Below are 64,042 nucleotides of genomic sequence, written 5' to 3'. Positions count from 1 at the left end.
TGCAAGTAAGCCCCAGCCAGTACTATAGGTCCAATGGGGCTGAGTGCAGCCTGACTCCTCTGAGGCAAGGAGAGATGGGGAGGTGGGGGTGGGGAGCCTCATCACATCTAGAGTGAGGGAGTGCTCAAGGGTGGGGTTTTTCAAGGGGTGCCAGCAAGACAGGGCAACCCCACCCAAAGAGATCTTTTAAAATGATAGATAAAATCCAATCCCACATTTACAGTGAATCTGAAATTAAACTGTGGCGGCATAGTCAATTGCCTCCAGTAATTCTATACCTAAAGCATACAACTTTCAAATTCCTTAGGGGCTGATTTTGCGTCCAGATAAAAATCTCATTACAAAATGGCTTCTCCTTGGAAGAGTTTAGACCCCAGGAAGAGGGATTTGTCCCAGGGACCCATTCCCAAGATGGGGGTGCAAATGAAACACTGTATGAAATGTGTCTGGCCCATAGGAGGCACTCAATGCCTGCTAGTGCCTTAATGTAGTTCTATTCATTTCTCCATTCTTCCAGAAAATATAGATTTATTGAATGTCTCCTATGTGGCAAGTATTGGCCGTGGTCCTAGAACTAAGCAATGACTAAGAGAGGGAAATCCACATGCTCATGGAATAAAAAGAGCAGTTTTGACCTGTGCTTTAAATGAGTTATTCCAGACATGGTCTTGGCAGTGCAGCTTGTTAGAAAGAGCACTTTACTAGGAGTTAAAAAGATTGGAATTCAACTTCTACCATTAATTAGTTATGATTTTGGAAAAGCCATTTAATGCCCTTCGATGTCAGTTTCTTTGGAAAAGAAGAAAAAAAGGAACTTTGGATGTATAAGTTCTAAAGCCTCTTTTGTCTGAGCATAGGTAACTACATGTTTATCAAACATGTGTCCTTGGGCTTGTTCATGCCATGCCAAGTTCACTAGCCTTTTCGAAAGTGCTGTTTTTCTTGCCTGACCCTATTACCACTCTCTCTTTATGCCTAGCTGACTAATAAAGGCAGCAGAGTTCTTTCAGCCCACTTTTAGTCATGATCCTGTGGCAAAACAGTTTGCAGATCAAAGTGACTACCAAGACTTAGAGTGCAACCATTGACAAACAGGTCTCGGTTACCCTCTCCAGCAGTGGACACTGCTCAGAAGCTGTCTACACCATGATTTAACACTGTGACCTTGTTTTGAAACAGTTCTTTTTGACACCAGATGTCCAACAATGGCTATGTTCGCAGACCTTGCACAGTACCTGCAATATTCATGGATGTCATTTTGCTCCAAAATGTGCTATATCAACAGCCTGTCTCAACACCATCTCCTGTCTCAGGTTTCCTGAGAAAAGGAAGGCACTGGGGTGAAATGAGGAGACTCCACTGGATTGATGGGTGAGCCTCAGCCTTATCTAGATTCCCCTATGTTTCAGGGTAGTTTTGTGCACTTTGGTGATGCTGAGAACAGATTGATGCCAATAAGCCATTTGAGATAAGAACTAATTGGAAACAGAAGGTTGAAGAATGATTATGTTGGGAATGAGCAAAGGGGACAGACAAGTAATTATTCCGGCAGAATTTCTTTACACAAAACGCAGATGGAAGAGGGAACAAAATTCCAAAGTCCGTGGCAGAAGTACGCAGCTGCACATTTCTTTTTTGCGGAAAAGCAAACAGAGTGATTCACTGGGTTGGTAATGGGCTTCGGGGATCCCTAGGGATTCACAATGTGCTGGCAGCCCACAGCATGTAAAATAACTCAGTGGCCTCTGTGTACTTCGCCTCCTCAACTGGCTGTAATTGTGAAGCACATGGACAAGATGGAAGGGAAGGACTGAGGAGAAGCGGCCTCCTGTTTACACATGAATCACGGTGGTGGTGTGTTGCAAAGAAGGCAGAAACAGCAACGCATACATATTCCACATTTGTAACAAGCCATAGATCAGACTGGACTGCACACTTCCATTCATAAATATGAGCTCATAACAAATAGAAATCAGGGAAAGTAGAATCTTGCACAATATTCCTCAAAATTATTATAGAGTCATCAGGCTGCAGTTAAATCGAGCTCTGTGATTTCAAAACTATGATTTGATTTGAAAGGCAAAGACAATAATAATTAGTAATCAGGGTAGAAAACTGAGCATCCACCCCCACCCACAAAGAAAAATCCATCAGCAGCAGTTTTACTCAGCGAGGCTAATTAAAAGCTGTCTAACACTGTAATGCGTACAAAAATACAAAATAAAGACAGAAAACCTTGCCTAGTTTTGGTCTCAGACTTAAACGATATCTTCCTTTGGCTATTTGTGTGTGTATATATATAAATATATATTTATAGTCAACAGTGATTTAAGGACAAACGCATTCAAAAAACATTCAAGGGCATCCCTCCTAAAGCATGATATAGTCAAAAGGAAACTGGACTCCTCACTGGATGGGAACATGAAGGACATTGCAGGCTTCACAGTGATGAGAGGAGTTATTAACATGTAGGAAATTATAGAGAAAAAGAAAAAAATAAAGAGATATAAGACCTTGGCCGGGCGCAGTGACTCATGCCTGTAATCCCAGCACTTTGGGAGGCCGAGGCGGGTGGATCACTTGAGGTCAGGAGTTCGAGACCAGTCTGGTCAACATGGGGAAACCTCGTCTCTACTATAAATACAAAAATTAGCTGGGTGAGGTGGCGCATGCCTATAATCCCAGCTACTCAGGAGGCTGAGGCAGGAGAATCACTTGAATCCGGGAGATGAAGATTGCACTGAGCCGAGGTTGCGTCACTGCACTACTGCCTGGGCGACAGAGCGAGAGTCTGTCTCAAAAAAAAAAAAAAAAAAAAAAGAGAGAGATATAAGACCTCATATGAGGTAAGAGCCATAATTTGGAAACACAGATAAGAAAAAAGGTAGGTACAGTTATTCAAAAAAGAAAAGAGGTTGGGCGCGGTGGCTCATGCCTGTAATACCAGCACTTTGGAAGGCCAAGACAGGTGGATCATGAGGTCAGGAGTTCAAGACCAGCCTGGCTAAGATGGTGAAACCCTGTCTCTACTAAAAATAAAAATAAAAAAATAGCCGGGCATGGTGGTGGTTGCCTGTAATCCCAGCTACTGAGGCAGAGAATTGCTTGAACCCAGGAGGCAGAGGTTGCTGTGAGCCGAGATTGTGCCATGCACTCCAGCCTGGGTGACAGAGTGAGACTCTGTCAGAAAGAAAGAAAGAAAGGAAAGAAAGAAAGAGAGAAAGAGAGAAAGAGAGAAAGAGAGAAAGAGAGAAAGAAAGAAAGAAAGAAAGGAAGAAAGGAAGAAAGGAAGAAAGGAAGAAAGGAAGGAAGGAAGAAAGGAAGGAAGGAAGAAAAGAAAGTGAGAAAGAAAGAGAGAAAGAGAGGGAGAGAGGGAGGGAGGGAGGGAGGGAGGGAGGGAGGAGGGAGATGGCAGTAATATATTTCAGAAGAAAAACAATAGTAGATTTCAGAGTAATAGATTTTTGGTGAGATGAGGTATGGACTTTTACAATGCTTGATTGGTTTAGGGTTTTTAAAAATTGATGTCAAAGTACATCCAGTTGCAACCTCTTCCCTGCCCCAACTCTCTTTTTCCTCTTCCCTCAAGCGTCTAAACTCCTTTCTGCTGTAGGCCGACACAAAGAGTTCTTCTGTTGGTCTGGCTCTTCTTGACTTTTCCCTCCAGCTAAATCACACTCAGTCTTCTGGCTTCATGGGTGTTTTTTGCACATGATGCAATGAAATCTGTAGTTATATATTTATTTCTGTGTTGGCTTAATGTCAGTCTTCCGTGCTACACAGTAAGCTGCCTTAAGCCGAGACTTGTCTGTCTTGTTCACCACTGTTCAATCTGGTCCTCGGCCAAGAGACTGGCACAGAGTAAGTGCTCAATAAAAGCTTGTTTCTGAATTGATAAACATCACCCCAAAACCTCTCACAGACCTTTGTTAGTAGGAAAATGGTTAGAAGGAATACAGCTGGATCAAGAGACTGATGTATGCAAACAAAATATTTAAATTTGAAAAAGTAATTTAAGCAGCATTTTGCTACTTACAGCTGGCTAAAAGTGATAATAATATATAATTCACCCTAAACTGAAGTTATGTTTTTCTTCTCTGCTCTGTGCTGGCCAGAGGTGCCTCCTGAATCATGAGCTTAATATGATTCTTCAGGAAATGACTTAGGTGAACTGAAGCTATTACCACAGGCAGCGAATTGCCTTGGTTCACCAAATTTGCCTGTTTTGAGTGGCTTCGTCCAGAGAGACTTCTTAATTTACTCTAACTTTCTTTTATGGTGATGAGTAAGTACACTCAAACACTCAATACAGGTGTGCGATAGGTAGATTTTTGCACAATAGTGAATGTGAAGGCAAGCTTGATGCAAAACTTCCTGTCCCTTCCTACCCAAAGAGCCCTCTAACTTCCAGGAGGAAAGGTCAAAAAAGCTTTATCTTCAGCTTTGTTAATCCCAGTTTTAGTGCAGCTTGGGAGACTGCTAGTTAGGGAGATAGCAGTGGCTGCAGGCTGGGTTGCTACAAAAGATGGTAGCCCAGTCTTGGTATTCAGCTAGAAAACTTAGAAAACCTGAATAGTACCTGTATCCAAACTGGATTGTGTTTTAATGGCTGATGGCTGTATTTTTCCCATGTTAGAAAGATACTAATGAATGCACCTGATTTTTAAGTTCCTAGGGGTCTAGTTGTTCAGAATCCCCAAGGATAGAAACTTATTTCCCTATGGGAGTAGGACCTTAACCTCACTCAGTCACATTGTAGGAGCCAGGATAGCTGTGGAGTTTTCTTAGGAATTCAAGCTTCCAAAAACATCCATGTAGTCAAAGCTTAAGGAAAAACAAATAAAAAGAATACAATTTATTTTTTATATTCATTAATGAATGTGGTTTGTGCTTGGAGATGATCACTCATACGATGTCTCATTTTTTGTTCTGTTTTGGTTTGGTTTTGCCGATTATTTTGTTACTTATATTTCAAAAAAATAAAATAAAAATCATTTTTATTTTTTAGCTTGAAAAAACATATATAGTTTAACTATATATACAATCGTAACAAAAACGATATCTAAGACTTGTATAACAACCATGTGTCAGGCACTATTCTAAAAATCTTATTTACATTAATTCACTTAATCCTCATGACACTCTTGTGATATAGGTACCATTATAATTTCTATTTGTAGAAATGGAGACATTGAGACAGAGAATGTTGAATGACTTGCCCAAAGTAATACAGCTATTAAGTGACGGAAGTTATATTAGTCAAGGTTCTCCAGAGAAGCAGAACCAGAGAAAGGAAGATTTGTTTTAAGGAATTGGCTCACATGATTATGGCAGCTGGGAAGTCCAAAATCTGCAGAGTGGGCTCCTGGGGTAAAGAGCTAGAAAAGGGTTGATATTGCAGTTCAAGTCCAAAGACAGTTTGCGGACAGAATTCCGTCTTCCTAGGGGGAGGGCAAGGCTAGTCTTCTAAGACCTTCAACTGATTAGATGAGGCACACCCATGCTACAGAGGGTAATCTGCTTCGTTCAAAGTCCACAAATTTAGTCTATGGCCATATCACCCTGAATGCACCAGATCTCATCTCAAAGTCCACAGATTTAAATCTAACATCCTCACATCAATGTGTAAACTGGTGTTTGATCAAAACTGGGTACCTTAGTATAGCCAAATTGACTCGTAAAATTAGCCATCACAGAGCCAGGATACAAACTCAGTCTACTCTGACATCCAAATACTTAGTGAATACATTATCCAGGCATTTAGACTATAAGGATTAACTGAACCATTTGATCTTAATTTTAGTGGCTGCATGAATTCACCCTTAATGTTTATTTTCCATATGTATGGGGTGTGCGTGTGTGTGTGTATGTGTGTGCGCGCGCATGTGTGTTCGTGCGTGTATAAAATACAGGGTCATTTTGCTTCAATAATTTCCACAGGTATCATGATAACTGCTAAATATGAAGGTGGCAAAAGGTAAACTGCAGGAGTGATAATTTAAAAATAACGTAGTGTTCACTGTCGTTGTCAAATGAGCTTCAGATGGCAGGGGAAGAGCTAAGCACTTCAAAGCATTCATACACTACTGTATTCCATGACAGCAGAGTCACTGAAGTATTGGTTATGTTTTCAGAGATGAACAGTGAAGAGAAGAGACAATCCCAGGGTTTCAGCTGTGATTCTACCATGAGTCAGAAAGTGGTCTCTCTGTGGAGCCCGCCAGGAGCCTTCAGAACGCCCATGCCTTCTCCATGGCAGCCTCTCCACCATCTTCCCGTCCAAGCGAATAGTCCATGCTTCCTGCTCATTCCTTAGAGTAAGGTCCTGCCTCCAGAACACCTGGGTTAAATAAAAAATGTGTTGACCTGTGGCTAATACATTAGGTCATGGATATATACTCATAGAGGCAAAACTGAGTTTATTATTTATAAGCCACCATAGTGGAGACCCAAGTCCTGTCTAAAAGGAACACAGATTCGTTCTGCTTTACTTTTCACATCCATAAAAGAGGGATAGATATTACAATTATGAATGTTGACACATTATAGAATATTGGGAGAAGCAATTTCAGAAGCTCACTCCCTAGAGAACCTCTTTTTCTCTAAAGTGGAGCCTGGCTTTGCAGGAAATGCCCACTAGAGAATTGGGGTAAATATTTGCCAAGATTTTTTTTTAAGCTGAGGATAACAGAAGATATTTGCTGAGAACTTTTGTCCGTCATTAAAATAGATACCCTGAAGGCTGGCAGGGGATTGAGTTCTACTCTTCCTCTGACCTACCCACTTTTTGGAATAAACCAGAGTAGGAGTGGTATATCAGCAGATCCCAGAAAAAACTAAGACCCTACAGGTCAGTTCCATCAGGGCAGCACCTCCTCACCGAATGATAGCTACATGATTCTTCAGACAGGGACATCAGTTAATGTAATACATTCTTGTTACAGAGTCTAAATTGAGGAATCAAAATTTTATGTATAACTAGAGGCATGATAATTGATGGTTTGGAACACCAAGAAGCAATGTTTACATTTCAAACACAGAGTGCTTGATTTTCCTGGCAGGAACATGAAAAAGACAAAAAGGATCTACACAGTTACACAGGAGGAAACATGTTTCAACCATGAACATTTCACTGGAAATGACGAAAAGAGCTTCTGGGAAACCTGGAGGACAGGGAATTGAGTGAACAAAACAGGGATTCACACATAGAGATGGTGTTAAAGAGGGTGGGACCAGGCTCTTTAAGACAAAAGGAGAGAGCACCACATTTCACAATGTTTCCCTTTGCCTGGTCCCCTGCCCCTGCCGCCCCCGCCTTCTGATAATAAGGAGGAGAGAGTTTGATTGACTGCTATGTCCCCCACAAAACAATGCCACGATAACACAATTCTGTAGGGCTAGACACCAGAAGAAATGCAGATAAAGTCAAAGAGGAGATTATGAAAAGGATGTGATAAATATATTGGGTCATGAGAGAACATTAGAGAGGAAGAGGTGAATTGTGAAGCTGGTCAGTGAAAAGGGGGAAAAAAAAGCAAAAAGCATTTGCCAAGGGGCTGTGTAAACAGGGAGAAGCAGAAGTGAAATGCTCTTAAGTAAGAGGCTGGAATGAAAAGAGTCACTGGCTCTCTGAACAGAACAACTGGTAGGAGAGAGATGCTTTGGGAAGAAATATCAACAATAAACTGTTTTATGAAGCACCCTCGCGTCTGGGGCATATTGACCTCATTTGGTGTGCAGGTGGCCTCATGTGAGAAGCAGAGAAGTGTCAGGAGAAAGGCAGAAAAATGCAACAGGGCAGAGCCAGGAAGGGGGACGCTGGTGGGGTCATTAACATGCGCAGCAGGTGACAGCTGAGCCCCAGTGAGTTAATAGAATCCCCCAGGTAAAAATAGCAGATGAAGAAGACCAAATGGGAAAGTAAAAAGGTGGGACAGGCACTGAAAGAAACGCTAAAGCTATAAAATAAGAATTGGATTATACAGTGAGTTAGAAAGAGGAAGTATTAAATTTAGTAGAAAGAGGAAGAATAAGCCTGTAAAATAAAATAGGAAACTGATGAGGAAAAGAGACCCAACACAAAATATAACACTTAACTGACTTCACAAAACTTCTACAAACTGGAGACAATCCAATTATCCCAGTCAACTGAGTGCCAAAAATGTTTATAGGACCAAATGAGAAGGTTGTCTCCCTCCCCTGGGCTCCAGCATTTTTACAAAGCAAACGGTACCTAGTGTTTCTACCCCTGAGCTGATAGGACATACTCTTCTAAGTCACAAGAGGAGTAAGAACACAGTTCGAGCCTCACATAGTTTGGAAAGCCAAGTCACACAACTTTCTAATCTACAGTGGTCAGCATTTCTATGATCATTTGCGAGTCCTATCTACAAGTCAAAATGACAGAGCACTGAAATACTGAAGCCATGGGGGAATGCCAGAGCTACTTTAAACCAATGTTCCTCTGGCTCACACCTATAATCTCAGTACTTTGGGAGGCCAAGGAGGGCAGATCACTTGAGGTCAGGAGTTCAAGATCAGCCTGGCCTATATCGCAAAACCCCATCTCTCTTCTAAAAGTACAAAAAAAAATGGTGGTGGTGCGTGCCTGTAGTCCCAGCTACTCTGGAGGCTGAGCCGTGAGAATCTCTTGAATCTGGGAGGTGGAGTTTGCAGCCAAGATGGCGCCACTGCACTCCAGCCAGGGCAGCAGAGCAAGACTCAGTCTCAATAAATAAATAATAAATAAATAGAATGTTCCCCAATAAAATAGTAGTTGAAGCAGAGTTGGCTTCCTTGACTTTCAGTTTACATTCTCTTTTTCTTCTTTTCATTCTTGTTCTCATCTTAAGAGCTATGAGAATATCCCTGAACATGTTCCTGCCTTCCACCTTATTAGTATCTTGAAAAGACACATTGCCAGTTACCATACTGTTTGTTTAAATACTTCTGAGCCAAATGACCCATCTCTGAAGATTAAGAGACCTTCTTTTCAAAATTATAAAACACTTTTCTCTTAGTTTTGTGACTTTTCAACATACTAGCATATTCTCTGTCTTCCTAGGTTCTAAAAATGAATGGTTTGAAAAACTGTCATTCGTAACTCAGAAGCAGGTTCGAGGTGGAAGCATTTCTCCCTCTATCCTGTCCACTCCAATATTTTAAAAGTCCATTATTCTTCATGTTTGTGGAAAGGCACAGAACCACATTTCAATTTCTCCTGAATGCAATCTCTCATGACTAAAGATTTTGCAATAGTTTATGGAGGCGACAGCATGCAAGAATTTAGCTTTTGTGGGGTGCGTGCATGCATGTTGGGGTGTATGTTTGTGTGTGTGTGTGTTTGTGTCTGTGTGTGTGTCCCCTTCCAGAAATGAAGGTGTTCTTTTCACCTCTTTAGGGCTGCGGCAGAGAATAAAAGCCTCTACAGTTTACATTCGCTTTGTCAGCCCCGTAAGCAACCATCTGTTTCAGTTGTGGAGTGCGATCTGTCAGTTTTGTTTTAGGTTGTGATGCAGTGGCAGGAGCCTGCTCATTGTTGTCTTCTTAGAGAACTGCAAAGTAATTAACCATTCCAGTACTGGCTACAAAAGACATGGCCACTCTCAATGTTGGGCCAGATTTTTGCTTTCTCCAGTGCTGGAAATACTACAAAAAATTGAATAGCTATTCATCGTGTTTCATTGTTCCCTAAAGAGGCAACATGCTCTTTGTTATAAAGGCAACCTGGATTTTCCTACATACCATTTCATTTCAATGTCTGTGTGCCAAAGATGAAACAAAGTCTGGATGATGTAGACAAACAATCAAAACATGACAGTGACAAACACCCTGAGAGACCTCATTCACTAACACGTGAACAGAGAAATATCTTTCACAGACGATGGAAGGTGTGAGCTGGGGGCTGGGAAGAAATAGGAAAGAAGAGGGGGCAGGGCTTGTTTTAATATGATTGGGGATGAAATACTCTCCTGATTGAGCATAACTTCATGGAGGAGGGGCGCAGTCCTAATAAATAAAAGACCTGTGGAAAGAGATAAGGGCCAACAGGTTTTATATTTCATTCTGTTTTCCTCATTGCTTCTCTGTGTTTTTCTTTCTTTTTTTCTCTCCAATCTTGAATATGATCTTTTATCTCTTCTCATCATAAAATGAAATTAACAATCAAATTTTGAATTAACAAGATATTGAAAAATACCTCTAAAATGGATATGTAGAATAGGCTTTAAAAACTTTGGGAAATAGTTACCCTATAACGAGAAAAGTAAGGGAACAATGAATAATTTATTGTTTTGTCTCTCACATCAAGATTTCTAAGGAGTATGTAATATAAATGTATGAATTTAATAGAGCTAGTCAAGCGTCAATTCTATCTCTATTTCCAACTGACTCTTATTTTTACCAGCAAATTAAGAAGTTTGATGAAACAGTTAGGTTGGCTATCACATCAGATAAGAAAATATTGCCAGTGATGTGGAGTATATATATTCCACATCTGTAGCTATTCTAGCCATGTACACAATAGCAGGATTTGAGTAATTAGGTTCTCATATTCTGAATATATCCTCTAAAAGTCATTTAACCACTTTCCCTGACAGCTTGCTAAATTTCTTGATTTTTCTAATTAACATTTATTATGCTTTAAATAATAATTTATAAAGATGTTTTCCTTTGCAATTAAAACTACTCCTTATTAATTAATGAGAGTAATTAATTCATGTCCTGTTCTTAATGTTCCTTTCATATCTTTAGTCAGATCTCTAGTCTTCCATTCTTCTTTTCTCAATATGGTACATAGAATATTTATTAATTTTACTTTTCCCTGTAGATGTTTAGTTATACAGTTTTGGGTCTGCTATGTTGATGGCTCCTCTTTTTAAAACTGTATACATAAGTAATATCAAGGCATAACAATACCACGTGAGACAATATATGTTTCCATCCTACTTTTTAGAAATGATGGTCTCAAAGTTAGGAAGGTTATTTTTTCAAGTTTATGCACATCATTTTCCTAACACATATTTTATCTATGATTCTCCTTATGACTTCGAAACTTTCAAAGTATTCAGTATTTAATTATAATTAGAATCATGCAAACATTTTTGGTGCCTTGTTTAAATTTGATTTTAAAGACTCGTTTTGCTCCTTGCAGAAAGAATATTCTGGATCTGTCCTTGGGATCTATATAGATCTATGTAGCCATGTCTGGTAGCCATAGCATTATGAACATCTTAACTCAACAAATATCTTTATCTTGCTGTCTCCATCTAAGATAATACAGATCACCCTTATCAAGGCACAGTCTTCTAGAGAACACTGAAAGCCCAGCCAAAGAGCAAGCTCTTGGCAAAATTACAGAGTAAGTGATATTTTAAGTTGTACATCTCTGACCATCTCATCAGAATTCAATATCCTAGAAGTCAGGCTCAATATTTTGTTTAAGTCTGCAATTCTTCAATCTTCCCTTTATCCTCAGCCTCGGTGCTTTTAATCTAATAGAAGGCCTCTGTCTATAGAGCAGACATCTAGGAAGTGTCTAAGACACTTGCCTATACCGCATACCTTATCTCTCACTCTTTCATTCTCTCTCCCTCTGTTTCTCTCTATCTCTTTATCTCTCCAAAATTCTCAAACAGAATCCCCATGCAGCCAATCAGACATATTCTCCTCAAGGGTTTGGCATGCTCTTGCCTAGGGGTGATGGAGTGATCACCCACCCCATCAATAATCAGTAAGTATATTCTAAACATTAATATATATACAAATAGATTTTATTCATTAAAAAAAATTTTTTTGGAGACAAAGTCTCACTTTGTTCCCCAAGATTGAAGTGGAGTGGCATGACTGGCTCACTGCCGTTTCTACTTCCTGGGCTCAAGCAATCCTCCCACCTCAGCCTCCCAAGCAGCTGAGACTTCAGGTCCACACCACCATGCCTGGCTAAATTTTGTATTTTTTGTAGAGACAGGGCCTTACTATGTTGCCCAGGCTGGACTTGAACTCCTCGGCTCAAGAGATCCCAAACTACTGGGATTACAGGCATGAGTATGCCCAGCCAATGAGACTTTAGAATAATGGAATAAAGAAGAAATACATATTCTTGAAATAATTTACATTTTGTTTATTGATGGTACAAAAGATTTTGCTTTCAGAAAATACATTATCAATGATAACACTAAAGTGTTTACGGGGATACTAATTCAAATAGTAATAATTTCAATTTGTTTTAATTCTTGATTTTGATATTTGTCATGACTGAAAAAGATATCTCTCAAAGATAATGATTATATGGAAGAAGTCTATGATTGTCCGTACTTACAAAAATCACAATACTAATTTTTTCAACCCTAATTTTTTAATACTAAATTCAACCTTGATTATTAATACTAATTTTTCCTTTTTAAATTATGAAAAAAACTTTGTTGAAATGTGACTACTAAATTTTCATCTTCCCTGATGTCATTCAGTTGTCCTTGGAAGTAAATTGGAGATTCAATTTTGTACTTACAGCCAACAGTACAGTTGAAGTTCCTCAGTTAGGATATACAAAAACAGGTTTGATAATCCTTTTTCCAAAGCTTTTAAGTGTTCAGATGTGAGAATTATAAATAGATGACATATTTGTATTGTTTTTAGCAACAAAATCACCCCAATTTTTCTTAACAATCATTTATAAAAACCTTTCTCCATAGCATTAATATATTTCAAAAGTCATTTCTTTTTCACTCCTTATTAAAAATGACATGTTTACAAATATATATGCCAGGTCACTTACCACTGAAAGCAATTTTCTGAGTTTGGATGATAAAGAGCTTCTATTAGGGACAAAGTCTGAGGTGTGCCATTTTATTGTTTCCTTGTACCTGCCTTCTTAGTATTTTCTCAACCAGAATTTCCTTTACGGGACTCTTATAAACACATTTAACTGTTTTGTGCATTACCTAAACGGGATAATGAATTAATCAAATTAATATGACTCTTTTCCCAAGAGAAGAACATATATTTCACAAGAAAAGACATAGAAATGGCAAATAAGCACATGAAAAGATATTTAATGTCATTAGGCATTAAGAAAATGCAAATAAAACCACAATATAGTACACTTACTTATTAGAATGACTAAAGCTAAAAATATTGACAATGCCAAATGCTGACATGGATGTGAAGCAACTAGAATGCTCATGTATTGTCAGTGGAAATGCAAAATGGTACAATCACTCTGGAAAACACTTTGATAGTTTTTATAAAGTTAAGCATACACTGAACGGCCTAGACAAATTAAAACTATGTTTATGCATATTTAAACGGCTCTATGTATAATTGCCTATGGACTTCAATAGGTCAACAGATAGATAAACTATAGTATAGTCACACAATGAAATACTATTCAGCAACGAATAGGAACATACTATTGGTACATACAACAACATGAGTGAATTGCAAAAGAATTATGCTGACTGAAAGAAGCCAGTCTCCAAAGGTCACATATTTTATAATTCCATTTGTATTGCTTCCTTGAAAAGATAAATCTATCAAGTGGTTGCCAGAGATTATGAGTGGAGGGAGAGGAGACTATGAAGAAATAGCAAAAAGGAGTTTTTTATAGTGATGGAACTGTTCTGTATCCTAATATGGTGGTGGTTTTATGAAACACATGTATACATGTGTTATAATTTATGAAACTGTAAACCAAAAGAGAAAAAATCAAATTTACTGTATGATAATTTAAAAAATAGAATTAAAAGTAAAAAGCCAATGAGGCTACAGTCAACCCATCAGCATAATCACCATTTGACATAGGGACTAACTGAGAATATAACACTTGATAACAAAGCTAAATTTACTTATTTTAGGTGAGAGAGTAAATAGAAATAGAAAGTTTAATATGTTTTCCTGTAACTCAATGGATTTTCTAAAACACACCTGACCTTGCAGACTGCTGTCCTAGACCCCTGCTACTCAAAGTATGGTCCATGGACCAGTAGTATTTTTGCATTCCTTGGGGACATCTTAGAAATCTGGGTTTTAAAATGCCTGCCAGGTAATTGTGATGCATGCTAAATTTGGAGAGACACTGCCCTTGAGTACTTGTTAGATAAGATTCCTGAGCCCCATCCCCAGAGATTCTAATTCAGTAGATATGCTGTGAGAATCAAGGGTTTTCATTTCTTGCAAGTTCCCAGTTAATGTTGATGCCACTGATCTGTGTACCACACCATGGGAATCCCTGCTCTAGCCCACTCGCTCGGCTACAGCAGCCACTAGCCACATGTGGCTTTTAAATTTTGATTTATTACAGTAAAAAAAAATTAAAACTTCAGTGTCTCATTTTCATTAGCCACATTTCAAATGCTCTAAGTCACGCTATTTGTTATGTGGCCCTTTAAGAAACAGTTTCCTGACTGTGGATCTAGGGAAGCACTGCTCAGTGGACTTCAATGAAGTTGTTCCATGTCTGTGCTAATACAGTAGCCAATAGCCACATGTGGCTATTTAAATTTTAATGTTAATTAATTACAATGAGACAAGATGAAAATTTAATTCCTCATTCATAGTAGTCATATTTCAAGTACTTAATATTCACATGTGGCTAGTGGGTACCATATCAGCATAGATACAAAATATTTCCATCATCATATCTTTTTTTTTTTTTTTGAGATGGAGTCTTGCTCTGTGGCCCAGGCTGGAGTGCAGTAGCACGATTTCGGCTCACTGCAAGCTCCGCCTCCCGGGTTCATGTCCTGCCTCAACCTCCTGAGTAGCTGGGACTACAGGCGACTGCCACGACGCCAGGCTAATTTTTTGTATTTTTTAGTGGAGACAGGGTTTCACCATGTTAGCCAGGATGGTCTCTATCTCCTGACCTTGTGATCCACCCGCCTCGGCCTCCCTATCATATCTATTTATGGGACAGTCCTTCTCTAAACTAGGGGCTAGGGAAGCTTTTCTTAAAATTTACCTTAACAGTAAATAGTAAATCATTGAAGCTTCCAGACCCAATGACCTCTGTCACAACTGCTCAACTCTGCCTTTGTAGCTGGAAAACAGCCATACCTAGTAAGTAAACAAATGAACATGACTGTTTTCTGATAAAAATGTACTTACAAAATACGAGCAGCTAGCCTGAGGACCACAAATTGTTGAACCCTTCTCTAGACCATTTCCATAACAGATCTTCAAAGGCTCTGGGACCCTGCTTTCATACCTCAAAATTAACACTTCATATTTCAATATAGAAACTGAACTGGAAGAGTCTTCTAAACAGCTCTTCTCCTGGCTGCTTTAACACTGATTATGTTAAGACAATGTCCAAATGTCGTTGTAAAAATATTAAGTAAAGTAATACTCTTGATAGTGGCTTTATTTTATGTCAAGTGAAAGGAAATGGTAATTCTTGTGGCAAACCTAAAATAAAAATATTTTAGACAGAAACATTTTGGGAATGTGTTGCCTTTTGGCTTAGAATAGATTAATATCCATTATGGGAAAATTTTTTTCATTGTTTCAGTTACAGCAGTAAGTGAAACACACAAGGTGTATCTCCACATACTCTTCCATTATAACTTCATGAGTAGTCAGTTCTTTTAGCATATGTGAAAAACAGAAACATGAAAATCATTATTTTCTCATTCTTTACATCAAAAATCTATGTTCAGGAAGAAATAGTTAGCTATGTACCTAGTGTTTTAGGAAAAAAATTTACTAGTGTCTCCTTTCAACATAAAAAACATTTTTTCAATATAATTTGGATTAGTAAATATCTAAATACACATAATCTACTAGGCACCGGGAAGAAAAATATACAGTGTTGCCTTTACCAAGTGTTTAAATTAGTGGCAAAACTTAAAAGTTTCTAGAATCTTGAAGAAGAGATGTCTCAGTTGATTTTCCCTCACTTGATCTTCTAACACAAGCTTGTCCAACGCATAGCCACATGCATCCCAGGATGGCTTTGAATGTGGCCCAACACAAATTCATAAACTTTCTTAAAACATGATATTTGTTTGCAATTTTTTTTAGCTCATCATCTATCGTTAGTGTTAGCGTATTTTATGTGTGGCCTAAGACAATTCTTCTTCCAATGTGGCCCAGGAAAGCCAAAAGATTGGACACCCCTGTTCTAACAGGTCTAACTTCCTTAGAAGTCTCCAGGTTTCCAGGGGAGCACCTGAGAGAAAGAGGGGGCAGCCTGATCTGAGAGCTCCCTGCATAAGTGTGGGAGAGGGGAAGAGTTGATCTGAGCACTCATAAGGGTCAAGCTCATTAGACAGAACTATTTTTCAATCATTTTATTTCTTCTTTTGGCTGCAATAATTTTCATTTTTATTTAGATCTTCATTAAAGTTTCAGAAACAAAAAAAAAAGGTTATTTAATAATTTACTGACTCAAACCATCCAAGGCCAACGAATGTCTGCTTTTCTCCAGTACATGTCATTTCCAGGTAAATTAGGTTATGGTACTGTTATGATTTGAATGAGTCCCCACAAAGTTCATGCTTTCGAAGCTTAATCCCCGATGCAACACTGCTGAGAGATGGGACCATTAAGAGGTGACTAGGTCATGAGGGCTCTGCCTTATGAATTGATTAATGCTATTGTGGGAGTAGGTTAGGGATCTTGATACTAGGTTTCTGATAAAAGGATGAATTTGGTCGCTTTCCTCATTTGATCTTGGTCTTGTTTTCTTGAGCTCTCCTGCCACTGGATGACACAGCAAGGAGGCCTTTACCAGATCCCAGCACTTTCGTCTTGGATTTCCCAGCCCCTAGAACGGTGAGGAGTCAATTTCTTTGCTTTAAAAATTACCCAGTCTGTGGTATTCTGTTATAGCATTACAGAATTGTTGGGACAAAGATGGGCACCCTGATCTAGAAGACAAATATACTCTACTAGGAAAATAGATACTTAGTTCTGCTGCTTTTTGGAAAGGTTACTAAAATGCCTATATTGGTTAATTAGTTAGTTAGTTGGTTAGTTAGCTTGTTTAAGTGGACTTTTTTGTTTTTGGGAGTAGCGTTCCTGTTTGCCCTCATTTAGAGTTGTGCTCAAATCTGTGAATCTTGCTATAGTCCAAACTCCCAAACCACTGGATCCTGGCAAAAGAACAGGTATCAAGAGAAAACTTTGAGACTACAAGTTAACAAATGAAAGGTGAGCAGTAAAGAATGGGACAGTCACCTATCATTGTACTACAGTCAGGTTAGAAATCAAGATTGTGAGGTTTTACCTTTTCAGGGAAAAAAATATTCAAAATGAAAATATTACAGGGAAAAACTATACTTTGATAAATAATAGCTTTTCTGTTATTCTGATAAATATTTTACATTTTTCTATATATTATATATTGTTAATCTATAGGAAAAGATTTTATTCAATTTTGAATCAATTCAGTGATTAGAAAAATACTATATTAAGTGTGAAGTTCTGAGATAACTGTATATCTTAAGGAAGATATGAAAGAATTATAATACTTACAGTAATAGTAATTCTTACCAATGCATGAAGCACATAATAGATAGCTGGCAAGTGTTTATGAGATGAATATTGATTTAATTCTTAGTTTCATAAGTGAAAATGAAAAAATATGTGAGTCATTCTAGTTCATAGGTTTACAAAAGACAAATCATCACACTTAAACAGCATAGAGTTGATTAAGCCACTGGACAAGAAAAATAAGGTGAATGTATCTAACCAAGAGGAATAGATATTTGAATAAGAAGTTCATTAGAGTTTACAGACCAGTGACATCACCACTCTTCAGAACACTTCTTTAGGATCATGTTGTTTTCCAAATAGTTTTTTCAATCTTTCTGCCAAAGGTTTTATGTCAGCTTTTGATTGGCAGCTGATGAATCACACCACCTATAATCATATCCTGATTTATCTTGATCTTTATGTAAATAAATGAGGAAAGAGGAGACATGCTTACCATGAAATATTCCAGTAGAGTTTGAAAATGCTTGTTCTCATTGAGCAGTGAATGACTTTGAAGATTAACAAAGCTAAGTACGTAAATGATATCAACATGAGAAACAAACATGAATTCAAAGAATCACGGGATTCTATCAAATTGCTGGTTTGTAGCTAAACTTACATAATTTAGGTAAGAGGAACAATGTATACATGAAATAAAAGACCAAATAAGTTTAGTTATTAATACACCTACTGTAGGAACATTACTCTAGAAACATCCTATGGAAACCTATTTAAAATGATAGATTAATTCATAGAAAGTATTATTTATAGTCTGAAGTTAGTCGAATAAATAAGCCTATTCTTGTTCTACTATGGATTTTCCTGGGAAATGTATAAAAGGTAACAGATCCTGGCCAGGTGTGGGGGCTCAAGCCTGTAATCCCAGCACTTTGGGAGGCCAAGGCGGGCGGATCACGAGGTCAGGAGATCGAGACCATCCTGGCTAACACGGTGAAACCCCGTCTCTACTAAAAATAGAAAAAATTAGCCTGGCGTGGTGGCGGGTGCCTGTAGTCCCAGCTACTTGGGAGGCTGAGGCAGGAGAATGGTGTGAACCCGGGAGGCAGAGCTTGCAGTGAGCCAAGATCAAGCCACTGCACTCCAGCCTGGGTGACAGAGAAAGACTCCATCTAAAATAAAAAAAAAAAAAAGTAACAGATCCTTAGTGAATAAATTATTTGGAAATGCCATGTAGGTGGTTCTTTCAAAGAAGTCCCCAACAATATACACGAGACCTGAACAAAATTTAGTAAAGATGGATTTTAATTTAAAGCATAAACCAGCAAAATTTGGTAAAAACTTGAACCTAATTTTGTAGACATAGTCATAATGGCTGCAAAAATAAACTATGGTTGGAATCAAATTTTAAAATCAGTGTAAATGTGTTAACAACTAAAAATTAGAGGCAAAACTATCAACATTTATGGTATGTCCCATTATACTTTATGTGGCAGAAAATAAAATGATAAAAATAAACATTTCTCTGATTTAAACAACAAAAGTCCTGTTCACTTGGCCCAATCCAAAGTGTCCTTCTTGTTAAAGTAGATTGCTGAACAAAACTTTCTCAGCAGGATTGGAGATTTATGTTTGTTTTAAGTGACACGATGTAAACAGATTATTAAAAGCAGAACTATTTAATAATGAGTAGAGAATCAATATGAGAGTATTTAACACAGCTTTTTTTTTACTATTTTCACTCTTTCCAGTTCTCCACGATAATATATTAACATGGACCTTTGTAAATATCTTTTAAAGTATAACACTGCTTTATTACCGTCTACATATTACTATAGATTTGTTAAATATTACAAATATTGATACTTTTTCTCAGATGTCTAGTAATTGACATTGAAAACTAATGCAGTACATTTTGGTTCAATTGGTGTTTCTCTTTACATACATTTACTCCCTCTATTTCACTGTTTCCTTATGGGAGAAATAGTATTTTTTTGCAACCTAGAAAGATGCAAATCCACGTGTGGAAATTTTTAAGCAAAAGCTCACAGTTGGTAGTGAGCAGTCTTTGTGTTATCAGCAACCTAAGGACACTTCAATGAAGTTTTCAGTCACAATATTTAGAGGGAATTTATCTTATTTTAAAAAGTTTTGGGGTATTTTAAAGTTGTATATTTAGATCCTTCTTAATAAAGCACATATTCCTATGATACTGAAATTATTAGAAAAATAGCTATTACTAAGTGTATGCTATTTGAGAATTGAATTACAAAATTAATCCCATAGGATGTAGAATTAAAGAGCAACAATTATCTGTAACAAGTTGTAATTCCACTACGGACCTTGATAATATTTTTTAAGTATTGAAAATAAATCCAAAGCATATTTTTAAAACAAATAAACAACAGAAAATTGTAAAGGTCAGATTATAGTATTAAGTCATAAATGAAATCTTCACTTGATATAGTGATAAACATGTTTATTTAGAAATGTTTTTCTATCTTTTATTTTTGTTTCTTCTACTAGACTTTTTTGTCTACTACATTTTCATCTATTGATGCTCACTTGAGCCCTTTGTTGTATGTCTTACTTAAAAGATAATTATCTTCTTAAGAACTAAATGTCACTGAAAGCAAATTTATTCTGAGATCATATAACCAACCTGTCTTAGTCTGTTTAGTGTTGCTATAAAGGAATAACTGAGGCTGGATAATTAATAAAGAAAAAAGGTTTATTTGGCTTACAATTCTGCTGGCCGAAAGACTGGGCATTTGGTGAAAGCTTCAGGCTGCTTCCACACATGGCAGAAAGCAAAGGACAGTTGATATGTGCAGAAATCATATGGAAAGAGAAGAAGCAAGAGAGAGAGCTAGGGAGTTGCCAGGCTCCCTTTTTAACAACCAGCCCTCATGGGAAGCAATAGAGTGAGAACTCACTCATTAGCATGAGGATGACACCAAGCCATTCCTGAGGGTTCTGCCCCCATGACAAAAACACCTCCCATTACCCCCCACCTCCAATATCAGGATCAAATTTCAACATGATGTTTTGGGGAACAAATATTCAAACTATAGCACAACCACTACCCAATCTGCAGTGGTTGTGTGTGTATATACCCAGAAGATACATCACAATAGAGAGAAAGAAGAGATTCTAGTTTATCTGCCACTAACACATTTGTGATCTTGGTCAGCTTCTTAACATCTGAGTCTCAGTTTACTCATCTTTCAAAGGAGTTTGATACTCTAACTTTGCTTCCAAGTTCTGATATTCTGTGATCTTATCACAGTTGTTTAACTTGCCAAAGTATTGATACTAGTGGTATGCCAATAACAATGTTGAGAAATAACCTCACACAAAACATCACAAACTTAATTATGGCTATGAAGATCATATACCAATGGTAGGAATAACTGGAGATGTTTGCATGAAATAGAACTTTGGTAAAATGAAATAAAAAATGTAATGAGCTGTGTAGTACGCCAGCACTGTCCATGCTGTTTAAGGCACACAATGCATTCTGATTCAAAGTGAATATAATTAACACTGTCATCAGTAACTGAAGTTCTTATTTTTTAAAAAGAAGACCGTAACAATTTATTTATGTTACATCAGAATCTAGAAGAGTTCTTTATACAGTAGGTACTATGTAAGTATTTTTAATCAATTGGCAGAGGGCATCTAAATAGGCTGACAAATTTGCACAGATATTAAGCAACTGACAGGGCAAACGTAGGCAGTGATATGGTTGGGCTATGTCCCCACTCAAATCTAATCTTGTATTGTAGCTCCCATAATCACCACTGTGGCATGGGAGGGACCTGGTCGGGGGTAATTGAATCATGGGGGCAGTTTCTTCCATGCTGTTCTCATGATAGTGAGTGTTCTTACAAGATCTGATGGTTTTATAAGAAACTTTTCCCCCTTTTGCTCAGCACTTCTTGCTGCCACTGTGTGAAGAAGGATGTGTTTGCTTCCCCTTCCACCATGAGTGTTAAGTTTCCTGAGGCCTCCCCAGCCATGCTGAACTGTGAGTCAATTAAACCTCTTTCCTTTATAAATTACCCAGTCTCGGGTATGTCTTTATTAGCGGCATGAGAATGGACTAATATAGGCAGAAACCCACTAAACCCAATAGGCAACATCTGAGTCTTTAATATAAAATGTGCTGTACTTGCAAAGCAGTAGAAGCCATTGGGCAAAAATTAGCTTCTAGGTCAAAACCTAATGCTTAAGACATAGTCAGGAACAGAAGTTTGATACATGAAAGACAGCAATAGTGTTGTAGGTCTATATTACTGTTGCAGAAGATGACTCTAAGTACCATTCGATAAACTTATTAAAAACTATCAGGCCTCCCATGACATTTTATATTCTCATAAAACAACACAAATGCTAAATTAAGTTTGAATTTGAATTAGCAAAGAATAAGAAAATCAATTTAAGTGTTCCCAATGCACCTTCAACCCTTGCACCCTTGCTTTGCATCTGTATATTTCATTAGTATATTTTGTTACATGATCATGTAATATTTATGCAGTAACATAATATGCTCTGTACATCTACGATTAGAGAAAAAGTGCAGTTCTTTTCCATTATTTTGTGCCCTTTATCTGCTGAACACTATGTAACATTACCCAGGGTTTGGTGATTATGTAATGAGGACTCCTATTGTAATACACGCTGCACAGTTGGAGGATTGCTGTGGGAAACTTAACTCTGCAAATCCTGAGTTTGGGAACAATTAAAGCCTTGATTTTAATGTTACAGTCACCTCATTTTTCCCAAAATATTTTGCTTTTTTCTTCTTAAAACCTGTAAGTACTGCAGTAGAAGAAATGTAACAAGAATTATAGAAAAAAGTTCCACAGAAGATGAAATAACTGCCATCTGGTGCACAACAGATGTGTGTTCCACAAAGTTTTTTTTTCTTTCTTTTGAGTTCTCCTATCCAAGTCCTGGCCAGACCCAAGCACTGTGTCGAGCTTATGAGATCTGACAATTTTACAGCCCCAGGCTGAATGACTGCAGGCTAGTGTTTTTCCTAGAATTCACTGAGGCCCCAGGGAATAAACTAACAGGTTCAAGAATGATACTGAAATGTTATTCTCCCCCAAAAAGCTGTGAGGAACTGCCACTAATTTCCTTCATAAGAAATAAAGTCCAAAAAAATTTCAATAGAGGGTCACTACAGATTTTGTGCCTTAGAAGAGAGATATTCAAGACTTGGTATCATTAGCAGATGCTCTCCCAGTCCCAGAGAAAGGAATCACCTGGAGGGCACATTGTATCTTTTATCCAAGTAAAATTGGCCCAAACTGTTTACCCAACATTTGCACAAGTGCAACTTTACTGAAACTGATAAAACTACCTGCTCCCTAGCAGCCTTCACAGTTCCTGAAATTTCTAGGGCTGGTGATTTCTATTAGAAAGTACTGAAACACGTGAAAAGCAAGTAGAAGTTTATAGTGCCATTACCTTTGTGATTTTATAAATTGAGATGTAATTTTTTTAAGATTCAATTCCAAAATTAAAATTCAAATGAAGTCATTTTTAATGAGTTCATGGAAATGATACTGTCTTTATACATTTTGGTTTACTCCCACAGCTCAAGTGTTGCTTAAATCAGCTCTCAGATTTTGCCATGGTGCTTGTTCATGGGTCAGATAAGCCTGTTCTTAATGCATTGTGATCATAATGTGCTTGACATGCCCTAAGACTTATAACAGTCCAATTTTTTTCTGTGAATGTGACCTTTGTCTCTCTGGTTTCCACCTACCTGGCACCAGTGAGCTCAAATAACTATAGGTGACAATAATAGTAGTCTCTAGCTCTAGATAAAACAAACGTAATGGCTGAAATTCCCTGTTTACTAACATACCCTACATTTTCCACTTCTTTGGATATGACCCTAGGGTGTCCTAGTTTCAATTGGTGGTCATTATTTCTTTTCTCCTTAAAGCCACTGTTTTTAGAAACTTATTTCCTTAGTGCCTCAACCATGGTGAAGTTCTGGATGCTGCATTGAGGAGCTTCCAGATATTCTCATGCATTGTGAGTGATTTGTCTCCTTTCTTGATTTACCTTCTCCCTTGCTATTGTTTCTAATGATGTGGTTTCATCATACAGTGAGTGAGTTTAACATTTGCCACTGTGTCATTGAAGCCACATTCATTATGTCATCACCATCAACTCAATTCATCTTTTCTCCCCTGACAGCCTACAGTAATGGATCCCAGCCTGCCTACTTAGTAGTTGGAAGAAACCTACAGCATTAATTCAAGATAACTTGCTTGCTATTTGGTCAGGTAGCTAATGTGTTCATAAAACACAAATGTCCATTAAAATAATCACTTATGGAAAATAGTCCATTATAATTATGTATGTATGTCAATCAATAAACATGTTTTTAAAAGCTAATTTAATTGGAAATCAGTAGGACAAGGCCTATTATTGGCAGCTCAAATAGAGTGGCTTTGAGGTCTAAGTCCTTGCAACAGCCCTAGTTTCACAACACTTTTATTGTACTAATCTAGCAGTCCGACTCTGAAAACCTGAGACAAGTTCCGTGGGGGGGATGGAGAGGAAAGGGGAAAGAAAACTGAAAGCAATATAATTTTCTGTACCTATTTGAAACAATACTGAGAGCAAAGCAAATTTAACTCAGCTACTTGCTCCAGAAACTACTTGTTTCTTAAAGATAAGACTGAACCAACTAAACAGGTTACTTATAAAGACTAATAGCTTGTTTATAATGAATAGCTTCAAGACTCTGGCTTCTCTGAGCCCATTTGTCTAAATCTATTCTCTAATAAACTCTCTTCAATCCCAACCAGTACTGTTTCTTGCAAGATCTGACTTAAAAAGTCCTAGCCCAGGCCCTAAAAGTCTATTTGATATCTTACCTTGAAGTTCACCTTCTGAGACACTACTAAGATTTGTCATGGTGGTATTCTTTCTTTTTCATAAACAGGTATTTCCAGTGAACTTCTAAGGAGTCAACAGTTGACAAACCAAAAGATCCTACCAAGACCCAATCAAGATCCCTCCTTTACTGCATACATGAAGATCTGGAGAAATACATTCCCCTGAGATTTCTTGATCCTCTAAATTGGGATCGAGGGAGTGTCTCTGACCTCAAGATTGAGGTATGACTTGAATTGGGTCTGAGCTCCAATTTTGTTTTGTCAATTCACAAACATTATTTTCCCAGGGAGGGACAAAGAAGCATTTTAGGCATTTTTTTTAAAAAAGAAACATTTTAGGAATTATTAACATTTTAAAGAAGTATTTTAAATATTAGATAAAGATTTAGGTATCACATATTATATAAAGAAGACTTTTAGGAATTATTAAGTAGAAAATTGCCTATTTTTCTAACAACATGTCTTAGTGTGTTCTCACACTGCTGTAAAGAGCTTCTCTGAGACCAGGTAATTTATAAAGGAAAGAGGTTTAATTGACTCACAGTTCTGCATGGCTGGGAAGGCCTCAGGAAACTTACAATCATGGCAGAAAGGGAAGCAGGCACCTCCTCACCAGTGGCAGGAGAAAGAGTACAAGCAGGGGAAATGCCAGACATTTATAAAACCATCAGATCTCATGAGAACTCACTTACTATCATGAAAACAGCATGAAAGACACTTCCCCCATAATCCAATCACTTCCCTCTCTCTACACATAGGGATTACAATTCATGATGAGATTTGGTTGGGGACACAAAGCCTAACCATGTCACAACATTTTGGATCATCTCTGTCTTTCTGTTACAAGTCTTTAAGACGAAGCCTATAGAGAGAGGAGGTGCATAGGCCAAGTGCGTCCATCCCAAGTACTGAAGAATTTAAAAGATCATATCACGATGGCATTATTTGGACATAATTTGCATTGGGTCAGTTTTCTAAAACCTTATACATATGCTCTGAGTGGATGTATTAATAGTTTATGTATACCTTAATAAAATTGATTTAAAGTAAACATTTAAGGACTTTCCTGTGGCTTGTCTTTGTGTCCCTAGAATTGGTTTATTTAGTTTTGTCTGACCTGAGTTGGAGGGTTTTTTGGGCCCTGTATTAGTCTGTTTTCATGCTGCTGATAAAGACATACCTCAGACTGGGGAATTTACAAAAGAAAGAGGTTTATTGGTGTTACAGTTCCACATGGCTGGGGAGGCCTCACAGTCACGGTGGAAGGCAAGGAGAAGCAAGTCACATCTTATGGGATGGAAGCAGGCAAAGAGAGCTTGTGCAGGGGGACTCCTGTTTTTGTTTTTGTTTTTGTTTTTTTGAGACAGAGTCTCGCTCTGTCCCCCAGGTTGGAGTGCAGTGGCACTATCTCGGCTCACGGCAAGCTCTGCCTCCTGGATTCACGCCATTCTCCTGCCTCAGCCTCCCAAGTAGCTGGGACTACAGGCACCCGCCACCACGCCCAGTTAATTTTTTGTATTTTTAGTAAAGACGGGGTTTCACCGTGTTGGCTAGGATGGTCTCAATCTCCTGACCTCGTGATCCACCCACCTCGGCCTCCCAAAGTGCTGGGATTACAGGTGTGAGCCACTGCGCCCGGCCAGGACTCCTGTTTTTAAAACCATCAGGTCTGTCTCATAAGACCCATTCAATATCAATCATTAATTGATAAAAAAAAAAATCTTTTTGTCACTATGTACATACTCTAGGAATATGTAGCCCAGGTAAACAATAAAGAATTTTCCAAAATAAAAAAGACCCACCCCTATGATTCAATCATCTCCCACCATGTCCCTCCCACAGCACATGGGAATTATTGGAGCTACAAGATGAAATTTGGGTGAGGACACACAGCCAAGCCATATTAGGCCCCCAGCTGTTATCAACTCATCTTTGACCAGATTCTAGAGACACAAAGTAGAACTACCTTTTTTGACTTTTATCATCTACACAGGATCTTTTTTCTTGTGTTAACTCATGTGCATATCCCTCTAAAATAATTACACCAGGATTGATCTAAAATTTCAGTGGTTACTTTGGGAAACCTTTACCATAAACAATAGTGTTTATTTGAAAGAGGCATTAAAATAAAAAGAAACCCTTATAGAAAGATTGTCTAACTGACTCCTCTGTCTCAAAGTGAGGTCTCTTTCTTTGACAGAATAAACTCTTCCTCTTTCATGACCATATGTCAAAGGCAGATGAACAATTAAAAAGCATACAACTTGATGAAATTGTAAAAAGCCAAGTGAAATTCTTCACTACTTGGAATGGACTTACTTTGCCTATGCACCTCCTCTCTGTTCAAATCACCTATAATGATTTTCAATCTCTTTCTCTCTCTGTTGTGTGTGTATATGTGAATGAGTGCACACACGTGTATGCATGCCAAAATGAGTTTTCATGAATCTAAGCTATCTCATCTCCTTGCAGAGGATAAGACAATTTGCCATCTGCATTAATAATTTAATATCTATCTGAAACCTGCTGCCTCTCACTTTTTTCTCCCTTCCTCTTCTACTGTTTTGTTTTGTCTCCTGGGTAATTTTAGAAATTAATAAAAAATAATCTTTTTGTCACTACGTACATACTCTAGGAATATGCAGCCTAGGTAAACAATAAAGAATTTTCCAAAACAAAAACAAATTGCTCTAATGTCGTATGTTTTTTCCTCGCCAAAACTGTAAATCAGAAGAAAAAGTTTACTTATGAGTTTGGATAATGGTAAAAATTAAAGCTAGGCATATAAACCTTTTGACATGAATATATAAGTCTTAATATATTTTTCTGATATACAAATACAAAGGTAAATTTATATTTTTAATGTTCATGCAGTATAAATAGATTATTATTTAGACAAATTAGGGTGATCAAGCTTAAAAACAATTTCAGTCATCTCCCTAGTATTGTTAGTAGAAAAAATAATGTGAGTACAATGGTTTCATTGTACCATTCAATGTCCATTAAGACATGATATGGGTTTAGTTTCTCATATTTTAAACTTTAAATTTTTCCTTCATTAATTCTGTGAGTCTATTAAATTATTATCATTTCTCTCAATAATTTAGGTTACAAACATATATTGAAAAGTGTTTGACTAAATAACACCAAATAATAGGTATCTTGTTAATATTGTGTATTCTCATAATGCTATTAATATGCCATAAAATTTAGCCTATCAATTTAACTCATAATTTCCAAATCTGTAGTCAACTTTAAGACTTTAGCCTTATATTAAATTGAATTAACTAATAAATTGTTTTTGGATAGAGAGACATGTCCTAAATAGGAAAAAATGCTGCTCAAAGAAATCAGAGATGACACAAACAAATGGAAAAACTTTCCTTGCTCATGGATAGAAAGAATCAATATAATTAAATGGTCACTGCCCAAAGTAATTTATAGATTCAGTGTTATTCCTATCAAGCTACCAATGACATTCTTCACAGAAGGAGCAAAAGCTATTTTAAAATTCATATGAAACAAAAAAAAGAGCCCAAATAGCCAAGGCAATACTAAGCAAAAAGAACAAACCTGGAGCCATCACGTTAACCTGACTTCAGGGTGACAGTAACCAAAACAGTGTGGTACTAGTACAGAAACAGATACATAGACCAATGAAACAGAATAGAGAGCTCAGAAATAAGGCTGCATACTTATAATCATTTGATCTTTGACAAAGCTGATAAAAACAAGCAATGGGAAAAGACTCCCTAGTCAATAAACGGTACTGGGATAACTGGCTAGCCATATGCAGATTGAAGCTGGACCCCTTCCTTACACCATGTACAAAAATCAACTCAAGATGGATTAAAGACTTAAATGTAAAACCCACAACGATAAAAACCTTAGGCAATATCATTCTGGACATAAGAGCAAGCAAAGATTTCATGATGAAGATGCCATCATGATTGCTGTTGAAGATTTCAAAATCGGTCTTGAAAAGCAACATAAACAAGAGCAAAAATTGACAAATAGGACCTAATTAAACTAACGAGCTTCTACACAGCAAAATAAACTATCAACAGAGTACACAGACAACCTACAAAATGAGAGAACATTTTTGCAAATTATGCATCTGATAAAGGTCTAATTTCTGGCATCTACAAGGAACTTAAACAAATGTACAAGAAAAAACACCCCATTAAAAAGTAGGCAGAGGACATGAACACTTTTCGAAAGAAAACCTGCATGTGGCCAACAAGCATATGAACAAAAGCTCAATATCACTGATCATTAGAGAAATGCAAATCAAAACCATAATCAGATACCATCTCACACCAGTCAGAATGGCTACTAAAAATTTTAAAAATAACAGATGCTGGTGAGGTTGCAGAGAAAAGGGTACACTTACACACTGTTGGTGGGAGTGTAAATTAGTTCAACCATTGTGGAAAGCAGTGTAACGATTCCTTAAAGAGCTAAAAACAGAACTCTCATTCAACCCAGTAATCCCATTACTGGGTATGTACCCAGAGGAATATAAATCATTCTACCATAAAGACACATGCACGCACATGAATGTTTATTGCAGCACTATTCACAATAGCAAAGACATGGATGTCAACCTAAAAGTCCATCAATGACAGATTAGATAAAGAAAATGTGATACATATACACCATGGAATACTACTCAGCCATAAAAAGAACATGATCATGCCTTCTATTGGAACATGGATGGAGCTGGAGGCCATTATCCTTAACAAACTAACACAGGAACAGAAACTTAAATACTGCATGTCTTGATTTAAAGTGGGAGCTAAATGATGAGAAATCATGGACACAAAGGGGAACAACAGACATTGGCACCTACTTGAGGGTGGAGGGTGGGAGGAGAGAGAGGATCAGAAAAAGTAACAATTTGGTACTGGGCTTAATACCTGGATGATGAGATAATCTGTACAATAAACGCCCCATGACATGAGTTTACCTATATAGCAAACCTACACATGTACCTCTGAACCTAAAATAAAAGTTTTATTAAAAAAATTCACACATTAAAAAAACCTTTAATAGATAATCATCAAATAAAGGTTAACAAATTTGAATGTCTTTGAAAAGAAGAACAAAGAAAAATGGTAAAAACATTGGTCATTAAACTTTCCTTAAATAACTCTTTTTTCTTACTTTTATACACGGAATTGGTTTCTATTAAACAAGATATGCGAATCCCTTTAAATTATATTTTGCATATGCTTATCTTGTCATCTTAAAATGTGTTAATACTGTATAAAATAAGTGCTCATGAAAAAATATCTAGATAATTTTTTATGTACTACCTTCTAGTTTTTTCAATTATCCACAAAACCAAAAGTGAGCTCCTTTAGTTACAGGTTATAATTAATATAAATGATTACAGAGAAAGAGGAACATGTATGCAAGATAATAAATATGGTTTGAAAGTTCATTAAGGGAATTTTTTTCAGTTTATTAAAATGGTAATGTAAAAATAATACATGCATATTGATAATATATAAGCGATTAAGTTAATTACATTTAAAAGATAAGATTAAAAGCTTCAACTTTATCTTCTCTTTGCATGGATGTATGTATGTCTTAGCAATACATAAAAATATATAAATACCTATAAATATATATATTACATACACAAAATATATGAACATTAATTCAAAGGCTTATACATAATTTTAAATGACAAATTTAACAGCATATTGTCAATGAAAAATATTCATGAGAAGAAAATTTATTTATCTGACAAAGGCATATCAGGTACTGTGAACAACTAACACAAAAGTAAAAGTCTAAGGTGTGGGTTCTTTCAGCCATCTTTCTCAATTAAAAAGGCAACCATTATCATTGATGATGAAACATTGTTAGGAATCTTCCAAAAGCATATGACATTTGGGAAAAGAAAGCTTCCACTCAAAAATTTTGGATAACGATTACTGTAAATAGCTTCTATGCCAGACCCACCAACAAGACCCATGGCTGGTCACACTCTAATCTGCATGTCTTATTTTTAATTTTCTCAGCAATTTTCTTTCCTTTTAGCTGTTTTAAGGTTCTGGATTTTTACCTGCCACTTTCTAGCTCTGAACTTTAATTTGATATTTAACTTTGACTTTGGTGATTTCCCTATACTGCTGTAAGTCTAATAAATGGAGCTTCGCTTACTGGATGAGTTTATGTAGTGGTTATGTGGGGAGTTGGAAGTTGACAGGGCCAAGTCAGAAAACTACGATCCCTTGTTAACTTTCCTGCCCCTACAGGGAAATATTTAGAGGTTGAAGAAACACTTATCATTATTATTTTTATTATTATTTTTTTTGAGAAGCACCTTCATCCAATCAGCCAGGAAATCTGTGTGAGGACCCATTGGGTTCCCATGCAAACTGAACCACTGTCAGTCATCCTTGACATGCCAGTGTTCCACAGGAGATCTAAAATTAGGTTCCCAAAAGTGTAAAAGAAAATTGAAGGGAAGATTGATTTGAAATAATATTATCATATAACATCTCATATATTACATCCCATTTATGTATACTTAAATGTGTATATAATGTTTTAAAACTTAATTTTTTATTTTTATCAGGTGCCAAAACTGAGAGTGATAATGAATATGATAAACTTTCTCTATTAAATCTAAAATATATGCAGCTAACACATATAGATCAACCCAACTCCTCACAAAGAATCTGACTTTACTAAAATATGTCTCAATATTTTTAGTTCCTGTAAGAAAGGGCATGCTTGGCTTATCTACTTAGATATTAAAGCACTGTTAGTGGAATTTCAATGTCAAAAAACCTCACTGGTTTATCAATTTTTACTGAGAATTTTTAGGACTATTATTATGAATCAGCTGGATATTTCATGCTCATGCTATTGTACTGTATACATTCCCTCACATATGTTGGGTTCCATCATGACTAGTTCTAATAATGTTGATTATTACTCAACTAATCCAAAATTTAATTCCTCCAAGATATAAAATGGGCCTAGTTTATTCATGTTAAATAAGTCTCAAATGAATATCCTAAACTAGCATATAATTTGGAGATTAAGAAAATAACACATGGTTTAAGTCTGGGGTGAACTGTTAAATGTTCATAACCACTCAAAGCAATCCAATTCATAATCCAACACAGCAAATTAAGTCAAACTCAGAGAACGGAGTCAGAAGCATGTATCCTTTCTGATTTTTTCATATGAAGCCCACAGATTTCAAGATTTTATTATTTTAATACAAAATTAAATAAAAACTTAGCTAGGAAAGCAATATTTGAGTTAAAGCAATATTTGCGTTAAAGAGCCCTAATCACAAAAGAATATTTTAACAAATAAAATTCTAAGTGTTTACTGACTTGAAACTCTCTAACACACTGTCCCATGTTGGCTATTTCACCCATGTGAAAACATTTTTCTTTTTTCTTTTTTTGTTTTATTTTTTGAGATGGAGTCTCACTCTGTCACCCTAGCTGGAGTGCAGTGGCGCGATCTTGGCTCACCGCAAGCCCCGCCATTCTCCTGCCTCAGCCTCCTGAGTAGCTGGGACTACATGCGCCCGCCACCATGCCCGGCTAATTTTTTTGTATTTTTAGTAGAGACAGGGTGTCACCGTGTTAGCCAGGATGGTCTCGATCTCCTGACCTCATGATCCGCCCGCTTCAGCCTCCCAAAGTGCTGGGATTACAGGTGTGAGCCACCACACCCAGCCCACGTGAAAAAATTTTAATCCAACATCTTGACTCAATGCAATTTGGGTTTATCTCACTGGCTTTTAATAAGTTATTTTCCTCCAATATGCCAATATAAGTCATCTCACTTCACATTCAGGTTCATCAATTTTTTAGCAAAGTTCACATTCAAGCTATAAAAGCTGTAAATTAAAAACAAAGCTTTCAGGTAAGGTCAGTCTGGGACAATCAAATCCAAGGGTTCATTGATGTAGGACAAAAAGTAATGATGGAAAAGCAAATGCACAATGTATTTTAAACACTAGAGGGAGTGAAAAAGAAATGTGAGGGATGGAGTGTTTTGGGTTTGTAAAATCTACAAGCAGAACTTTCTTAGAACACCAGTGAAAATTCAACAATTAAATCTGCCAATAAATGACCAAGCTTGTCATGCAACATGCGTGATAGTGTTTCTCAGATTGCTTAGCATTGGATATTCAAGCTATATAGGAACCTTGTACACTGTATTGCCTTGCTGTGTGACTTTGTACAAATCACTCAACCTCTCTGGGTCTCATCTCTCTTATGTATTAATTGAAAAGAATGCAGAAAATATAAGTAGTTGTAAAATTACTTGTAGATTTTAAAATATATTACTAATGATAGAGGCAGGAGGCAGATAAATTCTAGGTAGACAGGGGCTGGTCCCTGGCAAAACCCCACCTTTGACCTAAAAAGACTGAAACCCATGGCCCTAAGTGACAACTTCTATCCCTGTTTGCCTGCACTCTCCCAATTGATTCTTTCTGAATAATGTCTTTTTATCAATCAAGTGTTGCCTTTTCCAAAACTACCTACAGCCTGCCCCACCCCCGCCCCCATCCTGTGCCTATAAAGACCCCAGGCTCAGCTGGTAGAGAGAGAGAAGCAGCCTGACTGGAGAGAGGTAACTTGACTTCAGGGAGATGGCTGGATTTCAGAGGAGAGATGGATTAACTTTGGAGAAACAATGAATTCAAGGAAGAGCTGGCCAGAGACGGCCAGACTTTGGGGAAAGATTACTTGCTCATCCCGTCCCCTCACCATTCCCCTCCCCAATGAGAACCATTTCCATCTGTTAATAAAATTCTCTCCCTTCACCATCTTTCAAGTGTCCAGGCGACCTCATTCTTCTTGGATGATGGACAAGAGCTCAGGACTTACCGAGTAAGGGTACCCAAAAAAAGGCTGTCATACTGGCCCTTTGCCCTTGCTGGTGGAAGGCATCTACCCCATGCAATGAGGCAAAAGGCCCACTGAACTGATAACATACCACTGTCCATGGACGGTGGAACTAAGAGAGCATTGTAACATGCCCTCTGGAGCTTCAGGCGTCACAGTCATCCCCATCGGGTTGCTGCCGCTGGGCCCGCACAGAGCCTGCTCCTGACAGCACCCGAAGCAGCCAGCTGGATCCCATACTTGCTTGCTCACGTTCTCCCTCCCTCAAGGGGTTGAGAGCAGCAGGCCAAGTACACAGGATAGCCCTGTTGCAAGTCCGATGAAGGGGTCAAGAAAAATACTGCATCACTAATATTAATTAAAGTGGGAGAAGCTTTTAGAGCAAAGATGTGCTATAAAAGAAATTGCATAATTAACAGAATAGTTGTGAGAGTAAGCAAGAACTGGAATTAAATCCTAAAACTATCGAGATTCAAGTTTTACTTACTAGGTCTCTAACCTTGCACTACTTAAAACTTTTCTTGACCTCTTTCCTTAGCCTTAAGAATGAGCTGATCTCTGTCTCAAGAATTTTGTGAGAACTAAATATGGCAATGGCTTAAATTCTAAGACAAGGCTAGCAAACAGTGGTAATTTAATACTTGGCAAATATTATGTTTGTTTTTATTTAGGTATGTTAGCCAGGAGATAGTCCCAAAAATTCTAAAGGTCACTCTCAAGGTTTTATATTTCTACCCTTCAATGATATTAATATAGTCACATTAATCTAAAGTGGATTCCTTCTGGCCTGTCCTTGATCTTATCAGAAATTGTCAAAAAAATTTTTTGTACCACTCTGGAATGACTGTCACCTGACTTAGAGAAATTGAAAAATGTCAGAGATTGTAAAATACTGTAGGTTATTAATTGCATTACAGAGATGCTCCAATTTTAAAAACGTCTATCTTAGGATAAATGAAATAAGTATTCTTAACCATTCTTGATCCTTTGTGTCTGGGAATTTGGTCCCAATTCCTCTTTCCAGGCCTTTCTTCCACTAGCTCATTAACTTTCCTGCCTCCACATAATTTCCCACTCTTCAAATGCTCTCCTTAAAAGTCCTTCTCCTGAAGTCTTCCTCCATCTTTCTCCCTTCAGAACATCGGTAATCCTTTATTGGTTCCTATGATGCCGTAGTTAACATTTCCCGCCTTGCATAATGTTTATGTTTCCTTTTATTTCATCTCCCATATTAGAATGCACACTTTGAAAGCACAGAAAGTACTTAGTCATTTTTGTATCCCTCACAGAGCTTTGTATAGGACAGAAACTTAATATATATCATTTGATCAAATCAATGAAACTGTAGCAGAATTATTTACACTTCAGTGAATAAGTTATTTCCAAGAATTTCAAAGATAGCCCATTACATATAGCAAAACATATAACCTAATTAACTCTCATTTTAGGTAACATGAGCACAGAGTTGTTCATTCAATGAAGTAAAATGAAAACTAGAAATATTCTCCATACCACTGCTCAGTTCAAGTACTTCAGTGCACCCTTTTGTTATCTTTTATTGAATGCATTATCCTTAAACATGAAAAACAAGAGGGTATTTAATGATTGTCATCTTTGCATGAGGGTTCTGAAATATATTGACCAATGATTTTATGGAGACACCTGTGTAATACCATGATACCATGCAGAACGTTGTTCAAGAAATGTGAAGGGTCTGAGATTCTACTTTATTTGCAAGTCAACCTATTGGTCTGCCACAGTTTCATTAATTCTGGCAAGAGACATAAGACTCATGAATGAAAAACAAAAGAAAGTTTATTATTCATAGCAACAGTAGTAGCCAGAGAAATGTTTGTTTTTTTTGTTTTTGTTTTTTTTTTTTTTTGAGATAGGGTCTCGCTCTGTTGCCCAGCCTGGAGTGCAGGGGCACCATCTCAGCTTATTGCAAGCTCCGCCTCCTGGGTTCACACCATCCTCCTGCCTCAGCCTCCTGAGTAGCTGGGACTACAGGCGCCCGCCACCATGCCCGGCTGATTTTTTTTTTTTTTTGTATTTTTAATAGAGACGGGGTTTCACCATATTAGCCAGGATGGTCTTGATCTCCTGACCTCGTGATCTGCCTCGTGGCCTCCCAAAGTGCTGGGATTACAGACATGAGCCACCGCACCCGGCCCTAGAAATGTCATTTTTTTACTCATTCTCCAAGACTTAGTTCCCATGGGGTGATACAAACAGCATCAAGTGACACCTGAATGCACCATGAGAAAAATCCTGAACTTGGAGAACTGAATGTCTTATACTGGACAGTAAGCATACCTGCTCATTGTTCTGGGGGAGAAATACTTCCTCATGCAAGGCTGTAAACAAATCTGCCCTTTATTCCAACAGGAGATACTGTCTCTAATTTCCAAAGCTGTTTGCTGTACAAATATCCTTGAAAATATATTCTAGAAGAAAGCCACTTTTCTCACGAGATGGGCAGAAACATGAGAACCTACTGATAATTCTCTTCAATAAATGCCATTCATTGACTCCCATCACTGCAGAGTGAAAAGCTCCAAAGTTTACTGGTTTGTTATATATTGAGTACAATCAGTTCTACGATAATGCATATGTATTCCTTAAAAGTGCCATCCTATGTGAAATCGTGCAATAAAAGCCAGAGGTTCTGGGAAAAATCGTGTTAAGATACAATACTCAAAGAGTTTGTCAACAACAAATTAAACATAATATAGGAACCTAATAAAAACAGTAGCATGACTTTACATGTATTAAACAGTTAACTAATACATACATACCTCAATAAATACAGCACTTGATTTTGAAGAAAAACTTGACATTTGCTTGTGAAAATGAATGTCAGGAGTTTTAGTTTTGAGTTATCGTGAAGTAGTAAAGGAGGGTTGTCTAGAATCAGATGAAAGCTATAACAACAGATGTGGATGGATGCAACTCATAATCCACGTGGTAAACTGATACAGATGGTAGATGCTTGAGATGTGTGTGTACATTTTGCATTTTTCTTGTGACTCAACCGAGCTGGGTCCAGTTGTTTGCACTTACCTAGTATTTCTCGTGGATGAAGTCATAGATGAGGAACCACACATGGATGAAATCATACATAACACAACATTGTGTTATGCTGCACTTAATTACTAATATATCAATCTTATTGACAAGCACTATAGCAGAACTACCTTTATATGATGATCTAGTCACAAGTAACACAATGTTCTCATTCATTCATTAAAGCTTACTTCCTGCAGACCACTATTAGCAAACATTCCCTTTAGCTTAATTTGAATTAAGCTGTGCACTTGAAAGTACATTCTTTTCATTGGTTTGTGTTACCAAAATAAAACGTAACTGTAAAAATCTAGAACAAGTTAGTAATTCCTTCATTTTATTATGCTGCAATCCAGTCTCTCCTCAGAGTTAACTGTGTGGCAGTTTGGTGTTACCTTCCCAGATATTTGTTTTACTTTTACACACAGGTTTAGAGGTCTTTTTTGTTTGTTTGTTTGTTTTTTCCTTTTCTTTTACATCTATGAGATTTTTTTTTTTCTTGAGATGGAGTTTCGCTCTTGTTGCCCAGGCTGGAGTGTAATGGCACCATCTCGGCTCACCGCAACCTCCGCTTCCCAGGTTTAAGTGATTCTCCTGTCTCAGCCTCCCAAGTAGCTGGGATTACAGGCATGTGCCACCACACCCAGCTAATTTTGTATTTTTAGTAGAGACAGGGTTTCTCCAAGTTGGTCAGGCCGGTCTCAAACTCCCAACCTCAGGTGATCTGCCCACCTCAGCCTCCCAAAGTGCTGGAATTATATCACCGCACCCAGCCTGAGATCATTCAATGCATATTTTTCATTCTGAATTCAATGTATTATATAGAACATTTCTACGTTAGGACATCATTCTCATTAACTGCTATATAGTATTCCATGTTGTAAATGTAACATCACTTTCATTGGTTAATTTTTCTTTATAAATAATCTTGAAAGAGGAAAAAAGATACTGAAAAGTTATTGATGCTCATATCTGAGTTTTTCATAGAATAAATTTTTGGAAAAGGCATTAACAGATGAAAAAGTATACAATTTTACATTTTGATAGATGTTGTCAAGTTGATTAAAAATAAAGCACTAACAAAATTATACCATTACTCTGTTCTCCATATTTTTGCCAACACTGGATATTATCCATCTTTTATAATTTTTGTCAATATGATGAGGATTTTATTTTCAATCTCCATTTAATACAGTTTATCGGTAAGAATGACTTTTTTTATATGTTTGTTACCTATTGCACTTCATCTCTGAATTATTTATTTATAACCTTTGCCTCCTTTTGTCATTGGATTTTTGTATGTTTTTCTAAAATATTCATTTGTGAGAGTTCTTTATATATTATGGTTAACAATCTGCTCTCTCTTAAATGTGGTGCAAATAATTCTTTCCAAACTGTTTATATGTTAACAATGACATGGTTAACTGCAAACAAGAGAAAAGAACAGGGGTAAAAAAGAAAATTGTATTCCCAGAAAATAATCTGGTTTTTGAAAGTTTTTCTAATTTAGAGAAGAGTCTCCTGAATTAATCAGGTGTTCGTAAGTAAAAAAATAAAACAAGTAAGAAGTAAGAAAGTGTTAGGCATTTAAAAAAATACAAAGATAAAACAAAAGAGAAAGAGAAACTGCAAGCCAATAAGGTATAAAATGTCAATGAGGATTGAGAAAGACACATCAGCCTTATGGTGCTTTTCTTCTAGATGAATCCTGTTAAGAGCATTATGACTAAAGTAAAGCTCTTTTATCCAAAGAAAAAAGGCTTCTAATAAAGACTAACACAAATCTATAAATAACACTAAGATTATTTTTACATATGTAAAGAAAATGTAAAGGGGGGATGCTATTATTAGGTTTAATTATAATATCAACTAAATGGAAAGGCTGTGTTTGATGGTTACAGTAATATCACATAAAGAGTTTCTTATGAAAATTTCTAGTATCTCAGAATTAATGCCAACCCAAGGTCATATTCTATTTCCTAGGTGCCCAAAACAAAGCTCCAAAAGGGGGTGATGGAATAAAAGTGCTAAACGTCTCTGAATTCATAATAAGAAAGGAGGTCAAGATAAAACAAATAATACACAGGCTTTGTCTGAAAAATATTCACAGAAAAGATAAAAAGGAACTATTTTCCACTTTACTTCATAACTTTAAAATACTCTAATATAGTTACAACTGTTGATAGCAGTTCTTTATATAAGTAAATAATATGTGAGAAGCATTAATTTTTTTTTTCAAATATAATTACCTGCGTTTGCAAGGTCAGTGTAAAAAAGGAGGCCAAGTTGTGACAATTCAATGATATCTGCCTTCTCAGATTAAGTGGAAAGAAATACACAACTCACAAGGGGCTGAAATATGCAGGGGTGTGATTATAGGACTGCTGTCTCTTGAGAACCTGCTAGAAATAAGATATATATCTCTTGAGGCCATTCCTGAGATGAGAGAAATTTAGTGAATACAAACAAATAGACACATTGCCCACATTTCTCAGCTGTAAACATTATGTTGAGCATAGCTGGGTTCCATTATTGCCGTTAGGCTGTAGGGCAGTGATCTGACCGTCTTTGTTCTCCCCAGTAAGAACTGATGCATTTCAAGTCAGTAATCAGCATTGTCTGTGCATTTGCTCAGCTAATCTTCTGGCAATGCGTGATGAACAATCTGCCTATTGACTGTCTCAGCAGTTGCTAGCCCCTCCACCCTCACCCCATGTTGATCCTCATCTAGTTTCTGCTGGCTGCTCTTTTTTCCTATAAAAGAAAGGTATAAAAAGCTGTCCCTTCTCTTCCCCTCCCCCAGGATACAATTCTCACTCTCCTAGCTAGTTCTCTAGTCCCCCCCTTGCAGTGATTCCTTCTGGAATTTGAAAAATGCTGCCTGCTTCTTCACAAGTACTTGGATAATTACTAAATTTCAAGCTACCTTGAGCTCCCTCCCAAACAAGAGAAGCATTTCTGCCATCTTTCACATCTGTGTGTTTGTGTGTTGTGTATGTGCACGCACGTGCCAACTAATTTATAACAATTTTTAGGGACATTTTGGTAACATCTGTCATCACTCCATTTAGAAAATACTTGTGATTAACACTTTCTATTGGGAGCTAGAACAGGCAGTCAGAAATATATTGACCTCTGTATTACTGTGATAAATAAGTTGATTTGCCAGTGAATCCCTCCACAACACACCCTGGAGAAGAGAGTATGAAAAATCACTGGGTTTCCTATTTTAAAACTTTTCGTTTATCCTCTTGCAGGAATAAAACAAAAGAACTAATTTGCTGAGACTCAGTATGAATTTACATTTAACAGAAGGTGTAGAAGAAGCTGTAATATGAAATGTACATAATTATAACTTTTAAACCTACTAGTACAACAGAAAATATTATTGCCCAACGTTACAAAATTTGACTTCACCTGTTCATGTTAAGTGGCTCACAATCAGCTTCAACCAAACATGTATTCATTTGCCAAAGTAAGAAAGGAAATCAGATAATTACCTATGTCTCTACTTAGCATCACATTCTGGTCTCAACTATAGATAACTACATATAATGAATACAGATTAGGGAAAAGAAAGTTCTGTACAGGCAGAACACATACCACAAAAGAGTATTTGCACTCCTTGAGTCCTTAGCTCCCCTCCCCCAGTTTTCCTTTTCTTCCGAAAGGAAACAAACACAACTATCACTGTTGTAACTGAAATGTTTCAAAGATCAATATACTTCCCCTGTTAATAGCAGGATCTCAGGAGAAGACTCATTGGTTAACCCAGGAATTCTGGGCATAGTCAATGCTCATACATAAGCTTAAAATCTTTGGAGACTGATTCTAGATCATGTGTGCTTCTGCCCTGTGGGGATTCAGAAAGACTAAATTGTCCCTGAATTTAGAAAATGTAGCAGGACTCCTTCCCTAGACAGATTATGTACTGTGTTACTCCAGATTTTTTGCTTAGTCCAGGAACTTAAAACTCCTCTTGGGGCATGTAATAGAATCACATAGATTTTAAGGAATCAATGAAAGAAGCAACTCAAAGTTAACAGATTGTTAATAGAGTTACTATACCCACTATGTTCCCAAAGCTGTTTGCCCATCTCTTCGTAACAGCACTTACTCACATTGTATCATCATTTTTCTATAGCTGTCTACCTTCTGATGGACTTTGATCCCTTAAAGGGATCAAAGGGCAGCCTGAAGGTAGTTTATATTCCTCTTACTTCAAATCATTTGTGCAACAATGATAATTATAAATAAACATAAATATAAATAAATAAAAGTTGCCTTTGCATCTCGAGGGAATACTACGATGCCTACCAAGTAGTAGACAATCAGCTTCATTTAATTACAATAACTTTGTAAATAAGCATAGATGAAGAAATGAGACATGGATCTTCTGATTAAAACTAGTTTTAACTTAACCCTTCCCTTAATCATAGTTTTCTTTCAAGCCCCTCTCTCTTTTCCTTCTTCTGCCAAACATCTTCCAAGGAATACCTACATTTACCGTCTCTAAGCAGAAGTAACCAAGACAACTGAAAGTCTTAACAATTCATATGGTTCTAGGATGGAAAGCAGGAGATTGAAAATTAGTCACTCAGTTTTTTTTTCAATAATTTCATCATGAACTATTGATATTTTACCTAAAAGGGCAAACAAAATTGGAAAACCTAAAAGCCATCTACAGAAGACTCAAGTTCCCAGAAGTCCTGATTGAGATATTTACTACATTTCTTATTTTATTCTAGTTGTCTAATAAATTCCAGTAAGAGCATCTCTTCCTAATGATGGGTTTCAAAATGTTCTGCACTCTCTGGATAAAATGCTTTGGAGTACTCACTATCAATTCATCTTAGTTCATGGCATGTATGGCATTTTTAAAAGGTTTTGCTTGCTGAATTTTTATAAAACTTCCAAAATAAATTTGATCCTCAGTTATGTCGTGTTACTTGTCTGAAAGAAAACACTTTGCTCCAGGAAATAGAAGTAATCTAGAGCACAGTTGCTCAGGATGCACACTGACTCAACTCACTCCCCAGCATTCCAGGAAGTCCCTCTACCTGGTAGGCGAGCTTTTGAATTTCGAATGAAGGGACCTGGGCAACTCGAACTTATGATCTCATTTAATGAGGTTTTTTACTTGTTTGTTGGGGTTTTTTTTGCTGGACATTTATTTTGAAATTATTGTTACTAAAGTCAACGCCATCCTATAAGGACTGATCAAGTTTTCGGTGTAGAAGAGAATTTAAGGGAAGATTCCATATCAACAGCCTGGCATCAGAAAAGACTGTGAGTGAGTGCTATGGACTGAATTGTGTCCCCTCAAAATTCACATGTTGATGCCCTAACTTCCACTGTCATATTTGTGAGGTAATTCAGGTTATTACCTTTCAATGTCATGATATTTATGAGGTAATTAGGTTTAGGTGAGGTCATAGAAGGGGAGTCTCATGATAAGATTATTGCTTTTATGAGCATCAGAGAGCTTCCTTTCTATCTCTTTCTGCCATGTGAGGACACAGGGAGAAGGTAGCCATCTGCAAGTCAGGAAGAAAGCCATCATTGTGAAAGCAAATCAGCCCTGCACCTTGACCCAGGACTTACCAGCCTCCAGAACTGTGAGAAATAAATTCTTGTCGTTTAAGCCACCCAGTCCATGGTATTTTGTTACAGAACCCCAAATTGACTAAAACAGTGCAGAAACAGGAAAAGTGTTGCAATGATACAAAAGCTTCAGACCTCCTGCCTTTTAGTTTTTGCCACCTATGCTCCACAAGAGCATCAATGTGCCAGCCTTTAAATGATTTTTAGCATTGAGTTCGAAATCTTTGAGAGTAGAGTCAAATTCCCTAATAGAAAATAGAACAAGAGCCCACTTGTGCACATATAAAATTCTGTCAGGACCTAAAGGAAGGATCACCATAATCTGAACTTTCAACACATGTTCTTTCAAATATCAAAACTCCACTTTTAGTGTTTTATAAATGGTTAGGAAGTTCTTAAGTTGCTTCCTGTTATTATCACAAACAATTCCGCTAATGCATGAATGGAGAACTAAAACATAAACATAATTCCCCAAATGGGGGGGGATAGTGGTGAAGAAGGGACACCCACATTAAAAAGACACCAATCCCTATGACCTCCAAAACACACAAAACATTAGACTACAGAGGAAAACACAGATGTGAATATAAAATGTTAAAATTATAATTTGAAAAATGTAAGACATACATTTTTATTTAGGACAGAAAAAAAGTGAAAACTAAACAGAGGACAGATTTACATTGGAAATAATTTTATAAACTTCTACAGCAGCAAAAAAGCAACTTATGAGCTAAGTTAAATTCTTACATACGGATTCAAAGGCATTATATAGTAAAGTAATAGATATAACCCATTGGAGAAATAGATAGCAAAAAATAATTAAAGAATGCCTAAAACTAGAGAATGGAAACATGACAATTCAGAAATTATTTCTGTACTAAAAGTTTTCAATGTATTAAGGGTTCATTTATTTATTATTTTAATTAAGAGAGGTGGTGGTGTAAGTCTAACAGTGAAGAGATGAACTCTAGAATCAGTCTACTGAAGTTCAAATCCCGGATCTGATCTTCCCTAGCTGTGTGATCTTTGACTGGTGACTTAACCCCTCTGTACCATTTCCTCATCTGTGTAATGAAGTCTATTGTAATAGGCCAGTCAGAGGATAATTTAACACCTATAACGCACTGTAGCTGGCCCACTGTGAATGTTTCATAAACCTTGGCTATGCTTAGCCTTGTATACCTATCTCAGTGGCCCCTTCAGTAGTATATAGTTCTCAGCTCAGGCCGGTGCTAGGCTTGATTGACTCAGAAGGGGCAGATACAGTAGGAAACTGAGGAACCATGCTCTCATTTATGCGTATCTCTTGAACAATGTTACACTTTATGGTATGGCCCAGTGTCCTTCAAATCAGATTTATGTCATAGGAATAAGGCCAAAGAACAATCCCATTTTCTTTATTTTTCAAAGAATAAACTCACAGAATTATATTTCACCAGTTTCAAATACAATTCTTTGAATTTTAAGATTTCTTTTCTTTTTTTAAGAGGGTATTTTATTGAATAAAACCAGGCCCATTTGTTCCCTGATTGCATTTCTGAAGCTGCTCTGCCAAGACAACATCATCAATCAATAAGAGAATGTGTCAGCAGGGGGCTTCTCTTCTTTTTCTGAGGGTCTATGATGTTTGTTTTTCAACAGAAACTGAGCTCTAAGTAAATACAAATTTTTATTTCAGGGTAAATGTTTTCGAGTTCTACAGCACCTTTGTTTTCTGAGAATGTCAATTTTATTTTGGCTCCCAAGTTGATAGAAAAAGAAAGAAATCATTTAAAGTATCACATTTATTTCTTGCAACAAAATGGTCCAAGAAAATAGCCAAAATGTTCAATAAAACAAGGCATTTGCTAAATAAATAAAAACTCCACAGGCTAAATAGTAAATACATGTATGAATGCATGCCCACACGAGAAAAGGAGAATAAACAAATTCTGCCAGCCTTAAATAAAAAGTGCTATGGCATTATATATCTCTGTAAAGTTTATAAAACAAAAACAGAAACAGATTCAGTCTCTGTTTCCCCAAAACCTTGGTTCGAGTTTGTGTTCCGCCTTCTGAAAAAAAGGAACTTGAAATTAAACATGAAACATGGTCGTACTCAAATTCTTCAAAACATACTTGTTAGTGAAGTTCCAAAGTGTTGACATCAGCAGGATATTCACAAACATGTGGGAAACAATTCATGCACTTTTAGTTACTGATAGAGTATTTGTTTGCTGTTTTACATGTTAATTTAACAACGTCTTCTGAGAATCAGAGACATTCATGTCTCATATGGGCTATATCCTTTATATCAAAAACTGTCATTCATACATCCCTCCAAGTCTCTATAAAGTTGTCTGCAAGTTGAAGTTTTAATGAACACAGTTTAAAGGGCCACAAAATCAAGTGGAAGGTTGGCAACCATCTGTTGAATTTGTGTTCCATAGATAGACAATCCCCACCATTTAGAAACTGGAGTGGATTGTTTTGCCCTGAATGGTGTGAATTTCCTCTCCAGGCAGTCCAAAAACACAGATAATGACCACGTTGTACTGGAGAGGCCTGGCCTGCTAGCTTTGAGACCAGAAATAAAATCATACATTGTATTCCTTTTTGAGGAGGTCAACTTGCTTTATGCACACTATCAAATCAATTCTCAAAGCATTCCATTGAAATGAGCAAGAGGCAGCTACAATATTCACTTTACAGATGAATAACCTGAGGCTCCAAAAGGTTAAGCAGTTTTCCAAGGTCACGTTAGGCCAATTCCACATAACTGCAATTACCTGGGCAGTGCAGGCAAAAAGCAACAAACACAGAGCATAGAAGGCTTTTGCTTAAATAGAGGTACAGTACCTGCATCACTAACGAAAAACAAGGACTGGGTCAGATTTATCCAAATAAGCTGGCCTATATGCCCAGATGATTGACAATTTTCTATTCTACTTGCAACTGGAAACAGCTAGGCAGAGAGAGAACAGGAATGAGGTCACAGATCTGCTATTTATAGGATACCAGCCACCACACTCAGCTGCTTTTCAGTTAAGGTGAATATTGAATGTAATTTTCTTTCTCCAACTCCATACAGAGGAACTACTTTCAGAAAAGGAAATTATAGAATTTAATAATATTTCTTGTGACATGGTGATTTGCTTTGTGACAGTCTGCACAACTTTTACCACATATTCATCTGGGCTTATTGACCATAAATAAAAATGCAGTCACATTCTTTCTCTTACTCCATGGATTTTTTTTAAAAATAAAGCAATAAAGATTCCATGGGCTTTTTCTTTCCCTCCCACCTACAAGCTATTCATTGAATTTGCAAAGTTATAACAAAACAGAACGCCAGTCTGGACAAGGAAAGCACAACATAGCCATTTATGAGGTAAAGAATCTAAAGCCACCTGATTTGCCTGTTTGGCTGCAAGAGTTAATTCCTATGAAAAATACACTTCCTCCCATTTCCTTTGGCTGAGGCTTGTGAAGGCTGCAGACAGTGAGCGGGGGAGGGCCCGAAGCCTCTGGTCTTTTGATGTAGATATTGATGCATGACACTAGCCCCTGCGCTAAATATCAAGTTTTCTTTCTCTTCAGCATTCCTCCTAAATGGTGAAAAGGGATTCCTTTAGCCCAAATGCACAGAGAGTAGTCCTAGTTGCAGATAAAAATGGCTTGTGTTTTCTGTGACTCACCAATCATAACCAAAACTAAAACAGCAAGCTGACACAGAAAGGTTCGAGTGACGTTCGAGATTATAAATAAAAGGCAAAGAAACAAGAGAGGAACCTGCCTATGGAGTGTCTCCAATCTTTTAATTCAGAAGGGACTGAGGAAGATGAGGGGCTGAGAACTCTTTACCTTTCCTCCAGGGAAAAGACTCTTTACCAACCACCCAGGAGCGCTGGGCTTCCCAGGCAGCCTGGTGCTGCTGCAGCTGAGGCTGATCTGGTCCCAGGGCCCTGTAGCTGGTGCCTATGTTGACCAGATCAGGGATCTTCACTCTGGCGTGTGAGTAGCAATCCCCTAAACTAATCTCATACAGCATGCAGATGCCCAGGTGCTACCCAAACTGGCATTGATTTGGTCAGTTTGAAGTGGGTCTCAGGAATCTGCATTTTAACCAGAATCTCAAATAGACCTAGGACCATACTTGGAGGCTGAAAAATTTATTGATAATGCCACCTGGAGGGCATTTCCAGAACTGCTTACACATCCAGCATGCCAGAGCACCACCTGAAACCTTGCATTTGATGGATTTACAGATTTTTTTACAGATAGTTACATGTAAAGGCCTAAGAACAAATCTAAAAGATATCATTTAAAGACTTCTTTTTACTGGCAAAATGAGACAGAGGTTACATTTGTTTAAGCAGTCAGGGCTGCAGCTGTCAATTTGAAATTGACAATTGGTTTTATAGGGCAAGATTTGGCAAAAAAGATCAGAGACATTTTAACCCTACTATCCACTTTTTTTTTTTTAACACATAAAAGCTACTTGTGGAGAAGCATGGTGTGTGCATGTGTGTGTTTCTTCCACTGACCGGTATCTTCGTGCCTTGCCCCTCCCCCTCCACACCATATGCCAGTCTTTCTTCCCGTGCCCTCACTGTTCCCTTTGTCTCATTTGACAGCCCTCTTTGTCCTCCTTTTGCCATCATTCAGCTTATTGCCGATACAATAAAGCTCACAAAGAGGATTGCTCATTGGTGATGGTGTTGACCACTTTATGAAGAAGAGAAGAATTACTAAAACCACAACTCAATGTTTTTAACATTTGAAATATACAGAGTACATTCATATTGTGCCATTTGACTTTCAGAAAACAAACAAACAAAAAACCAAGGTAAATATAATTATGCCCAATGAAGGCTTGACATTGAGAGAGTGTTAGGGACTTGTTCAAGACCACATTTGAGTAAAGAGTAGAGCCCGAGCTTGGACCCACAAAAGTCACACTGCTCTTTACAGCTGTACCATTTAGAAGAAGGAGGACTCTTAGAACTACTCAGGTTTTTGACATGATTGAGGCGTTTCTGTTTGAAACTCAGGTTTTAAAAAACTGATTACATAAAACTACTGGACTGTAAACAGGATTCAATTTATCCTGAAGTAATTTGTCCAATGGTGTAAAGAAAAGCACTTTTTGCATTTTCCTAGAAAGGGGGCAGGAAATAAAAAAAAAAAACAGCATAGACCCATCATCCTGTAAACATGTCTAAGGCATAAATGCTTTTGTCTCAGTTATTTAGCCACTTCTGGGTAAATGCTTTTGTCCCGGTTATTTAGCCACTTCTGAGATTACTGGTGGTCTTCCAAGTCAATCCAGTGAATCTCTGTAAATTTTAAGGTTGGGCACTAATCTGCAAAAGAAAAATACTCAACCACCCATTCTGTTTTAGTTGGAAAAACTCAGAATTAACTGAAATATACAACAGAATTAAATGATGTTTTAACTCTTTTGTTAAATCAGTCAATGTGGTTAAAGCAACAATTCAGAAGCTACTACGTGTGGGCAAGCACAGCAGACAAGTCACGTAAAGAATTGCTTGAAAAAGCCAATTTAAGGTAGTCAACTCTCAAGTATAGCGCTGTCCTCCAGGTGTTGTAAAACATCCTGAACATCATTTGAAGCAAATATTCAAGCTATTCAAAATAGTTTGTAATTGGTTTGAAGGGGGTGTTTTAAAAAATAGCTTTGTTATTTACAAACTATTTTGAAGTAACTTTGGAGAATCAAAAAGAACTTAATGCAATTTTAATTTGCGTCCTTTATCACCAGATCAGGGAAAACTGAGTTTGCTAGGGCTATGATTCCCAGTAGTCCAAGGAAGGGACAGTGTGACCCTAAAAGCAAGTCGCAGAAACCTTCATTCAAAGATAGAGCTTTACAGTCAGATTTCTATCTTACATTTCTCCAAAGAGAAACTGACATCTCACATACCTCACGTGGCTGTTTGTTTTTGTTTGGTTTGGTTTTCCGGTTCAAAGTATGCTCTACCCTTCTCTGAGACCAATGCTTAGGACTGAGGCAATCATCTCATTTGATTGCTATGGGCAGCGAGGACTCTGAAAACTTGGCAGTACATGGACATTTCCTGCTTTATGGAGGTCAAGAGAAGCAGTGGCTGCAAATCTGAGAGAAAAATTTGACCCAAAAGAGAGATTTAATGACAAAGTGGCAATACAGAAACTAAATGAATTTTACTTGGACTTTATATGCAAAGGATGCTAAGTAAGTATTCAAGTGGACTTAGAAAGAAATTAGGCTGTGTGACTTAGCCTGCCCCAGTGTTCTCCCAAGCCCACCTGCATCTTCTGGAAGGTGATAATACTCAAAGGCATGTTACCTAGATTTTTTTTCTAACATACATTTGCATGATTGCATGTTAGAATTTGTTAGAAATGTTCAGATTTATCTGTTCTTATCTAATTGCACTTAATGGTCTACGAAAATGCCCATTCTTCGATTCTCTGGCGCCCTACCTCAACCTGCCTCCTTCATAGGGTACTCTTTCTTTGAAGACTCAGTAATACTGGTTTACAGGAATTGGGTAAGAAGTCACAGATAATGGCCGGGTGCGGTGGCGCACACCTGTAATCCCAGCGCTTTGGGAGGCTGAGGCGGGCAGATAACAAGGTCAAGAGATCGAGACCATCCTGGCCAACATTGTGAAACCCCGTCTCTACTAAAAAATACAAAAATTAGCTGGGCATGGTGGCACGTGCCTGTAATCCCAGCTACTCAGGAGGCTGAAGCAGGAGAATCGCTTGAACCTGGGAGGCAGAGGTTGCAGTGAGCCAAGATCACACAACTGCACTCCAGCCTGGCAACAGAGTGAGACTCTGTCTCAAAAAAAAAAAAAAAAGAAAAAAAGAAAAGAAAAGAAAAATGAAAAGAAGTCACAGATAGTGAAGTCACTATAGAGGTTCAAAATTTTCAAAATTGTCTTTGCTCTTCATCCTGTCATTTCTTCAACACAGTCACTCTCCCAGGGTTCCTTCACTTTCCAAGTGCCCAAGACTTGATTGATCCAACATCCCTGCTTCAGAGAATATAATCTGCTTTAACAAAATGAATTCCCACTAGGTAATTTATGACTTAATATATTCCTTCAGGCAAGAATTTGCAGAAAGATTAGACCAACTAATGATGGAGTATAGGGCATTTGCCTGTGGGCTGTTGGAAATTTGGAAGAATTTTCTTGGAGCCTCTCAAATACTGCTAAGTAGATGGCCAGCATCATCATTGTCTAATAAGCCTTTGATACAGGCAGGAGTCAGAGAAATTCTAGACAGACAGGCATGGGTCCCCAGTGAAACACCACCTTCAAGCCAAAGTAGCCTGAAACCCACAGCCCAAAGTGAGAACTTCTATTCCTGTTTGCCCACTCTCTCCCAGTTGGTTCTTTCTTAACGCCTTTTTAGCAATCGAATGTTGCCTCTTCCAAAACTACCTGCAGTCTGCCCCAACCCTCCATCCTATGCCTATAAAGATCCCAGGCTCAGTAGGTAGGAGAGAGAGAGATGGCTTGACTTCAGAAGGAAGACGGCCAGACTTTGGGGAAGAAGAGACAGCTTGACTTCAGGGAAGAGACAGCCAGACTTAAGGGAGAACTATCTGCCTTTCTCATCCCATCTCCAGCTCCCCTCTCTACTGAGAGCCATTCCTACCACTCAGTAAAAATCTCTACCTTCACCTTCCTTCAAGTGTCCACGTGACCTCAGTCTTCTTGAACGCCAGAAAAGTGCTTGGGACCCACCCAATGCAGGTACCCAGAAAGGCTGTCACACTGGCCCTTTGCCCTTGCCAGTGGAGGGCAGCCATTCCACAGGATGAGGCAGGGTCCAACTGAGTTGTTAACACACAGCCGTCCATCGGACTGCATAACTAAGGGAGCACTGTAACATCACCTCCAGGGTTTCAGGGTTGTGGGCAACCACACCTGGGCCTTGCATGGAGCTTGCTCCCACCAGCAGCTGGAGCAGCCAGCCAGGTCCCGCACTAGCTCGCTCATACCTGGTCTGACTGTGGGCCCCTCATGGAGCTTGCTCCTCCTGGTGCCCAGTCCTATACTTGCTCACTCATGTCCTACCTTCTGCCGGGGTTGAGCATGGTAAGCATTCACCCCTGACATGAGTCTGGCGAAGGGGCTGAGAAAATTCCTGTATCACTCTGACCAGGAATGTAGGTAGAATTCTGCATGTGTAGCTCTATGATGCAAAATTAAGCTAGTAAAGAATGTCATCCCCTGCCCTTTTGGCTACTGAGGAAAATAACTTACCATTGGAATTGTTTTAGAGAAAAATAAAAATTATGTTTAACTAATGAAATATTCAAATAAATATAGAAGGTAGACATGACGATTAAGGTAATTCAGCTCCTTTGCCTAAATGGTTTCTATAATTTGAACAAAAGAGGATGAAATGCTTCAAAGTCAAAATCAAGTATCTTTAAATTGATCCTATAAATGTTTAACACTTCATTTCATCTTGTGGACACAACAAGGGAACACTTAGTAGACTGTGATTTGAGACAGTTGTTGAAAATTCCCTCCAGGTGGTCATGCTATATAAATGCCATATATACTTTTAGAGAATATTTAATGTACTGTATCTTGGTTTTAATTGTTCTTCTCTGGCAATTCCTTAGGGACCACACTTCACAAAAGGGAGCAAGAAGGCAGATAACGGCAAAGAAAAATGTTTGTAGTTTACTGTGGAGGACCAAGTGAGTTTATACAGGTGTGTATAATTACTTGCATATGACATACACAGAGATATGAGGGTGACCTAGTTTTTGTTTGTTTGTTTGTTTTTTTGAGACGGAGTTTTGCTCTTGTTGCCCAGGCTGGAGTGCAATGGTGCGATCTTGGCTCACTGCAACTCTGCCTCCCGGGTTCAAGCAATTCTCCTGCCTCAGCCTCCCGAGTAGCTGGGATTACAGGCATGCACCACCACGCCCAGCTAATTTTGTATTTTTAGTAGAGACAGGGTTTCTCCATGTTGAGGCTGGTCTCAAACTCCTGACCTCAGGTGATCCACCCGCCTCGGCCTCCCAAAGTGCTGGGATTACAGGCGTGAGCCACCGCGCCCGGCCAAGGGTGACCTAGTTATGACATCTGAAATCACCATGCTCACTGTGGAATCCCAGATTGATCAGATTAAGCTGGCCAACTTGGTGAGTGTTCCTTTTCATATGAGATTCCTTAGAAATTCTGCATTTGGTCAAAGAAGAGTTCTTAGGCCATAGAATGCATTGACTTACACACACAGGTAGCAAAAGGATAGGAATGCTTGGTGACATTCAAAAATACTGCTTTGCTTTATGTATGTACAGATTGCAATGTTTTATTTTTAAACTTCAAAGCTACCCAAAGTACCCAAGATAAACCCAAAAGCACCTCAAATAGAAATGGCAAAAACACCCACTTCTTTAAATTATCTTTGTGAATATATTTTATTGTTTACTATCACATTATTACACTACTTTTCCTGCTGAATACAAGAGGAAAAGAAAAAATGAATTTACCACTAAATGATCCAATTTGCTAATATTTCCACACTGCACTTATGATAGATTTCACAAGAGTATTAGTGTATCCAGCTCATCAATATTTAAACATTCTAAATAAATCAATGACAAGAATAAATAATGCTAAAATGCTAAAATACTGCTTAAGGGAACATATTGCCATACCAAAAATTATTGCAAAGCGTAGAAATAGGAATTAAAAAAAAAGACAAGGCTGAAATTAAAATACTGTCCACTTACTAAATAGTTGTCCTAAATGAGCATGTATCAGGTGTTTATAAATTTAAAATTTTCCATTGATAATCAGCAAGTTTATATACTGTATTAGTCAGTTCTTGCACTGCTATAAAGAAATGCCTAAGACTGGGTAATTCATAAAGAAAAAAAGGTTTAATTGGCTTATGATTCTGCAGACTGTGCAGGAAGTATGGTGGCATCTGCTCAGCTTCTGAGGAGGCCTCAGGAAACTTACCATCATGGTTGAAGGCAAAGTGGAAGCAGCACCTCGCATGGCTGGAGCAGGAGGTGCTACACACTTTTAAACAACCAGATCTTGTGAGAACTCTGTCATGGGAGCAGTACCAGGGGCATAGTCTAAACCATTCATGAGAAACTGCCCGCATGATCCAATCACCTCCCATCAGACCCCACCTTCAACACTGGGTATTACAATTAGACAGGAGATTTGGGCAGGGACACAGATCCAAACCATATCATATACAATGCAAATTTGATAGTTTTCTTTCATGGTTTGATTGTTTAATGGATATATTCTGTCTGTATTAGGAGATTCTTAGCACACTAAACAAACTGTTAAACAAATTTCAATAATAAAATTAGTAGAAAACTATGCAAAAGTGACTGTACTGGAAACTCTGAAATTCACTCATTGATAAAATGAATGTATACCAAAGATAAACGATGAATGATATACACCAGGAAAGCTTTGTTTGGAAAGCTAGAAAGCTAAAGCCAGATTTAATTGAAACTTCCTAAAAATGCTAAAGGATAAATATTAAGAATGGGATAAAATGGTTTAATGTTAGTAGGTGGCTATCAAAAACCACTCAAATACAGCTCTCAAATATGCCAGAAGTTTAATGCTGGGAAGAATAGGAAGAAGATGAAAACTAACCAGGTTACATCCTGAGGGGGGGAAATCATCATTGCTAAAATGATGGGATCTTCTGAGATGCACCAGCTATTGAGATATCAAGTCCAAGGAGGTCAGTGGTTTTACGGAATACAAAATGTGAGCTCTTTGATTTCAAGAAGTATGTCTTACTTATCTGTATAACCCCAGTAGCTGACGTCATTTCACATTCAATAAATACAGAAGAAAGGATAGAAGAAAGAAAGGAATGGAAAGAGGGAGAAAGGAAGAGGACCAGGTTATGAGACATAATATGTACATTTTATTATTTTAAATGACCTAAAATATCTAGACTCAAGAAAATCATCTTATAGCTTATAGAGAGTTGTCCTAATTCTCAGAAAAGGGAAATTACATCCTGAGATTTGTACGTAAGTAACATTGAAGTTGAATCTCCAGTCATTTTCTGGAACAACCTGTTAAACAGAGACAAGGTAGACTCTTAGAAAATAGCACAGTAAACACTAGGAGCCTGCACGATTCACTAAAAAAACTTAGCCCCTGTTTTATTTTTAATTGTATCACTGGATTGTAAATTAATAGGGATGCTTCCAATATAGTTCATCTTCAAAAGGTATTTGGCCTCATGACACCTTTGCTTGTTTCTACAATTATGTAGACTAGGCATTCTTTGGGCACTTATATCACAAAAGTGATTATTAATAGGATTTTATCAGCCAGAAAGGCTTCTAATATTGTGTTTGCAGAATTATTTCACAACCCAGTCCTAATGTGTTTTAAATGGATAAGTTGGCTAAACCTGGAACATATGTCCTAAAGCTAGGAGAAATAGCAATGGCTAAAGATGCAAAATTATCTTAATAAACTAAAATGATACTCTTAATAAAAAGATCAAAATGTAAACGGATAAATGGTAAACTTTGCTTGTAGGGTAACTAATACATTCCATGGGGATTTGCTTATATAAAAAAATCTTAGTAATTTTAGTTAACCAGAGCGTAAGGATGAGCTAACTTATTCACAGTTGTCCAAGCAGTTCATGAATAGAGTTCAGGGGGTATACAAATTTGAAAGGGGAAAAAGCATTATTTTCACTAACTTTTGGCAGAAATCTAACATTTAGTTTCATTATGGATGTAGGCAAAACAAAACAGTAGTGTTGGCAGTACCTGTAACTATGTCAAAAATAGTAGACACAGATATTTCCCTATCACATTATAATTTCTGTGAAAATCTCAAAATGGTCATTATGCTTCACTACTTCAAAATTAAGATAATTATTAGGCCCACCACTAGATCTTGCTACTCATACATTCATAAAGATATATATGGCTGGGCGCGGTCGCTCACGCCTGTAATCCCAGCACTTTGGGAGGCCAAGGTGGGCAGATCACAAGGTGAGGAGATCGAGACCATCCCGGCCAACACAGTGAAACCCCGTCTCTACTAAAAATACAAAAATTAGCTGGGCGTGGTGGTGCATGCCTGTAATCCCAGCTACTCGGGAGGCTGAGGCAGGAGAATCACTTGAACCCATAAGGCAGAGATTGCAGTGAGCTGGGACCATATCACTGCACTCCAGTCTGGCGACAGAAAGAGACTCCATCACAAAAATGATAATAATAATAATTATATATATATATATATATATACACACACACACACACACACATAAACATATATAGTACTAAATAATATATTTTGCTAGCTGTATTTTAATATAATTTATTGGGAAGTAAGTGGCATAGTAATGTTTCATGGAAAATCTGCTAGTCCAGTTCACACCTGTACAGATCATGCTTGAATTTGCATTCACGTTTTATTGAAAATATTAACAATTGGAATAAATTAGGGGTGTGTGGGGGAAAAGCAATGTCCAGCAAGACTCAAGCCTAGGAATTATATTATGAGAAACATAACTCCTCTAGAAGCAAATACTAATTAGCACAAGACACTAGAGAGAAACCATGATGTGATGAAAAAGATGATGTGCATCAATTTAGACAGAACTAAAAGCGTATCCCACCTCCACTGCTTATCGTCCTGTTATCTTAGGTGGCTATTTAACTCTCTGATTCTCAGTTTTGATGTCTATATCTTGAAGATAATACATACAGCAGTGCACAGTTGGAATGAGGAACAGAAAAAAATGTATTAAAGACTAACAATGCCTGGTACGTAATAGAATCTCAAAAGTTGTGTTGTGGTTGGCATGGTCTTATCAAGAAAACCAAGCCTTCACATTTATATGCCCAGGTCTGCCTCATCAGGGGTGGAAGATTTGTGTAGACCCCTCTACCTTCAGGACTGTTATATGAAAATTGAACAGCTCTGCTTTATTTTGCTCTAGGGGACAGAAACAGGACAAATAGTGCACGACAGCTTTTAGTTAACTGTCATAAAGAACTGCCTAGCAATCAAATTGTTCAATGATGGACTTTGATGCTCCATAAAATAATGAGACTCTTGCCTGTGTGTGTGTTTAAGGAAACAGTAGATTTCCCTGTACTCTGGTTGGGGTGGGGAAAGAGCTTGCCAACATGGGAGGCTGCCCATGGGGCTCACAGCTTCCTGCCAACTGCAAGGCTCTAGGAGTCTCTATAGCCTCATCAGTGAGGCTAAACAGAAAGAATATATCAAGTTGTCAGATTCAACAAATGTTGTTTTTCCTCCACTGCTGAGGACCATAGTCATCATTTAAACGATGAGATCACTAATTTGAGAATAGAATTTCCAGCCTCTGGTAAAATGGACATAATATTGGACAGGCAACATTTAAATTTCAAATAGGTAAAATGACAATCATAGCTATAGCATTCTAACACGAGCTAAAGTTCAATTTTGTAATAATTAATGACTACATAAATGACAGTAATGATAACAAAAAGGTACATGAGTATGCTATCGTCAAATAAATGTTTAAATAGGCAACTGCTTTTTCTGGAAAATTATGATCCTGAAGTTTGTTCCAAACAATACCAGCAAGGCCTTTTTAGGAAAAAGTTCATCTCCAAAAACAGTCTAGTAGCAGGTTGAGAATTTGAACAGCAGCAAAGGAATCATAAACATTTTCTTGCCAGATGTACTGCCCAGATGTAAGGACACTCAATGTTTCAGCAAGCAAGGAAAGGCAGAGAGAACCAGGAGAGCTGGAAAACAATACACAAGTTAACCATTTGTTTTAATAACTACTTAAATACAAAAAATATTTATCATTTATTATATAGTTAACAAAAATAACTTTTTTCTTTTTCCTTCTTTTTTCCCTCAGTTTTCTCCTCTCTCTCTCTCTCTCTCTTCACCTCCCCTCCATCCCCCTCTGGTCATTTCCTCTCCCTTAAGGGGCCCCTTGAATTGCTTACAAACTCTGAAGTTTCCTCATGTTTCCACACTTTGAAGTGTCCCCTTCCCCCACTCTATCTCCATTCTGCAAAATCTATTCTTCAAAAAGAGAAATAACTTTTTCCAAAGAAAAGTACATCCTGAGAGAACTACAGTTGATCAAGTCATTCACATTACTAAATAAGCTAACCACAGTTTTTTTTAATGAGCAAATTATCATACTATTTAGAGCTATTTGGATGCACACAGATATTTACTATTATATTATAGTTATCTACATATAGAAAAAAAAAACTATAAGAAAGAGAGTTCAGGCTGGGCACAGTGGCTCATGCCTGTTATTCCAGGTACTTTGAGAGGCTGAGGCGGGTGGATCACTTTGAGCTCAGGAGTTCAAGACCAGCCTGGGCAATGCAGAGAAACCCTGGCTCTACAAAAAATACAAAAATTAGCTGGGCATTGGTGGCTCGAGCTTGTAGTCCCGGCTACACTGGAGGCCGAAGCTGGAAAATTGCTTGAGCCCAGGACGGGGAGGTTGCACTGAGCTGAGATAAGGTCACCTGCACTCCAGCCTGGGCAACAGAGTGAGAACGTGTCTCAAAAAAACAGAAAGAAAGAGAGAGAGAGAAGGAAGGAAGGAAGGAAGGAAGGAAGGAAGGAAGGAAGGAAGGAAGGAAGGAAAGAGTTCAGTAAACATGTCAGTATCTAAAGATTTTTCAAATAAAGTGTTTATACATTACATTCTGGCATACTACATAGATTCATGTTATATATTTGACTTTGGCAATAATTATTTTAATCCTTTTTATAAAGATACCACAACCTATATTAAGTTGTAACTTTGATATCTGAATTGGCACATGATTAAATGTTGTGATGTCCCTGCAAATGTTCCAGGAGGAAAAGTCACTCTCAATACAACACTACCTTGGCGTGTCCACTTAGCACACAGAAAGTGCCCCTGAGGGTAAATCTTCTATTCAGAAGTATGGTCCCAGGACCTTGACCCATCCACACATTCAGAGTGTAGTTTTTCCACAGAATGGTGTATAAACTCCATCCCAATTTATTCAAATGCTATGAGAAATATAACTTCTAAAGGGACCAGCTCATTCTCTTTGTAGAAGGGAATCAGAAAGAGAGTTCAAAAGATGAAGAGAATGTCTAATGGGACAGCCTGAGGTGGCTTATCAAGGTTGGGTTTATAATTGGGGCTGGACAGGCCAGTTTCCCAGACCAGATACTCACTCTCCTGGAGAGGGCTAGAATAGGCACCACTATGAACAGCCTTCTTCTGTTTCTTCATAACTGACCAATATTCTGCTCATTATATTTTTCTTTAAATATAATTTAAAATAGTCAAAATTGATGACTTTTAAAATAGTCAAAATTGATGCTCTGGCTATAATTTTTGTTTGTGTGTTTGTTTTTTGAGATGGAGTCTCGCTCTGTCCCCCAGGCTGGAGTGCAGTGGTGTGATCTCGGCTCACTGCAAGCTCCGCCTCCTGGGTTCATGCCATTCTCCTGCCTCAGCCTCCTGAGTAGCTGGGACTGCAGGCGCCTGCCACAACTCCTGGCCAATTTTTTGTATTTTTAGTAGAGACGGGGTTTCACCATGTTAGCCAGGATGGTCTTGATCTCCTGACCTCGTGATCCACCCGCCTCGGCCTCCCAAAGTGCTGGGATTACAGGCGTTAGCCACCGCGCCTGGCCTGCTCTGGCTATAATTTTATACTTTTAACATGATTTTTTACTTCTTTGCTCTAATATACTAATCTGTTGATGTCAGTGTTTTACTCTAAGGTGATGGCATAAGGAGATTTCTATTATAAATACAAATATAAGAAATGTTTTTACCTATTGATAACCTGAAATGTAACCATGGAAATTTTTGTATAAACATACCAAAAGTGATGCATTTAGAAGCTACTGCCTGTAGCTTCTAGTGCCAGACACACTATTGGTCCCACCATATGCCACTTGTATGAGCATTGGTCAAATTGTTCAATCTCTTATAGCCTCAATTTGATCATATATAAAGTGATAATAGCATCTCCCTCCCAAGTCATGTATGAAGACTTAATTGGTTGCATGACATGAAGAGTGTGATACACTAAGGAGCTGTGTGGGACATTCCTCATTTGATTTATTTTCACTCATTACTTACTTCTCTCCAAAAAAATGAACCTTTGCATTATTTCCCACCGTGTCTCTAACAAGTCAAATTACTTTATGTGAGACTGCTCATTTGCATGCCCACATCTTTTCCCTCCAATAACCTATGGTGATATCTCTCTGACAAGCATCAGCAAAGTCACCTTCAGGATGAACATCTCCTCGTACATGCATTATCCCCTCACAGCATTGCTTTCTCAATCTGTGCTATGTCAATTTGCACTTGAAGACACATTGCTCAGTTTCATTACTCCTTATGTGCCTCATTGCCTTAATATTTTAACTTCTTGAGAGTAAAGATTTTGCTTTCTTCTTCTTTTAAACTGGCCTGCTCAATCACCTAAACCCTCACCCCTACCCCTAGCTAATGTAACAGTGGCATTAATTTCATGTGGACTGTCAGGCTAATGAGAAATTATTTTAGCACTACAGAAGGGGGAAGTCTACAGAGAAGCTGTTAGGTATATCAAAGCAACAGAATAAAGACAGAAATCAAGGAAGGTCAGAAAATTACTTACCCTTCCTTTCTTCTAAATGGTAAATGATTTATTTGCTTCAGTCTCTTAAGGGATACAGGTACCTTCCCTGTGGCTGCTTTCTACAAATAGTGGCAGCAAAGAAAGTCAGAAATGCAAGTCTCAAAGCAGAGATAACAGAAACACTTGAAGAAATAAGCTACAATAAATCAATAGGTACTTAGAGTTACAAAGAAATTAAGGAGTAAATGCAAACATTTTTCTCAAGTGTGTCCTAAGTCACCATCTAAAACGTCTTTTATAAAAAACTATGTTAAAAAATAGAGGTCTACAGTGATACATATAATTGAATACAGGTAGACTGTAAATGTAAATAGTTAAACATGTCCACAACTTCTGAGTAAGTTCTCTGTTAACCGAAGTAAAAAAAGATAATTTCAGAATGGATGAAAGGTAAGGTTCTGCACCGATTAAAACCAGATTAAAAAAGAAGAAACACGAAGCTAAATAGGTAGTTATTGTTTCTGTTTTTCTGTCCCATAAAAACCCCTGAAGAACTTTTTCCCTCCTACCATTTCCCAAAGGAGACACATTTATTCCAGGAATGTGCTTTTAGCAGGATGGAGAACTGCATTTTTGTTACAAGTGAATGACACCTAGGAATGAGTGTTTAAATAGTGGAGTGATTTGGAGGTGAATTAGTAAATAGGATTCAAATCAGAGCAAAATCAAATCATAACAGACAAATGGGAAAACAAATTCCATCCTGATGTGTGTTAGTCAGATTTTTACTCAATAATAAAAATGTGAAAATAGCTTTGGAATTTAAATCTCATTTAAATGCACGCCCAAGAAGACTTTATAATTCTAAATGAATGTAATAACTTCAATATTGTTTAACCTATATAAGATTTTGATTAGCATGACTTGATGAATGGGAATTTTCTCTTTAAAAATATTGCAGAATGTTTACAAAAAAAATAGCTACTTCAGTTAGACATGGAAATTGTTTTTAAAATGTTTTATTACGATTTTTAAAAACCTTCTTGGGAATTACTTATTTAATTTTACAATACTTTCTAAAAAGCACCCTGGCAAACATTTCTTATTAAAATTAAAGTGGATTTATGTTGATGTTTTTAAACTTTCACAGGACTTCAGGACATCCTGAGATAATTTTTGATACTTGGGAGTCACAAAACATAGATAGTAAATCTTTTACCTGAAAGAAGACTTCAGTATAGGCATACCTGGAGATATTGCAGGTTCAATTCCAGACCACTACAATAAAGTGAAAATCACAATAAAGGGAGTTACACAAACTTTTAGTTTCCCAGTGCATATAAAAATTATGATTACAGGCCAGGTGCGGTGGCTCACACCTGTAATCCCAGCACTTTGGGAGGCCTAGGTGGGCGGATCAGGAGGTCAGGAGATCGAAACCATCCTGGCTAACACGGTGAAACCCTGTCTCTACTAAAAATAGAAAAAATTAGCCAAGCGTGGTGGCGGGCACCTGTAGTTCCAGCTACTCGGGAGGCTGAGGCAGGAGAATGGCGTGAACCCTGGAGGTGGAGCTTGCAGTGAGTCGAGATCACACCACTGCACTCCAGCCTGAGTGACAGAGCCAGACTCCATCTCAAAAAAAAAAAAAAAAAAAAAGAGTTATGATTACACTATATTATAGTCTGTTAAGTGTACAACATCATTATGTCTGAAAAAAGACACAGTTTACATCTTCATTAAAAAATACTGATACGGGGAGGGGGGAGAGGATCAGAAAAGATAACTACTGGGTACTGGGCTTAATACTTGTGTGATGAAATAATCTGTACAACAAACTCCCATGACACAAGATTACCTATGTAACAAACCTTCACAAGTACCCCTGACCCTAAAACAAAAGTTAGAAAACAAAAACTTTATTGCTAAATAATACTACTAACAATCTTCTCAGCCTTTGTCAGGTTGTATTTTTTTTCTTTTTTTTTTTTTTTCAGACGGAGTCTCACTCTGTCACCAGGCTGGAGTGCAGTGGTGCAATCTCGGCTCACTGCAACCTCCGCCTCACGGGTTCAAGTGATTCTCCTACCTCAGCCTCCCGAGTAGCTGGGACTACATGTGCATGCCACCAAGCCCGGCTAATTTTTGTATTTTTAGTAAAGACGGGGTTTGGGGTTTCACCATGTTGGCCAAGATGGTCTTGATCTCTTGACCTCAGGTGATCCATCCACCTTGGCCTCCCAAAGTGCTGGGATTACAGGCGTGAGCCACTGCACCCAGCCACGTTGTAACATTTTTGCTGGTAGAAGGTCTCACCTTACTAATGGCTGCTGATTGATCAGGGTGGTGGTTGCTAAAAGCTAGGGTGGCTATGGCAATTTCTTTTTTTTTTTTTTTTGAGACGGAGTCTCGCTCTGTCGCCCAGGCCGGACTGCGGACTGCAGTGGCGCAATCTCGGCTCACTGCAAGCTCCGCTTCCCGGGTTCACGCCATTCTCCTGCCTCAGCCTCCCGAGTAGCTGGGACTACGGGCGCCCGCCACTGCGCCCGGCTAATTTTTTGTATTTTTAGTAGAGACGGGGTTTCACCTTGTTAGCCAGGATGGTCTCGATCTCCTGACCTCGTGATCCACCCGCCTCGGCCTCCCAAAGTGCTGGGATTACAGGCGTGAGCCACCGCGCCTGGCCGGCAATTTCTTAAAATAGGGCAACAATGAAGTTTGCCACATCAATTGACTCTTCCTTTCATGAAATATTTCTCTGTAGCATGCTACAATGTTTGATAGCATTTTACCCACAGGAGAACTTCTCTCAAAATTGAAGGGAATCCTCTCAAAACCTGCCACTGCTTTATTAAATAAGTTTATGTAATATTATAAATCCTTTGTTGTCATTTCAACAATGTTTACAGCATCTTTACCAAAAGTAGATTCCATTTCGGGAAACTACTTTCTTTGTTCTTTCATAAGAAGCAACTCCTCATTCATTAAAGTTTGATGATTGTAGCAATTCAGTCACATCTTCAGTTCTAGCTTTCCACCACGTATGCAGTGATTTCCACCACGTATGCAGCTATTTTCTTCCACTAAGTCTTGAACCTATCAAAGTCATCCAGGAGGGTTAGAATCAACTTCTTCCAAACTTGTGTTAATGTTGATATTTTGACCTCCATCCATGAATCACAGATGTTTTTAATGATATCTAGAAAGGTGAATACTTCCCAGAAGGTTTTCTTTTTTTTTTTCTTTTCTTTTTTTTTTTTTTTTTTTTTGATATGGAGTCTCGCTCTGCCAGGTTGGAGTGCAGTGGCACCATCTCAGCTCACTGCAACCTCTGCCTCCCGGGTTCAAGCAATTTTCCTGCCTCAGCCTCCCAAGTAGCTGGGACTACAGGCGTGTGCCACCACGCCCGGCTAATTTTTTGTATTTTTAGTAGAGAAGGGGTTTCACCGTGATAGCCAGGATGGTCTCGATCTCCTGACCTTGTGATCTGCCCTCCTTGGCCTCCCAAAGTGCTGGGATTATAGGTGCCCGGCCCAGAAGGTTTTCAATTAACTTTCCCAAATCCATCAGAGAAATCACTATCTATGGTAGCAATGACCTTACAAAATGTATTTCTTAATAAAACTTGAAAGTCAAAATTTCCCCTTGACCTGGTGGGCTGCAGAATGGATGTTGTGGTAGCAGGCATGGAAACAACATTCATCTCCTTGTACATCTCTTGGGTGACTAGGTGCATTGCCAATGAGCAATACTATTTTGAAAGGAATCTTTTCTTCTGAGCAGTAAGTCTCAACAGTGAGCTTAAAATAGTCAATAAACCATACCATAAACAGATGGGCCATCTTCCAGACTTCGTTCTTTTCTTTATAGAGCACAGGCAAAGTAGATTTAGCATCACTCTTAAGGGCCCTAGGACTTTCAGAATGGTAAATGAACATTTGTTTCAACTTAAAGTCATCAACTGCATTAGCCCTTGAGAAGAGTGTCAGCCTGTCCTTTGAAACTTTGAAGCCAGGTATTGGCTTCTTGTCTTCATGAAAATCCTAGATAGCATCTTCTAATCTAAGGCTGCATTGTCTTCATTAAAAATCTGTCAGAGTAGCCCCCTGTGTTAGGCTGCTCTTGCATTGCTATAAAGAAATACCAGAGGCTGGGCACGGTGGCTCATGCCTGTAATCCCAGCATTTGGGAGGCCTAGGTGGGTGGATCACGAGGTCAGGAGATCCATACCATCCTGGCTAACATGGTGAAACCCTGTCTCTACTAAAAATACAAAAAAATTAGCCAGGCGTGGTGGCGGGCACCTGTAGTCCCAGCTACTTGTGAGGCTGAGGCAGGAGAATGGTTTGAACCTGGGAGGTGGAGGTTGCAGTAAGCTGAGATTGCACCACTGCACTCCAGCCTGGGCAACACAGCGAGACTCCATCTCAAAAATAAATAAATACCTGAGACCAAGTAATTTATTAAGAAAAGAGGTTTAACTGGCTCATGGTTCCGCAGGCTGCACAGGAAGTGTAATGCTGGCACCTGCTTAGCTTCTGAAGAGGCCTCAGGGAGATTTTACTCTAGCAGAAGGTGAAGCAGGAGTAGACACATCACGTTGCTTGCGTGGGAGCAAGAGAAAGAATAGCGGGGAGGTGTCACACACTTTTAAACAACCAGATCTCGTGAGAACTCACTCGCTATTGTGAGGACAGCACCAAGTCATGAGGTATCCACCTCCATGACCCAAACACTTCCCACCAAGCCCCACATCCAACATTGGGAGATTACATTTCAACATGAGATTTAGAGGGGACAATATCCAACCCATATCACTACCTTCATCAATTATCCTAGTCAGATCTTCTGGGTAACTTGTAGCTTTTACATCACCACTTGTGACTTATGGAGATACCATTAAACTTTATGAACCAAACTTGACTAGTTTCAAACTTCTCTCGGCAGCTTCCTCATCTCTCTTAACCTTCACAGAATTAGAGTTTGGGCCTTGTTCTGGATTAGGCTTTGGTTTAAGGGAATGTTGTGGCTGGTTTAATCTTCTACCTAGACCTCTAAACCTTTCTCCATATCAGCAATAAGGCTGTTTCTCTTTCTTATTATTCATGTGTTTATTGGAGTTGCAGTTTCAATTTCTTGAAGATTTTCTCTCTTACATTCACTACTTGGCTAACTCTTTGGTGCAAGAGGCCTAGCTTTTGGCCTATCTCAGCTTTCAACATGCCTTCCTCATGAAGCTTAATCATTTCTAGCTTCTGATTTCCAGTAAGAGACCTGTGACTCTTCCTTTCACTTGAACACACAGAGGCCATTGTAGTGTTATTAATTGGCCTGATTTCAATATTGTTGTGTCTCAGCAAATACAGAAGTGTAAGGAGAGGGAGAGAAACGGGAATAACCAGTCAATGGAGCAGTCAGAATACACACATTAATTGATGAAGTGCACCATCTTATATGGGCACAGTTTGTGGTGCCCCAAAGCAATTACA

The 64,042-nt window shown here is 37.9% G+C and overlaps 4 annotated features.

The window, feature by feature from the left end:
* Nucleotides 24,259-24,378: an enhancer, noted in NCBI's record as "active region_25173". NCBI's record gives its function as "activates an Ori minimal core promoter by ATAC-STARR-seq in GM12878 lymphoblastoid cells {active_cell/tissue: GM12878}" and the evidence as "EXISTENCE:reporter gene assay evidence [ECO:0000049][PMID:35858748]".
* Nucleotides 37,320-41,112: an enhancer, noted in NCBI's record as "VISTA enhancer hs1644". NCBI's record gives its function as "enhancer in: hindbrain (rhombencephalon)[7/9] | midbrain (mesencephalon)[9/9] | forebrain[9/9] | eye[7/9]" and the evidence as "EXISTENCE:transgenic organism evidence [ECO:0001131][PMID:17130149]".
* Nucleotides 38,936-39,440: an enhancer, noted in NCBI's record as "OCT4-NANOG-H3K27ac hESC enhancer chr6:140209649-140210153 (GRCh37/hg19 assembly coordinates)". NCBI's record gives its function as "activates a minimal SCP1, AML or CMV promoter by ChIP-STARR-seq in naive H9 embryonic stem cells {active_cell/tissue: H9 hESC(naive)}" and the evidence as "EXISTENCE:reporter gene assay evidence [ECO:0000049][PMID:30033119]".
* Nucleotides 43,213-43,753: an enhancer, noted in NCBI's record as "NANOG hESC enhancer chr6:140205336-140205876 (GRCh37/hg19 assembly coordinates)". NCBI's record gives its function as "activates a minimal SCP1, AML or CMV promoter by ChIP-STARR-seq in primed H9 embryonic stem cells {active_cell/tissue: H9 hESC(primed)}" and the evidence as "EXISTENCE:reporter gene assay evidence [ECO:0000049][PMID:30033119]".

Source organism: Homo sapiens, chromosome 6, assembly GCF_000001405.40.
Source record: "Homo sapiens chromosome 6, GRCh38.p14 Primary Assembly".
NCBI classification, from domain to species: domain Eukaryota; kingdom Metazoa; phylum Chordata; class Mammalia; order Primates; family Hominidae; genus Homo; species Homo sapiens.
The sequence above is the reverse complement of the archived record's forward strand: the minus strand, read 5'-3'. Positions and strand labels throughout refer to the sequence as shown.